The 51,285-nt window shown below is 31.5% G+C and overlaps 5 protein-coding genes and 3 non-coding genes across 9 annotated transcripts in view; 4 read left to right on the top strand and 4 right to left on the bottom strand.

Annotated features, from left to right (window-relative positions):
- The window catches only part of LOC110668790 (F-box/FBD/LRR-repeat protein At3g26920-like), an 848-nt gene extending 735 nt beyond the window's left edge, over window positions 1-113 (bottom strand). Inside the window, exon 1 of the mRNA XM_058137165.1 lies at window positions 1-113. This exon is cut by the window's left edge and continues 88 nt beyond it. Coding sequence (XP_057993148.1) covers window positions 1-113 — 113 coding nt within the window.
- A 4,791-nt stretch (window positions 114-4,904) lies between these two features.
- Window positions 4,905-12,382, top strand: LOC110668810 (uncharacterized). 2 transcript variants are annotated; one of them, XM_058136227.1, is made up of 16 exons: window positions 4,905-5,363; window positions 5,440-5,580; window positions 5,919-6,010; window positions 6,809-6,905; window positions 7,487-7,530; window positions 8,215-8,303; window positions 8,789-8,880; window positions 8,964-9,110; window positions 9,654-9,675; window positions 9,987-10,063; window positions 10,244-10,315; window positions 10,837-10,884; window positions 10,998-11,125; window positions 11,219-11,375; window positions 11,538-11,748; window positions 12,033-12,382. In XM_058136227.1, the coding sequence occupies exons 1-16, from the start codon at window positions 5,250-5,252 to the stop codon at window positions 12,080-12,082; spliced, it is 1,581 nt and encodes a 526-aa protein (XP_057992210.1). In that variant the 5' UTR covers window positions 4,905-5,249; the 3' UTR covers window positions 12,083-12,382. The 2 variants fall into 2 exon arrangements, with proteins under 2 accessions (XP_057992210.1, XP_057992209.1); XM_058136226.1 differs by having other exon boundaries at window positions 9,654-9,801.
- A 1,145-nt stretch (window positions 12,383-13,527) lies between these two features.
- TRNAG-GCC (transfer RNA glycine (anticodon GCC)) lies at window positions 13,528-13,598 on the top strand. Its single transcript has one exon. It is a non-coding gene; the product is annotated as a tRNA-Gly (tRNA).
- Window positions 13,599-13,606: 8 nt separating this feature from the next.
- LOC131174357 (small nucleolar RNA snoR114) lies at window positions 13,607-13,698 on the top strand. Its single transcript, XR_009144605.1, has one exon. It is a non-coding gene; the product is annotated as a small nucleolar RNA snoR114 (small nucleolar RNA).
- A 350-nt stretch (window positions 13,699-14,048) lies between these two features.
- Window positions 14,049-17,830, bottom strand: LOC110668791 (homeobox-leucine zipper protein PROTODERMAL FACTOR 2-like). Its single transcript, XM_058136702.1, has 8 exons — window positions 17,731-17,830; window positions 16,975-17,523; window positions 16,776-16,880; window positions 16,273-16,473; window positions 15,977-16,148; window positions 15,223-15,494; window positions 14,697-14,792; window positions 14,049-14,612 (listed from the first exon to the last, which is right to left on the bottom strand). Exons 1-8 carry the CDS (start codon window positions 17,776-17,778, stop codon window positions 14,253-14,255), a joined length of 1,803 nt encoding a protein of 600 aa, XP_057992685.1. The 5' UTR covers window positions 17,779-17,830; the 3' UTR covers window positions 14,049-14,252.
- An 8,979-nt stretch (window positions 17,831-26,809) lies between these two features.
- LOC110668813 (vascular-related unknown protein 4-like) lies at window positions 26,810-28,007 on the top strand. The gene is made up of 3 exons (XM_021830196.2): window positions 26,810-27,340; window positions 27,424-27,507; window positions 27,633-28,007. The coding sequence occupies exons 1-3, from the start codon at window positions 26,912-26,914 to the stop codon at window positions 27,774-27,776; spliced, it is 657 nt and encodes a 218-aa protein (XP_021685888.2). The 5' UTR covers window positions 26,810-26,911; the 3' UTR covers window positions 27,777-28,007.
- Window positions 28,008-30,525: 2,518 nt separating this feature from the next.
- On the bottom strand, window positions 30,526-30,596 carry TRNAG-CCC (transfer RNA glycine (anticodon CCC)). The gene has a single exon. It is a non-coding gene; the product is annotated as a tRNA-Gly (tRNA).
- Window positions 30,597-31,352: 756 nt separating this feature from the next.
- On the bottom strand, window positions 31,353-35,912 carry LOC110668777 (electron transfer flavoprotein subunit alpha, mitochondrial). Its single transcript, XM_021830150.2, has 8 exons — window positions 35,775-35,912; window positions 35,358-35,540; window positions 34,866-35,077; window positions 33,676-33,839; window positions 33,334-33,492; window positions 33,100-33,152; window positions 32,549-32,689; window positions 31,353-31,557 (listed from the first exon to the last, which is right to left on the bottom strand). The coding sequence occupies exons 1-8, from the start codon at window positions 35,844-35,846 to the stop codon at window positions 31,480-31,482; spliced, it is 1,062 nt and encodes a 353-aa protein (XP_021685842.2). The 5' UTR covers window positions 35,847-35,912; the 3' UTR covers window positions 31,353-31,479.
- Window positions 35,913-51,285: the final 15,373 nt, after the last annotated feature.

Genomic DNA, 51,285 nt, shown 5'->3' with positions numbered 1-51,285 from the left:
TCAACTAGAGAGGATGAAAAATTCACAGAATAATCATACAATGTAATACCTCTAAGCTCAAGGTAATGAAGGCTTGGAGCATTAATATCAGTTTTGTACTTACAGCCAAACATGGTGAACACAAGACAGAATAGACAATCTCAGCAATGAAGGTTGAGAAATATTCACAGTTCTCACACCATCCCATTCTTGCCTTTCAAAGGTTAAATCTTCAAGGACAGTCCAGCTAGGAAAAAGCCTTTTCATCGAGGCATCATCAACATAACATCACCAAGAAACAAGATTTTAAGGTATGGAAAAAAAATATAAGTAGGCACTTCTAGTATAAACCTCCCCTTAATTTTCAAAACCACTAACGTTTTGCAAGTAAGAAGTCTCCAAGGCAATTATTGAACTCCGAAGAAACTGGTTTTAAGAGTCAAGAGGCAAATCAATTTTCCTAATTGCATTGCCTAAGTGGGGATTATGTGCTCTGAGTGGAGCTTACTCAAGAGGCAAATCAATTATGGTATAATTATTTAAAATTTTAAATCCTTATAAATTTAAATTAATTTATAAATATTATAAATTTATATCTTAATTTTCATAAATTAAGATAAATACATTTAAAACAGATTTTGACACTGTTAATGTAAATGATAGAAACAAAACAACTTCTCAGCTACTCCATAGCAATGTACATAATTGGACTGAGACAAACAAACTGAGATGAGAAATCAATCATATTGCAGTTAGCGGTGAACTAAGAACCATTTCAATTGGAATTCAATCCCAATCCTCATAGCACTACTGCAAGTAATAATCGCTTTGCCCTGAATAGATTCAGGAGTAAATTACAACGCTCTGATTTAATTCATGTAATTATTTAATTTCAATTGTTTAATTTTAAATTATTAAAATAAAATTTTCTAATTTTAATTTTATTTTAAAAAAATCCTTTTAACCTGAAATTATAAGTTTTTAGATTAAAAAAATAAAATTACTTTTTTACAACCAGCGTAAAAATTTTGTCACACCCTATGATATAGATTCAAATAATATAAACGTTGGGATGTCCTCTATTAACGACGCGCTACATCGGAGCCTGGGTGTAGTGAGAAATATGCAAGGGTGTAGGGCGTTCACCGAAAGCGACGCGCCATGCCGGCACCTGGGTGTGGTGTTAAGTGAGCAAGGGTTCCCACATCATGGACGGGTGTGGGTAAAGAAGTTAGTCCATAGGACAGATAGTAGAATAAATAGTGGAACAGAACACAAGATAGACATAGAAAATAATAGAAGATATCATAGAAGGAGACCAATTAGGAAGGAGCAGGATAGGAGGAGGATCAGGGTTGGTACTTGGAATGTTGGATCACTTACAGGAAAATTAATGGAGTTTGTGGATACCTTGGAAAGGAGAAGGGTGAATATTGCTTGCATTCAGGAGACTAAATGGGTAGGAGAGAAAAGTAAGGAAGTAGGTAATTCATGGTACAAACTGTGGTTTACCGGAAAGGAGAGAAACAAGAACGGAGTGGGCATAATCATAGACAGGACATTGAAAGTTGCAGTAATAGCTGTGAAAAGAGTAGGAGATAGAATTATACTAGTAAAGCTAGTACTAGAAGGAGAAACAATAAATATAGTTAGTGCTTATGCCCCACAAATAGGACTAGACAGTGAGAGTAAATAAATGTTTTGAAAAGATATGGATGATTTAATACAAAGCATACCGAATGAAGAGAATGTTTTCATTAGTGGAGATTTGAATGGACATGTAGGAAGAGATAGATAAGGTTATGAGAATGTTCATGGAGGTTTTGGTTTTGGCAATCGAAATGAGAAGGGAAAAAGCATCCTGGATTTTACTATGGCATACGACCTAATACTAGTAAATACCTACTATATAAAAAGAGAGTCACATTTAGTGACTTTCAAAAGTGGGCAACATAGAAGCCAAATCGACTTCCTCTTAACCAAGAAGACAAATAGAGCTCTATGCAAGGATTGCAAGGTCATTCCAGGAGAGGCTTTAACAAATCAACATCGGCTGGTGGTCTTGGATGTCAAGTTTAGGAATAATTCAAGTAAGGTCAGAAGAAATAGTGTAGCTCGAACAAAGTGGTGGGAGTTCAAAGGAGTAAAGCAAGTGAAGTTTAAAAATGAGCTTCTCGAGTCTGAAGTATGGAAGCTGGATATGGAGGCCAATGATATGTGGATACAGATGGCATCAAAGATTAGAGAAGTAGCTAGAAAAGTACTTGGAAAGTCTAAAGGACATGGACCACGCTCAAAAGAGAGATGGTGGTGGAATGAGGAAGTACAAAAGGCAGTGAAGAGAAAAAGGGAATGGTATAAGAAATTACCTAAATATGATAATAATGAGGCATATGAACAGTACAAGATAGCAAAGAAAGAGGCAAAAAAGGCAGTTAGTCAAGCAAGAGCACAGACCTTTAAAAAGTTATATGAGAAACTTGGAACTAAAGAAGGGGAGAAAGATATTTATAGATTAGCAAGGAGGAGAGAAAGGAAATGTCAAAATCTCAATCAAGTTAGGTGCATTAAGGATAAAGAAGAAAAAGTGTTGGTGAAAGATGAGGACATTAAAGAAAGATGGAGAAATTATTTTAATGATCTCTTTAATAATAGTCAAAATGGTAATAGCGTGAATATAGATTATAGAACAATAGAAAAGAATGTGAATTATACTAGAATGATTAGATTTTTAGAAGTAAAGAAAGCACTTAAGAGAATGAAAGTGGGTAAAGCCTGTGGACCCGATGAAATACCAATTGAAGTGTGGAAGTATTTGGGAGATATGGGAGTTGCATGGTTAACTAAATTATTTAATAAGATTATAAACTCAAAGAAAATGCCTGATGAATGGAGGAAGAGTATTTTAGTACCTAATTTTAAAAATAAGGGAGACATACAGAGTTGCTCAAACTATAGGAGAATTAAACTCACGAGCCATACTATGAAGTTGTGGGAGAGAGTTGTGGAGCATCGACTACGTCATGATACTTCTATCTCTCTCAATCAATCTGGTTTCATGCCCGGTCGTTCAACTATGGAAGCGATCTTTCTCATTAGAAGCTTGATGGAGAAATATAGAGATGTGAAGAAAGATCTACACATGGTTTTTATTGATTTAGATAAGGCTTATGATAGTGTTCCAAGAGAGGTCTTATGGAATGTGTTAGAACAAAAGAGGGTATCTATTAGGTACATACAAGTATTGAAAGATATGTATGAAGGAGCAACTACTATTGTGCGCACAGTGGGAGGGGACACAAGAGATTTCCTGATCTCAATTGGATTACACCAAGGATCAGCCATAAGCCCTTACCTTTTTACATTAGTTTTAGATGAACTGACGAAACATATACAAGAGAGTATTCCTTGGTGCATGATGTTTGCGGATGATATTGTTCTGATAGATGAGACACAAGAAGGAGTCAATAGAAAGCTAGAACTTTGGAGAAGTACTCTAGAGTCAAAGGGTTTTAAGTTAAGTAGAACGAAGACAGAATACATGCATTGCAAGTTCAGTGAAGGCCAAATTGGTGATAGGGAAGAAGTTAGTTTGAATGGAGTAGTATTGTCCCAAAGTAATCACTTTAAATATCTAGGCTCAGTCCTTCAAGTAGATGGGGGATGTGAGGAGGATGTTAGTCATAGGATTAAAGCTGGATGGTTGAAGTGGAGAAGTGCCACGGGAATTTTATGTGATCGTAAGATTCCCAATAAATTGAAAGGAAAATTTTACCGTACAGCCATACGACCGGCAATGTTATATGGTAGTGAGTGTTGGGCACTGAAAGAGTCGTATGCATCTAAGATAAGAGTTGCAGAGATGAGAATGTTAAGGTGGATGAGTGGCCATACTAGACTAGATAAAGTCCGTAATGAGAGTATTAGAGAAAAGGTAGGAGTGGTGCTAATTAAAGATAAGTTGAGAGAAGGGAGATTGAGGTGGTTTGGTCATATGAAGCGTAGACATGCGGAGGCTCCAGTTAGACAAGTAGAGCACATTACGTTAGAGGATGAAAAGAAAAAAAGGGGTAGATCTAAATTGACTTGGAGGAAAGCAGTACAACATGACGTAGAAGCATTACATATTTCTGAGGATTTAACCCAAAATCATTTAGAGTGGAGAAAGCAAATCCATATAGCCGATCCCAAATTTTAGGATAAAGGCTTAGTTGAGTTGAGTTGAGTTACATTTTTCTCTTTCATTTACTCTTACTTACCTTTATAATGAAATTAATTAATAATAATTATTAATAAAAATATTTTATTTTAACTAAACTTATTAATTAATAATAAAATTATTAACTATATATGTTATTTGTAATTAATTAAAATTTAATTTATAACAACCTAAAAATAATAATATAATAATTTTAAATTTAAAATAAGTTTTTATTTTATATATGATTTTTATAAATATTTTAGTTTTTATATAAAAAATAAAAAATAAAAAATAATTTATAAATTTATTTTGATTAAATATTAATTTAAAAATTTAAATCTAAAAACTTGCTATTTACAAGTTAAAAAGATTTTTTTAATAAAAATTTTATTTAATTATTAATGAATTAAAATGAAATAATCACTTAAATAAACAAATTTGCCGGTACAATTTCCCCACAGATTCAGACACAAATGAGTTGAGCGCAAAGCTAGACAAGAGGTGAACTTTAAGTAAATCTGCATCTCATTAAAGCCCCGCTAAAATCCTATTTTGCATTGAATTTTAAAATTTAAAATTATTTTTTTAATAAAAATATTATTTTAAATATTATTTAAAAAATAATTTTATTATTCTAATATTTTTATGATTAAAATTAATTAAATTTAATTTTTAATTATTTTTTAATAACCTCTAAATTATTTCAACAAATAATGCCAAACAAACCCTGTTAATCATTTTCATGCAGAATCAGCTCAAAATCCAGGAAGTTGGTTCTTCCATGAGAAACTAAACCAGGCCCCTATGATTTGAGTTTATGGCACATATTGCAACTTTACTGGAGATGAAACGGTGCGTTTAAGCACAGTGAGAGTGAGACTCCGTCGCATGCGCTCTGCTCAATGATGCCAAATCGTCGCGTTGCTTAATCATTACATTGATATACCCTTCATTGATGGAACCTCTCTTTCGATTCTCATCATCAATTTCACTTTGAAGATCCAAAGCACGGCAAGTCCTTTTCAAAATCAAGAACAAAATCACCTCCCTTTTGCTTTCCTGAAGATCAATGGCCGATCGAGACGGAGGAGACTGGGATTTCCATCTCCGAACTCTATCTATCAGCACCAGAGACTCCAATTTGGCCAGCGACCCCGCCTCTGACCCCTCTCTTCTCCAATCCGTAAGCTTCTATACTTACAATATATTAATTGTTCTCTTTGTGTTTGAGTTTTTCTTAATTACTATTACTGATATAGGTGAAAAGGCTACATGAATTGTGTAAGAAAGAGTACTCTGAGGATTTGGTTGCTAGGGTTTATCCTCAGATTAACAGGGTCTTTCAACGCTCTGTCGCTTCGCTTTCTCAATCCAAGTCCTCTTATGGACTTCTCTTACTGGTCTGTTTCCTAATTCGTATATTCTGAATTTCCTTTTTTCTTAAGGTTTGTTTTATTATCTGTTAATCGTGATGCTTTGTTTGCTTCATGAGAAAATGTAGGAAAAGGTTACAAATTGAGTTTTCAATCATGGAAATGCTTTAATTAAATGAAAATGTCACAAGCTTGGCTTCTTTTCTCTTAGTTCAATGTTGAACAGTCACTGGAAAGAGAGAGATTTTGAATTCACTTTTGGCGTTTGATGTTTCCCTGTTTCCCATGATATTGTCATATCCATTTCTCCGTTTTTTTTATGACCATTTAGTTATATATAAGCATTATTCCTTGTTATCAATCAGGCCATTCTTCAATTTTTCCTCGACTTTGGTGAGGTGGTTCTGCATGATGCTGATCCCAGTCTAAGGACATGTTTTCGTTCATGTTTGAGCCGGTATGGATGTTAATAATTTTTTGTTTATTGTTTGGATGTTTAGGCATGAAACTCTGTTTTTTTTGGGTAGATTTTGTCCGTATATTCCATGGCTATTTTGCTGAGCGTCATATCGTAATTTTTTTCTGTTTATATCCATTTATAACTTGTTTGGTTCATCATGAAAGAGTTAGGAAGTTACAGAATTGATGTTCATAAAAAAAAATACATTATTATTCTGCTTGGATGACTAAAATGTGGAGACATAAACTATGTTAAAGGGCTTTAAGTCATGGCTAGCTCTAATTTATCTGCTATTTCACCAAGTTGTTATCTGATTTGGCCTAGCTTTATTAGACCCCAAGATGTCATGGTGATTCTGAAAATCTCTTGTGAAATAAATATCAATGATGAATTTTTGGTGTAAATTTTTACCAATTTTAGGTATAAATTATCTGAATTTTTGTGAATATGTAAAAGTGCCTTTTATTTTGTTAGTTTAATTACATTTAACATTATCTATTGGAATTTTTGATATGTACATGTTTGATGCCTTTTTCTTTTGTTAATTTTAATTAAGTTTCAAATTATCTATTGGAAGTTTTGATACGTGCATATTCTTGTTAAACAATTGCTTTGAGTTCTAACTATCAAGATAAATTAATCAAGTGCCATGCAATTGAATTAATCCAATGGATAATTTCATGTTAAAATGCATTTCTTTCTTTTTTTTTTCATTTTTTTAAGCATTCTTAAAATAACATTCAATAATAATTTGATTGTCAGTGCACACGAATCTTATTCTAATGTTGATTGCAGTGAATTTGCAGATCCAGTTGTTGCAGAAGCAACTCTTGATTTTCTGAATGTGAACAAGAAAAAGCTCTTAACTTCCTTCCCCACTTTACTGCCTCAGGTATCAGTGATCTACAAAACTTTTTGCTAATAATAGTACAGTTTGGTATCTGATTTAGAATGCTAATTTTGAGGGAAAGTTTTTAAGCTCTTTTTTCATGCCTCAAACTGTGATTGGTTTGCTTTAATACTTAATTTTCTGATATATATCGGTCACGTGTATTATAGATTAAAGCATGCCTACTTGTGAAATTCTGAGTATATGGGCCAGAGGAGGACCTGCTTAACTCTTGTCTCTAGTCTCTAGACTCTCTACTTTGTTGTGGTTGCTTCATTGATAAGTTACTAAAGCAAATACAAAAATGAAATATTTAAAGTTTAAACTATCCCATTTACAACAACAACAATAACTAAGCCTTAATCCTAAACTAATTAGGGTAGGCTATATGGATCCTTTTTCTCTATTTAGCTCTGTTAGACATTAGGTCCGGATCAATAAAAACTGTGTTGTTTACTTGTTAAAAATTTATCGGAGGAGGATGATGGGGATAGAAAATACAAAACATATAAATATATGAAAAGGATTATGAAGATTAGTTTCTATCTATATATTTCTATCTAATGTTGATAATGTGTTTGCAGTTTTTCCCTTTGTTGCTGAAGCTAATCGCATGGAATGGAGAGAAGTAAGTTTTTCTTCTAATTTTATTTAGTGTTGAAAACATTTTTTTTCATCATAACTTTATTGGTAATATGAATAAATGATAATGCTTGTATTTTTATTTACACAAGCATAATATGTATATGAAATGGTGGGATTGGTTCTAACTTCTAAGTAGTCCTAGCCTTATGGGCTCTCATTGGGATGCATTTTTGGATAATTTTCACTTGTATTTGCAACTATTTACACTTGGCTGCTTCTTGTGAATTTAGTACTTATCTCTTTTGCATACCTTATTTGAGGTTTTTGGCTTTGGTGTTTACATGGGTATGGAGGGATTCTATTCATGATAAACTGTGTAAGGATTGTCAAAATTTTGAAGCAGATATTTTATCTTGTATGCATGAATATTTATGAATGGACTGGAAAAGTCAAATGCAGAAGATTGAAAAGTATAAGATTATACTAATTTTTATTTTAACCTTTTAAATTTTGGGAATTTTAGCTTGATTTGGGAAAAATTGGGTGCAATTTTAGCCAGTGGTCAAAATTGGAATAAATAATAATATTTATTACATTAGAATAAAAAAAATAATAAATATTTAAATTTAGTTTTTTATTTTTTTGTATTTCCCTTTCTCTACTTCCCAAATTAACTGCTAGTTATCCGGGAGAACAGCTAATCATTATATATATGTTTGGTTTGCAGATTAGAAAAATCATTTCTGAAGATTTTTCCAGGAATGATATCAGCTGGCTCATTTCTTCCCCTATTTCCATCTCTAGTTGATTTGCCAAGTAAGTTTATATTACCAGCTATCTTATCATCTACTAGGTTTATCATCCACTAGGTTTTGTTAATATGAATTTTGGCACAGTTATGTAGTGGTATTTGTTTTATGTGATTGATAATGTGAGACCTGATCCAGGTAGATTCTATCATCTGTTTTAATCTGTGTGTAAGTTTTCCATTCGATAGGGTTGTGAAATTTTATTTTATTTTTTTACTAGTTTTGGAGTGAAAAAATTGTTTTAATTGGCCCTGCCTACTTATGTATGAGCAGTTGTAGGTGGTATCTCATGCTTGAAATGTACCTTCTCCCTTAACATTCTCTCTCCTGTAAAAGGAACAAATTGCCAAGCGTGATTCTGAATTATAAGTATAAATTGTTTGATCTAGTCAATTAAATGTGTACAAGTATTCTGTAGAGAAACTGATTTTCATTTATTTTATTTTACATTAGCTATGTGAGGTTTAACATTTGTCTTTAAGTGTGTACTAGTTTTGGTGGTAGCTTTGGAAAAGGTAGAGCGGAGCTCAGGATCACTTATTGGAAACAGCATAGCCTCAATCCAGAAGAGTACAGCTCCTGAGGTTATATTTGGAACTTATTGAATCTACTTGTCTAGCCAAAAGCATATAGTGCAACTATGTATACACATTCTATCTGGATGCAGATGCTATTTGCACTCATGGATGAGGCTTACACTGGTTCAACCATCGGAGATGGTGGGGCAGACTCTGAATCTGAGGATAGCAATACGATAGATGCGGCTGATCCAGTGTTTCTTGAACTTTTGAAGGATGAAAATGATGGGCTTGCTGTATGGTCCCCTCTGCCTCATTTTTATCTTGCGAATGGATAAATGCAAATGATCAAATGCTTAATGAAACTGTTATTTCTAAAGTCCCCGAGATGTGATTCTATTTGAGGAAATGTAACTAGAATTATCAAGGACCATCATTTACCAGTTATTACTCTATCATAAAATTCTGCACCTGGCTTCTTTGTTGTGCCGCGGTCTTGTTTTATTTAGAGGTATTTTTTAGCCAATATGCAAAAAGATTGGGAATTCTTTGTTTTGATAAGAGTTTTTCTTTTATTTGTTTCCTTATATGTTAGTGAAATAAAAATGAATGCATTGCAGCTTGTCTAATTTGCTACTTGATTATTTCTTGTTAACTCCAGTTGTATATCTGCCCGGTTGATATTGCTTGATCTTGTATTCAGGATGACAAAGTTAAGAAGTACCATGTGTTAAAAACCATACTACTAATAAATTCAACATTGAAACCTTTGAGTAATTATTGGAGAAATATTTTCTGGGGTGGTTAAAATTGATTGTTTAATAAATGTTCTATTTCAGGAGCGGCACTGGACTTCTCCAGGCATGGCTGCGACTTTGCAGGCTGTAATCAATAGTCCTCAGTCTGATAGGCTAAAGCAAATGCTCAAAATATCTCCACGGCTTCTTGATGTGTATTTCACTATAGCTTCGCATGATGTTAATGATTGTATGTGGACATCTTTTTTTACTTTTCATTTCATAATGTGATCATTTATGCTGTTTAGCAGATTTACTTCCTGCTTTTTAGCAGACTTAGTTTCTACATAATTCATAATCCTTTTTAAGAAATTGGGTTATACATTTGCCTTTCTAAGACGATGGCTATTCTGAAAAGGTTTCTTTTCTTTGCAGCTTTAATCTGTGCATTAATTCCTCTTATTATGTCCAGAAATGACACAATATTTCCAGAGAAAAAATTTTCTTACGAGGTGCATTTATATTTAAATGTTATTGGAGTTTCCTTGCAGTGTTTTTCATGTGGAACTGCCATTTGATTTGTAATATTTTTCTTTGTTTTTCTCCTTAGATATTTCAATGATAAATTCTTTAGTGCGGAAAATACTTGGATAGTGGTGATTCATTCTTCCTAGTTTATCCTTTGCTTGCAGGTTCGTAAGAGGCTATTAGAGTTTATGCTTGCTGCATTTCAACGATCTCCAGATTTTATTGCTCTTTTGAAGGTTTTACCTTGACAAAATCTTTCTTATGTGGATCATGTTATGTCATTTGTTTTTGAAATGGTAACATTTGTGTTCGATCTAGTGATAACTAGTGCAAAGATTAGTCAAGAGGACCTTCATTTATCCCTAATGGAAAACTATTTTGGTGATGCTAGCAATATGGTAATGGAAGTATTATGTTTCTATTTATTATTTAATATGGTAAAATAAAAAATTCAATATTCTTCCTTGGTAAATGTCAAATTTTTTATTGGGATCATTTTTTAAGTATTGGAGTTCTATTTAAACGCCATATCTTTGTTTCTAATTAATGTTTAGATATCTTGTAGGAGAAGCCAGATTGATGATGTTTCTTGATTTCTTTTTTCAATGTGTCATGATGAGCCTTATTGCTTCTAAATGAATGAATGATTATCCATTCACTGTTCATCATTCCACAGGCTCATGAATATTTTTTTTATGGAATTTTTATTTTGATAATCTGTTTATCATTTTGATTAAAAAGTTACAATCTTTTGCAGAAACCTATAATGGACAGGCTTGGAGAAGCTTATGACAGCCCTGCAAAGGTTAGCTGGTTAAAATTGTGTAGTAGAAAAAATAACATAGATTTTCCTTTGCAAGGTATAGGTGCCATGATTTTGTTTTGATGGATCATTACTTTGTGAGTACTCTTTTGTAGACAGAATTGGCATTACAGTTGTGCTGGGCCATTGGGGAGCATGGTGGGGGTGGTGAGTCTCACAAAGATGCCGCCCGTGAACTTTTTGAGAATCTAGAGCTACTTTTGTATGAAAATCTATCATCTAGGTATGATTTCCATGGTCCTTTTTGTTTGTCTTTTTAAAGATTTTCTATTTAGTTGCTAGTTTTTTTACTGATGTTTCTCATCCATTTGGGAAGCCGTCTTGGCCTAAGGGAGTCAGCAATGAGCTCCGATGGTGAAAACTCCAGAAAGTCATCACAATCAAGGCTTCTATGTTTTGTTGTAACAGCTATTGCAAAGCTTGCCACATATCACCGTGAATTATTACCAAGGGCACGTGTATCCTTGGGCAAGGTCTGTTTGAAAGTTTTGATGAGTTCTTTGTCATAGTTGCCATTAGCTGAAATTGCATGTTTGTGAGAGAGAATTTGAGTGCAATTCTGTTGTCTGCAATGTATTAACTTGTGGCTTGCAATTTTCCATTGTCAAATATCATAACTGGATTTGCATCTCCAGGTAGCTCGATCTCGAATCTCAGATGTGAGGGTCTGGAGGCGAGCTCATGATTATTTGGGATTATTGAGTGAACCTGCTATTTCTTTGTCTGTATTTGGGTCTTCAAGACCTCCACGTGGACGCAAGCAGAATCCAGGCACCATTAACTGGAGTGAAGGAGGCACAAAGATGATTGCACATATTCCATTTTACATTCTTGGTGAACAACAAGGTTAGAAATCTTGAATGGACTTTTTTTCTTAAAAAAATGAAGAAAAAGAGGCAGGGGAACTAAAATTAATGATTAAAAAAAAACCTGAAATATACGTGTATTAATGATGCTTGACCCTTGCTCATGAGGCCTTTCCTTGAGAAGCCCTTAGCAATGTTAGGGGTTAGATTAAGCCATAAATTTACATCAAGCTTCAGAAAAGAGAGCATGCTTCATAACATAGTGTTTGTATTCCTAGGATGGAGTTAACAGTCATTTAATTCGTGGATTCATTCACGTTGCAGGTCCACCTTTCCACAATTTTTCCTTTTCAGATATTTTTCCAAGAAGATGATGGCTGCTTGTTCAAAAAACAAAAAAAGCATTGGTTTATTTTTTTCTTTTTCTGTTTACCTTAATTCGAATCCAGTTTTAGTAATTAATGGATTTTTTCTTGACATTCTTTATGTGCAAACTTTTCAGTATAAACTGGATTAAAATAGGTGTGATTATCATACAACTGAATAGAAACGAATGTATGTTCCCATTTGTTCGGTGTTATATTCATACAATTTAGTCTGAACTAAAGAAGTTCTTGACTTATTTGAACCTTTTATTTATATTATATTGACAATCAAGGAAGATTATTATGTGAGGATGGCTACTTCAAATTCCCAGATTTATTTCTTGAGGAGTTATCAGTATCATTGTTGATGGGCTTTCTTTATGCTTGCTGTTTAGATGTTCTATATATATTGTGAGAATGCCTAACCCTCACACGGGAGAGGAACCATACTCTTATTCAGATTTTGAGAAACCGCAATCTGAGATGGCAGCGAAAATGGAAAAATGGATTGGAGTATGAGCAGTTATGAGGAGCAAACAATAACTAATAGTTGTTAGAAAGCACTGACCAGAGGCGCAAAACAGCAAAATTACAGTTATGAAGGAACCAAAATGAAGCCTTCTGCGACGCGGGGTGGGTTGTAAAACCGAGGCATCATAAGCTAAAAGACGCAAATAAGCAAGCCGGCATCTGCATGTACAAAAAACAGAGTTGTCTTGTTCTGCTAGGAAAAACTATTGATGAAGCCTCAACTGTGAAGTTGGCAAAACGCCAAAAGCAAACATCTGCTCCAATGCCGTCTGTTTTCTGTCATTTCATCCTCCTCCTCCTCCTCCTCACGGATGCCAAAGTCGATTGCCGGCGGGTCACGCGCTGAAGCCCGAATGAGATTTTTTTTGTTTTTTTTCAAAGGAAGCCCGAATGAGATTATTGGGGTCCAATAAGCTTTTCAAAATGTTTTTAACGGTTTTGGAGAGTTTAAAGGTGTAAACGTTTTATTTTTCTTTTAACACAAAACAAACTGATTTTGTATTATTAGAATTAAAGTTCTGTACAGTCATAAGAAAAGAGGGAGGTGAGAACCCCACTTTTCACAATTAGACATAGAAACAATCGCCCTAGCTAAACAATGAGTCGACTGGCTCACTAACTTACAAACAAAAGAAAAAATATCAATATTTAGCTCATTCAAAGAGCATTAATACTTATTTGTTGAGTTGACATCAAATGTTAAATGTTATAAAAGATACCACGTAATGTAAGTCTAATTAGATAAAGAAAACGTATATATTTTTCTAAAATATTCAATATTGTGAAAGGCCATGACTAATAGTTTTACTTTTATATTATAATGTTATTTAAAAGTATTAGCTAAAAACTAATATAAGTATTCACAAGGATGTTATTGCTATAAAGACTAATTATTTTATATTAATGATATGTATAACCAAGAAGCACCAGTGGTCTAGTGGTAGAATAGTACCCTGCCACGGTACAGACCCGGGTTCGATTCCCGGCTGGTGCAATAGTCTAGAGCTGTGAGGAATTTCTGCGCTCTTAAGATGGATGGGGTCCATCGTCAACATCTGATTCTCAGATGAGATCTGGTCAGCGCAACTGAGCTCTTTTTATTTTTTTATTTTTCCTCCCCTTTTTTATCTTCGGATTAAATTAAACAATTAAGAGCTTGCTAAACCATGCATATATAATATCAATAGGCATCCGCACACTACCACTCTTCATCCCTATTGAGCACATAACCTCCAAATCAAGAGCAATGTATAGAGATATACAAAAACACACTAGAAAGGCTCTTAAAGGAGTTTGAGATTAGCATCCATATTTACCAAGCTCTTGTTTTGCCTTACTTTCATTCATTAGGGTTGTTTAAAACCCCAATTAACTTGTTCTATTCCACCTCTAATAATTTTAAAATACAGACGTTTATAACAATTGCATAAATTAATTTCTCCATGTAAAAACTTGCAAATTTATAAGGTCTCATGTTCAACAGAGGTAGCCCATTGTGTACATCACAACAACCCTATAAATAGGTGTACAACCAAAGGTCCTTCACATCATTAACATTTGGGTAATTATCAAAACAATCAGGTAATAAGCCCTACCAGGAGTTGTAGCAGCTTAAAAACTTTATTACTGTCTGGATAAATACATAATTCTATGGATCATCAGATAAAAGAGCAGCCTTGATCAAGATGGCAGTTTCTGTGAGAATTCTGTAAACAGTATCAACAGACTCACGAGGAATGAATTGGCTATCTTCCATCGAGGAGCCATCAAGAATATGAAATGCAAGGGTAAGAAGACTTCCTCCAACTTCCTTTCCATTATTATTCATTACTTGTCTATCAGGGTGTATCACAAATCCTGATGGCAAAATATTCACGTAATCTGTATTTCCTCCCTTCAATATTGTAGCCACGGAGGTGATGTCCATCGGAGCATAAACAATGTAGAATGCAGTTGGGTCGCTGTAGCTCTCTTGCAGGTACAAAATTTCTATCTCGCTCGAATCAGACTACAAAATTAATTAATTAGGCAGTTTCTATTAATAGTCCATGCAAAAATAAGCAAGCAAGATAAATATATAATTGTAACTTACATTCGCTTGCAAGATAGAGATACGGTTATCTGGATTATCTCCCTTGTTGATGTATGTAAGTTCTTGAATTACGAGCTCACGGGAAAGCAAATCCCACTGCATCAAATACCAGGAAAATATAATTTCTAATTGCATATGGAAACTACCAAAATAAGAGAGACTTCTGTGACTATCAAGCATGCATGCTAATTTGGTCAGCTTTTGTTGGCTGAGGAGTATCTCGAGTTACTCATTCAATTAATCAAGGAAAAGGGCTATTAAGGCAACTCCAATTATCAATATGAATATCAATATATATTATTGAATTCCTTAATTAATATGCATAGAATTAGGGTCAATTAAACATGTAGTTGAAGGTATTAAGGCTCGGGCTGTGACAAGGTGTGACATGAAACCACTAATAATAAGTGAATCATAAAAATGGTTAGGCAAATACCAATATATTAAATATGTTTTATAATTAATTAAAATTTGGATTATATATATAAAATATGTACACCACTAGTAGCTAGCCTTAATTACGCACCTTGTTTCTGGAATCCTCATGACGCAGAAAATCATATACTCTTCTGGGCGGAAATGGAAGCCAAATGGAAGATGTGAAGGCTATCGTTGTAGAAGGGCATTCTGAAGTTGCAGGTGTAATGCTCTTCGTCATTACCCTAACATCTTCTCCTCCACTTACAGGCAATGGCATCCACAAATTATTACTGCAAGCACTAAGGTCTGTACAGAAGCTTCTCATCATTCTCTCTGCTAGCCTTAACAAGTTTTCTTTCCCATTTTGGCTTACTAATCCTGTGCAGTATCAATAAAAATAAATAATTATATCTCAAAATTGCATGTCCTCCTTTTCAAGGAAAACCAAAAATTCAGAAAAAAAATAAGATATTTAAAAAAAAATCATTTTAAATGTTGTTAGAAAAAATATTTTGTTATTTTAGTGTTCTTATAATTAAAATATGTCAAATTTAAATTAATTTTTTAATATTATCTAATTACTATATTTAAAAATATATTTTTTCAACGGTAATTCTCATGAAAATCTTAAATATAAGAATTAATAAAAAGTATTTTTTCAAATTTAATTTTGTTTTATATACAAATTTTTTATTTGAAAAGTTTGAATTTAGATGAAAAGTGAAATCTAAATAATAATTTGAATATGATATCTAAAATCTAATAATTCATTTCTATTCCTGTTCTATTTGCAATCCTTTTTTCTTTATGATATTTAGAATCTAAATGAACTAAACATGCCTGAAGAGTAATACTTTTACCTCCATCTAGAACAGGAACAGTTTGGGACATTAAAGTTGCAACCCAGTCACAATGTTGGATTAGGGTGGTAACCCATCGCCTTGCACTATATGCGAAGCCAGACCGAACTTGTGGGTGAAAAATCCTATGGACTTGTTTATTATCCACTTCCACATGCTCAACCCAAGTCACCTACCAACATTGAAGGGAAGAGAAGAGAGCAACATGAAATTATGAGATCAAATCTTTAACCTTTTCCTAATTTACTAACATTAATTTACATGATGCATGGATTGAATTGAAGTTAATTTCTCACCTTGGAATGTCCATTTGGCATTTCTTGGATCAAACAGCCTGATGGCCTTCTTCGAAATCTTACTACTGGATAAGGGAATAAATTTTCCAAGGATACATCAACCACTCCCCATGTGTTAGACCCTACCTGTTTGCAATACCTTGCAAATTGACACTCTCTTATAGGAACCAGTGGTGTAGGCATATGGAATTCTGCCCTCATCTAGAAATTAAGCCATTGAATTAATTGAAAATATCTTCCAAAATCAATGAAGAATACTTGCCCAAAAAAAAAAAATCTTAAGAAAAGAAACATCATGTAATAACTAATATGAAGAAAAATGCAACTAAAAATATGTAGTGCTGTAGATGTCGTCATTTTTATTCTCATCTACGTAACAAAATACTATTACTTTTTATAATGTTAGTTAACACTAATATAAATTTGGAATCTATTTAATCGATATAATTAACAATGAAAGACATCATCAATATTGAGATTAATGGTATAGTTTCATAAGTTACCACTTGTAGGGTTTCATCATATGTCCCAGCTGCCACTCCACTAGATAGAACTCCAAGGATGGTTGCTCTGGTGACAATTTTAGAGAATGCTAGTGACCATTGCTTCTGCAAATCAAAACAATATGTTCATGTGATTTCTTCAAACAAGTAGTTCATTTATCAAATTGTAAAGAAAAAAAAAAGTTAAAAGAAAACCGACCAAATCCATTAGCCATTCAACAATACTGGTAGCATTCATATTCACGAACCCTATTTCTTTTGAAGCTTCGATTTGAAGGGCATCTAGTTCAGCTTCTCGCGGCAATAAGTTTGGTTTTTGGTGACATTCGCTAGGAAAATCACAATTTCCATCTAAGGTAGAAAAACGTTGAGGATCTCCAACCTCAATCATTCTCATGATCTCTTGAAGACTTGCATCGAAAGCGCGAAATTCCCTTATATATTCAGCTTCATTTAGAATCTCAATTTCGGTATCTAGTACCGCCTGCCGTTGCCATAGAGGTTCTCCTAGTAAGGCCTTTCTCACTAGCTCTTCCATGGCTGAATTTGCAAGCTCACTGATTTTTGTCTTGTTTTCTTCAGAACCAAGAGAGACTGCCATAAAAAGGTCACTTGCTCGGTTTATTTCTGGAGGAATGCTTGAAGAAGATACTGAATCAACCACACTTTCAGGTGAATTCTGTGGAGATTGAGGCGAAGGCGTTGAAGAGAAGGGAACATCTTCGCTGTTTTGCATCATATGACCAAACTAAAATTCCAAAAAAAAATAAATAAATGACACAAGTAAAAAGTTTTTTTTTTCCCCTTCTTTGAGATGGGATTGCTGGTTTTATTAGGGTTTCTCAGTAGAAATGTCATGATTATGAATTTCTTTTTTACCAGATAGAATTGTATTGCAAGTGATTAATTTCCATCAAATATGCTTCTTAAACAAATGAAAATTAATTAGCCATACCTGTGGATTTATTACAGGTTCTAACCCTAATTCCTCTCTAATATCCATTTCTTCACCATGGTCAGCAAGCCCCTCCACAATACTAATAATAAAATTTAAAACAAATAGATTAGCACAAAAACTCCTTATTAACACCCAAACCATATGAAAGAAGAACCTAAACAAAATTTTCTTTAAAACAAATTAATACTAATCCAGCAAATGGTAGGTTATTTTTTTCTAAAATCATAATTTATAGAGAGAACTTAATTACTTATTCATATTTTCGATGAGTTCACCATCACCTCTTCCAGTATGAATTCCAGGACCAGCCATTTCTTCAAGATCATCACTTCTTGTTCCTTGATAATCAGGACCAGCCATTTCTTCAAGATCATCATTTCTTGTTCCTTGATAATCACCCCCGGTCGATCTAGACATTTTTTATCTGTAGCCAATACATCTTTCATTTAATGATTAGGTTAAAAATTACTAAAAATTATATATTTACATATTACTTTTTTAAATTTCTTCACATATATAAATTTAAAACGAACTTGCACCTTGAAATATTGACACTTACCATGATCAACAGTATGCATATAAAATCAACGACAACGAAAATTAAAAAAAAAAAATCTACAATATTTTCATGCAAATATATACTAATCAATGAAAGTTGATAGATATCTAAAATCTATGGATACATACAGAGATATAAATGAAGATGATTGAGAGAGGATAACAGATCTAATCTACTGTGTGATGAACATATCAGAAAATATAGAAAGCAGAAATGGGATTTTATTTTGGGATTTGAAGGGCACGTAGAGAGAGTGAGCGAATGGACACAGCAAGAGCCAGGTAGTACAGTGAAGGCAGAAGATGTGCTTTATTTTTTTTCCCTTTTTTTTGTTTTTTTTCAGGGTTTTGTTCTCTTTTCTCTGCCGTTTTACTGGGGTCCACCAGGTGTATGACGTGGCAAAATGATGTACTGCGATTGGCTGTTAGGGTTTGTTGGGCCGTCCCTCCCTCACTCCACTACTCAAAAGGTCAGTTTCATGAGAGTGCGGGATTCAGTGGATTTTTTTTTTTTCTTGTATTTTTGAACTTTTATTTTCTCTTATGATAATGTGACAGTAAATTTTTGTATACTCAACTCAAGTAAATATTTATCCTAAAAATTTATGATCGGTTATATGAATTCTTTTTCTCTATTCTAAATGATTTTAGGTTAAATAATCGAAAATGTGTAATATTTCTAAATTATATTATACTACTCACCTCCAAATCAGTTTACGTCACCTCTTTTTTTCCTTTCTGTCCTCTAAACTAATGTATTTTACTTATCTAATTGGAATCTCCGTATGTCAACGTTTCACATGATCAAACCACCTCATTCTCTTTTTTCTCAACCTATCTTCAATTGGCACCACCCCTACCTTTTCTCTAATACTCTCATTACAAACTTTATCTAGTGTAGTCTGACCATTTATTCACCTTAATATTCTCATCTCCTCGTAAATTTTTATATGATGCTTATTTATTATTTGTAATTTTTTAAATTTATTTATTAATTTTAATAAATTTATATAATAATATGTTTTGATGATTATATTTATGCGCATAAAAATATAAATATAAATGGAATAAACTTACTTATTTGCCCCTATATAAACACTAAAGCATTTAAATTATTCTTTTTATTTTTTATTAACTGTAAAATAATATAATATAAAATAGATTTTCTAATTAAGTTTTTTTAATTTAAATATATAATATATCTAAAATATTGATAAAATAAAATGATAATATTATAATTAAAATAATGAATAATATAAAATATGGAGACTATTTTATAATAAAATTCATATTACAAATTTATAATATTGTTTTAGTAGTTTTAAGTATAATTAATGATAAGTTGGATGGAGTGACTAATAGGTAGCTTTATTTAAATTTCAAGAGCTAAATAAATTTTAAAATTATAGAGTTTAATATGTAGGTTTCACTAAATTTTAGAAATTAAATTATAATTTATTCTGTGTAGACAATTTCCCATTTTACTATCGGAGTTAAAGCTTAAGGTACTTTTTTTATTACAAATTTAACTTCAATATCCTACCTGACAAATGCACAAATCCAAGATAGTAAATTTTAATTTTCCTAAAATTTATAAAGTAAATAAAGAAAGAAAAAAGAAAATATTAAAAAAACTTCTTTTAAGAAAGGGGGCCCCAAAAAAAAAAGCACGATGGGCCTATAACTTTGTATCATTTTGCAGCTACAAGAAGGCCTTAGGTTGCAATGGACGACAGGACTAATGCAACACAACCAGCCCAGCCCATGGCCCATGGTAACTTTCATAACCCAAAAAAAAATAATAATAATGTTTATGTGGTAATTTAATCTTCTAATTAATAAAACCTCTTTGGTTAAACCATTTCTACTTTTGAATTTTTTAAGAAAAAAAAATTAAAAAATTTTATTGTAATTAAATTAATATTTTAATTTTAAAAATTAAGCATTGTAACTATTAATATAGTTTCAATTTTCACAAAAATGGTCGTCCTTACCCATTCCTCAAAGGTTGGGTACCAAATTTAACACCACAGAAGTCAGGACATTTGTATTTAGTTCACAACAGTAGCCCACTTGTCTATATATATTTTATTACCAATGTCCTACCCCATTAAGAAATTTGTACGTACTGTGTAATGCTCAAAATAATATTTACTTTGCCCTCTCATTTATGAAAAATTATCAGTATTTTTACAAATAATTAATAAATCTTGCACATTTAATTTAATTTATCTGTCTGTATTAAAGCATAGTAATTTTGACAAAGATTAAAGTGAAACATTTACCATGGAATTTTTATCACAGGAAAGAGTTGTTGAAAGATTTATGCAATTACTGGACTTTTGTACATGTCATTTACAAGAAAGAACATATCAATGCAAAGTTTCAATGAAGTTTTCATTTAATGGTTAAAAATTGAAATCACAAATCTTAAAATTCAAGAGATTCCATATTATTTTTATTATCAGCACTTGTAAAAATTCATTAAATATGTTTTTCTATTACTAATTTTGTATCGAAATTTATTAATATTGTATAAAAAATATATATATAATATCACATACTGATGTAAAATTAATATAAGCATATTTAATGAATCTTATTGCATTCATTAGAAAAATTAACTTTATTTTTATTGAATCATTATCTCAATTATTTTTAGTTTTAGAATTCACTTTATATTGATGAGATTTCGAATTAAACTTTTAAATTTACAATTAAACTTATTTTATGTTAATTAAAAAACCTAAAATTTAAATTTCAAACATTTTGATTGAAAAAAGTCTCTATATTGCTTAATTATATTATATATAAATCATTCAATATAAAAAAAAAATACTCAAATATAAATTTTAATACTTTCTAACAATATCATAGAACTAGAGAACAATTACTCACTTTAAAAATGCTACCACCTTCCAATTGGGATTTGGGACCATTTTGCATCAGGGTTAGGGAAGCTGTTTCCGCTATATATATATATGTAGACCTAAACCAGGCAAACCATCCAATGTATAGTTCGCCAATGCATCACTATCATGATGATATTATAGTATATGTTTCAGAGAGATCATGGCTGCATTCCCCCACACTCCATAATTGCTTGTTGAAAGAAATGCTGCCTCAAGCAAACCCATTTGGAAAAAGATCAAATATGAATAGGAAAATGAGAAGGAAAGCAAAAAGATCATTGAATGACCTGGCAGTTTGGCACTTTATCACTTCTTAACAAGACCTCACTATATATGAAGCATATGAATATAATGTCAAAAGTGATCAAATGATGCAGGCCATTCTACAATTATAAACACAGCAAAGCTAACTCTGAGTATCACTAATGGGACGACTTAGTGCATTCAATTTCCAATATACAAACTAAAAGTGACCTATCAAGTCTGGATTCATTCATATGTAGAGGACATTTTGTTGTTTTACGTCAGTTTAAGACAAGGCAAGGGGCTAGTTAATTTTTGGAATTGAGTTAGAGACCTGAATATAAAGATTAGAATAATACTCTTTGAGCTAGTTTTTATATCGGGTGAAACGCAGTCTATTTTCTCTATATATTTAAATTTTTTTTTTTCTAAAATATCATAAATTCTAAGGAAAAGAGTTGTTGAGATAGTTTAAACTACTGACTTTCTATATTACAAAATGAATATTTTATTATTGAATTATTAATCTAATAAATATTTTAAAAAATAAAACTTGTATTTCCTGTGAAAAAAATTAAAAAGGGTACTATATATATGTTCATAAAGATGGCATTCTGATATATCAGTTGCTATTTAATAGATGATTCACTGGAATAGCAGGGTAAAGCATGTGCTCTTTATTGAAAAGTTAGATGTATCTGCCCTGATTCAATCATAAATCCACTTTAAGCTACATATATTTATAGAATTTCTGTACAAATGATAAGTCTATTTCAAGAAGTTTACATTTGATGATACATCCATATGCATGTGGACAAGGTGAATTTTGGTGCCAAAATATATACATTTTAAGCTCCAAGATTCTGAAATTTACCAACATTTCATGCATTATATATATATATATATCTTGGCATGATCTTGACCAAATTATTGGTATCATGGGCTTTCCATTAATATGATATCTTATTGTGGATGAAGATTTTTCCTGGAGATGTGCAACCAAGAAAGGGACCAAGCTTGACTTGCATTTTAGGCTGTGGATTGTTTTCTAGGTAAAGGTATTTTCCATCATATAGAGAGCCTATGTGATTGCAACTTAAGAGTTTCTTCCATTGCTAATAATTTAGTGCAGTGGTACTAATTAGTTCCTCAATTGGGTATTTTTAGCTCAACAAGCAAGACAGTGAAACCACACTTTCACTGTCCTTATTATATGCATACATGAATATAAAAACCACATGCATGCCTGCATTGGCTTTAGGACAAAAGCTTTTTTAACTTGTTAACAAATATACTACTGCATATCCAACAACAAAACATTCACCAAAATATTATATATATATATATATATATATAAGCTTCATACCATCTTTTTTATAAGTAAAGTTATTTTACTAATTAATTAGAAAAAACTTAGTATGAGTATACCCATTTTAAATTTGGATCACTAGATTTCTCTAATACGCCGAAATTAGAAATATGACATATTAAATGAAAAAATTTAGAAGAAAGATACAAAACCTAAATGGATACTTAGCAATCAAAACACAAACTCATCAGTTTCTTTAATTAAAATTTGTACAAAATTCAATTGTGTGAATGTTTTATTTTTTTAAGGTAAGGATACATATACATTTATATAATGACAATTGTTGATGATTGAAAACGCCATTCATCTAACTAGCTATAAGGCTAAAATCATGATTAGATTGCACATTTGAAAAGGAAAACACAAAGTATTTTACCTCAATTTATCAACAATTTTCTTGAGGAATCATGTTAGGTTGGACCCACTAATTAAGTGGTGGCCTCAATTTCTCTTGTTGATGTCATTTTGAAAATGAGATCATATATCTCCCCCTCTAATTAAAATTTCCTTGTTTTATTAGTTTGCACTAATCAAACATGGAAATGTGTATTTGCTTTCTCTTGCTGTTTAATTAATTAGTCCTAAACCTTTTTCAAGTTATTATTATATCAAATTAAATTTTACTAAATGTGGCATTTCAAATCAATGCCCATTTTCATCTAACATATGATGCAAGAATAGCTAATGTTCTCCTATATATATTGGTGACTTGATCAACTCTCAATAATTAAATGAGAGTGGGAGTAGGTTTAAGCCCTAATCCTCTTAAGCACTATTAAGAAAGTTTTGTTTAATCAAAATGACATCTTACTAAATCTTATCTTAAGAATGTTATAAGAGAGATGTTAAGTCAATGATATTAATTATCCTTCACTTATATATCAAATAAAAATATATATTTTTAATTCTAACATAAATTTGAATATGAATAATTGATTTTTAGTTGAATAAAATATAGACTTAAATGATCTAACACAATAAAATGTGATCTTCATTGCAATAAAAAAAATAAAATTATATATATATCATCATAAACTTAAGCAGCTCTAATTAATTAAATTTTATTAATTAAAATGTAATTTCCTTTAACAAGGGAATCAGAAACCTAACATATCCCTTCATGAATGGGACAAAACATAAGCTAAAAGGAAAATATTAATGCTTCCTAGCTAGCTATATATCAACTAGCATACACTTTCTGGATAAGAGCAATGATCTCATGACTCATTATAATTTGATTTGTCAATAATGATTAAATCAAAAAGCATGCAATTAAGTTCTCAATAAAGAACAAATATATTGTCCAAGAAGCACAAGAAAGAAATTAATTAAGGTAGATAGAACATTCTAAAAATGCTAGCTTCTTTTTTTTTTTTGAAAAAAAAAAAAGAAAATTCAAAGAAAGAATCCAATGTAATTGTCTCCATAGAGAGTCCTTTTTGCATAGGACAATTAGTGAGAGGTCATGTCTATATCTAGTGTCCCTCCATTACCAGAGCTTTGCCATGTTTGCATCCAAACATCTTCACTGTCATTTTTGTAATCTTCTAAACCCAACTTTTCCTATTCTTATCTAAGCATCTATCAAAACCATGCCTTATCATAGCTATTAAACTTTAATCATTTGTTTTTAGGATTGGTTCTTTTCAATGGGAGCAGTACATTAATTTCTATTTTATATATAATTAATAACAGTTTTCTGATAAGAATATATTAACATGATATAACCTCTAATATTAATGCAGCAATAAGATTCATTGTGTTCTAAGAGAAAAATTCAAGTTAAATTCTTGTAGAATGCATTATTGAGAGGGATAGTTACAAATTCTGAAAAAAAATAATTTTCTATAGGCTGTAAAATAGACATAAAAGATATTTTGATGTAAAAAAATTTAGGTTCAATTCTTGGAGAATGCATTATTGAAAGAGACAGTCACAAACTCTGAAAGAATTAGTCTTCTATAGACTATAAAATAGACGTAAAAGATGCTTTGATATATATATATATATATATATATATATATATATATATATTAATGCAGAGTAATCTACAAAATATGACATTATAATTCTGGAAAAAATTATATGACTTATAATTATTGATAAAACATAGGGATGGAAATGTAATATAATTACCCTTAATTTCTTTTATTTGTTAATTCAATTTAAAAAAGTTAAATTCTAGTGATCATCACTTGCTAACTAATTAAGTCTAATGTAACACATTCTAGATTGAATTTATTTATTAATAATCTATACTAAATTATTTCTGTCTCTATACATTCCTTTGTATGATATTCCTTGAAACAGAAGTGAGCTATATTTTTAATTGACATTTTCTGTTTATTTTAATAACATCAAGTGAAGTGTGCAGTGAGGTAAACAAACCTTATAAGTTAATCACATTGCAAGTGCTGAATCTTTTGAATAAATTATATTATTGGAACATCATCCAATACCAATCAAAAGCCACTGAAAAAATTAGGTAATAGCTCATTTCAGCCATATAATAATAGAAATATTCTCTCTCTCTCTCTCTCTCTCCCTAAGTCAATGATCTCTCACACATCATTCCACCTAAATGAATGTTTTCATATTTCAATATGGATGACTTAAGAAAAATAGTAGATTATCAATGTCAAATTCACTAATTAATAAATTAGCAATGAAAACTATATACATTTCTCCTTATTCTCACCACTAATTAATCATAATTAACAATTAATAATATTATTTCTTCAAACTTAATTTAGTTTATCATATTCTAGAATTAGATATTTTTATTTTGTATAGTTGAGAATTGAGCGGTTAGATTTTTTTTTTTTTTGAATAAAAATATCAATATTCATTATTGATAGCAATGAATTTACATGATCTAAATCCGTTACTAGTGAAAAACCTACAAAACTCCAAGCCCATCCCCAAATTAAGAAACCAACCTACAACATTCGAGTAACAAACTCCATTCAACAACCCGGCAAACAGAGAAGAACACCCTTCACCATCACCGCTGCTGTAGGTATTATTGATGCTGTAAAACAAACACACAGGGAAGGCAAAGAGTAACTCAGTCAAACGGAAGCACAGGCAGGCTAAAAGCTAGTCCAGAACTAAACAAAAGTTGCCCAAACACTATCAACACCATGGTACAAACGGCTTGAGAAGTAGGAACAATACGAAATTGATGAGCCATGACCATGCAAATGCTGGAAAAATCAGGATTAGCTTGGTAACGCTTAACCTTCTCACTTTCATGTAGCCAAAGAGAGTAGAACCAAATGAATAAATGAGCATTGGTGTTGTATATTTTGTTAGGATATTGTAGCTCTCCAATGCTAGGTACCATAGATACTTATCAGCTCTTCTTCTATTATCAAAGGGATTATATATTTATAATTATCTCCAAATCAAAATAGCAAGGATTTGTATTTTTAGAGCTAATTTGACCGGAGGTTATTGATTTCACATATATATAATACAATAACCCTTTTGCAAGTTCAAGTTGAAGATTAAGAAAAAAAAAACTTTAAAAATTGTTGAGTTAAAAAAATGGAAGCATCTGTACAAATTCTCCCAAAATCTTCAATTTAATGAGTTGAAAAATTGAAATCGAGTTTTAAAATTTTAAAAATCTATAAAAACTTTACTTCCTTTAACAAATTTTTATTCTCAAATAAATTTATTATTTTAAAAATTCATACTTTTGCCTTCAAAAACTTTCTCCACATATAGCATTGGGGTTTTAGTGACTTGTTCAACCTACTTAGTGGAATTATAGGACAACTAACAAAGGAAATTAAGTTGACAAATGAATCTCTGTTGATGCATATCTAATCCCACTTACATTAAGGTCAAACACTCTCAGAGCAAAAATTAATTTGTCCAACTCCTTAGGTGGCCCACATATAAACCAAGATTCCAAGTCACATACATAATCATTCTCATCAAATTTTCCATTGCTTTCACCCTTCTATATGTATATATATAATATACCTTCCTGAAAAGGCTTCCTCTAGAACTATCCAACAAACTTCTTTTGCATCTCTAGCAATCTCCTTCTTCTTGTATTCTTCTTCTCAAGTTTTTACACACATATATGGAGGACTCTATGAGAAAACTTGTCTCATCCTCTTGTAATGAGAGAACTTGCTTTGTTGGTGATGATTATATTGATGATGGTGAAGATGATCATAGTTTTGATGAAGATAGTGGTTGGACTATGTACCTTGATGATTTCTTTGCCAAAAACAACAACAACAAGAAGCAGAGCAGCATTAATGGTGAAAATAGTTGTTTCCCTTATGATAATGAAACTACTTCTTCTCTAGTCTCGGATGCTGCTTCTTTGGTTATGAAGAAGAACAATTCTGTTGATAATGATAACGATAAACAAGAAGCAGCTGCAGCTATTGACAGCAGATTTAGTTACAGTAGGTTGAGTTTCAAGAAGAGAAAAACCAAAGGACCTTTGATTGCTGATGATGCTTTGGAGGACACTGCTAGTTCTCCTGTCAATAGTCCCAAGGTCACAAATTATTTTTATATTCATTTTTTTTTTTGCTTTTAATTAAGTATAATCTTTAGTTAACCCCTTTAGTTTATGCACAGGTTTATGATCTGATGATGATGAACCAGTTAAACAAGAGCACAAAACAGAGACAAAACATGGACATTTCATCACCATCACTGCAGGTAATTAAAATTACACAAGTTCATTAATTACTGATAAATATTTTTTTTATTAATTACATTTCATGATCTTGGTCTTTCATCTCTAACCTAATAACTAACAGCAAGTGAGGGTGATTGTGAATTAGGAAAAAGGAAGAGGCTCCACAAGGCAGATAGAAGATAAAAGTGAGGATTTGAGTTATATTGGGAGAGAAAGTGACAGCACAGAACTGAGGAAAAGGGGTCTTTGTTTAGTTCCTTTGTCTATGGTAGTGAATTATTTTGGTTGATTTTTAATTAGATTTTATCTCTTTCTCTATCTGTGTCTCTCCATCTATATATCCATGGATGGAACACTACGTGTGGCATTGCAATTGGCATGCAGAAATATTTGTATCGATGGGATCAAGACCCATCAAAATCTGCAGCAGCATTTTAAATATGAATGTACATTTCATACAAAATTGTTTCTAATGATCCCTGTTGCTTTGTTAGGGTTAATTAATTTATTTTTAGTATGAGATTGGAGGAGAGAGACTCAAACTGGCTGCTGATTGACTAATATAGCTTCAACTATTGGATTAAATCAGATTATAGATAGCAGAGAAATTCATATATTATATAAAATATGGACAGAAATTAAATGTTAGAATCGTTCACCTTAAGTGCAAGATTATCACCCATTTTCCAACTTGAGTAGATAGCTAGCTTTCTTAACGTGCATATACATCTCTCTCTTAATTTCAACTTTCTGGTTCATCATCACTTGTGAATATTTGATTAGTTTTGGCTAATTTTCTTCTATAAATGATGTTCCTTTTCAACGATAAACCTAATTCGCAGCCCCACTTAATCTTCCAAAGCCATAAACTAATCTTTTTTCAAACATACATATTTTAAAAATAATAATAATAATAATAATTAAATTAATCCCAACTCAATCAATTAAACAATATATTTTATGATAATAAAATATATAATCACCTTTTATATATTATATTAAATTTATCTTTTCAATTCAATCAAAAATAAACTGTGAAACTAATAAAAATAAAAATTTATAAAAAAAACATTTACTTTTAGTGCTTTTTGTAATTAATTTCTTTTTATATTATTTTTATGTCATAAAATATAGTTTTATTTTATTTATTTATGGTGGTTGTTGATAAAATAATATTTATTTTATTAGAAACAAAATTACTATACAATTTCCCCTAACATTTGTAAAGTAATAGGCCTAAAATTCAAGCCCACTTTCCAAATGGTCAATCATCCACTTGCCTTTTGAAATGAGAAATCAAATTATTAGTTATATTTTTCTTTGGTTAGTTATATTGTTTAAAATTTCATGGTTGCATTAATTAATTATTTGCTAATTAAAGAGAGGAATATACCAACTTCATATATGAAAATAAAATTATATTTATGATAATTATCTCAACTCAAACACATATTTATTATTTTTTTGCTGAAATTTATCCACCACAAATTTAAAACTCGCATATTAAATATATGAGTTTCACGTGATTATATCTTAAATCTATGATTGATCAAATTTAGAAAAAAAATTTTCTATATAAAGATATATAAGAACTTTCACTTAAAAAAATAACTACTTACTAAATAATATATTTTTTAAATGAAAAAATTTGTGTGCGTATATTCATTTTTTATAAAAAAAATTTCTCTAAAAATAGATGCAACATTAAATTAAAAAGGCACCACTAAACTCAAATAATTTCAAGGGTCAGAATTGCTTTTGTCACTCGGAGTAATTAATATTCCAAACCCGCAAGAGACCCTATGTGCAGACTGCCGACACTCCACCACCTTCGTCATCCTCTTATTTAATGTCAACCCCAACAATCTTGTTACCAAATTAATAAGGAACACAATGAACAAAATGCAAAGCAAAATTAATGATGGAAAATTATTGTTTTGTTTGAGCAGCTAAAAATCTAAACAAAATCCCAAGTCCCCATATGCCATCCCTAAAGGAAACAATTTGTTTGATAATGTAACTTTATTAGGCTGAAAAGGAAATAATATTTATAAGAATTTTGAACATGCAATTGGTCCATCTTGCACATGCTAAAAGGCATACAATACACACATTATGTTTGATCCAGGCAGCAATAATCCATCCTCAAATTTTTATCAGAGAAGAAAAGGTGTCATTGCCTGCCAATTTGGGGTGCTGTGCTATCAACTAGTGGCCACCAGCACAAACCAGTCCAATCAAAGTCATTTCCATTTATTCATAAAATCCTCAAGAAATTCACCAAGGGATCTCCTCTGTACCTACTTCTTGGATTGGATTGTGTTGTGGTGGCTCATATGATGCCTTTAAAAATCTTCATGCTTGCTTGGCCTGTCTACTTCATGTTTGAAATCTAAATGCATATGCCTACCATGCAATTTATAGACATTTCTGTTTCCCTTATTTGTATCTATATATCTTTATTAATTATTATTTAGTTCATTTTAATTGTATGGATTAATTTTAATCCAATCAGGGTCATTTCTAAAGAAGTTGCCAAATCACGCTAACCCCACCTCTTGGCATTGCTTGGTCTCAGCAACTCCATATATCAGTGGCCGGTGACGGCATATTTGTCTCCAATGCGCCACTAAAAAGATTATAATTTTCAATTATATGGGTGATTTTCTTTTTCATTTATATTTGGATTTGCACCCTCGTGTACTCATCAAATTGTTAGTTTACTTTTATATTGATTGACTTCAACTAACTTGATATGCACTAATTAGTTTTCTTAATTTATAGTGGACTAAACTTATGAGTTAAATATTTAAATTAAAGGCAAATTAGCCACTCACTGTATTTATAACATACTTAATTTTGTATGTTTTCAGTTTATTTTTCAATATTATCTTTTGTTCCTTCTCATTACCACATTGTTAGTATTCATTAATTGATATAGTTTTCGTCAAATACATTTGACTTTGATTCATGCATCTATGGCACAGGAAAAAAGAAGAGGGGATAAGAGTCGGAGAAGCAAAATTCGTTGCTCGCAATGCGCATCCGGGGAATCGAACCCCGGTCAGTACCGTGGGAGGGTACTATGATGCCACTACACCAGATGCGCTTTGTTATTGATGGTGTCTGATTTCATTTCTTGCTGCTTACGATTCTCCCCATATTTCAGAAAGGGCAATGAAACTGAAAAATGTCCTCAACAACACACAGGTTCTCAATTTTAAATTTTTCTTTATGAATAATTGTTGTCTATAAATATCAAACATAAGTACTAATTTGATTATTTATTTAGCATAATGCTCCTGATATCTATCAAAAAGTGTATATTAATATGGATAAGATTGGAGTCCAAATTTATTTTTCTGTTGGTTTTTAATTTTGTCATTTTTTTAATTTCTTTTATCATTATCAAAACATTGTCCTTTTTATACTACAATTGGAATTTGAGATTTATATTTGCTTTGCATCTTAAAACTCACTTATATTAAGCACTGCTTATAGGTATTAATGCTCCTTAAATCTTCGATGAAAAAGATAAAATTACACTTCCAGAGAATATCAACTGATTCGAGTTTACTTCTGATTAACAGTTTGGAGTTTCTCAAGCAATCCCATTTTTTCAGTTGTTTAGGGTAAAACTTACCCTACACTAGAGTACGGCTATATGGGCGCACCCAAACACAGGCCAACGACATAATTACCAATAAAACGACATGCTCGTTTTGGCCTGGTTATATGTGTCGTCCAGAACCGTCCATAGTGCTTTCTAAAAGCGTGGAGTGCTGGAGTTCATTTTTCTCATTGATAAGCCTAATACGACACAAAATTTCACCCATGTCAGGAATCAAAAGAAGAATTACCCGAGTTTTAGTGAAACATGGCATTAGCGCTCTTTCATTATTACTATTGTTTATATTTTCCAATTTGAACATTTTTAATGAACAAGAAAGTTTTTTATTCCATTGGTATTTGAAGACTTCAGGTACACAGATCTACTTCTTCTCTGGAAGCTTCTCTAACAACTCTGGTATCACCTCAAAAAGATCACCAACGAGCCCATAATCAGCTACCTGCACCCAAAAGGTCTATCCATTCAGGAAAATAATGAATTGCTTATAAAATATGAACGTTTACATTTGAAAATAATTGAGTTGGTTTCCGCTTAAAAGGTACCCTGCTTACTTTAGAGAAAAAAAAAAAAAAAGGCTTGAATTTTGGCTTTCAAAACAAATTATATGATGAATCTCAATTTCAGCACCGAAAACTGTGTAAATTTAAAATAGCCTCGAATTATGCTCTACATACAAGGACTACTTTCATCTGCAAGTTGCACTTATCAAGTGCAATACTGTTTATGAAAGCAAGTAAAATGATAACCATCAATCTATTATGATCTGTTATGTACAATGAGAAAAATATTAAGATCTCTTGGAGCCTTAATTAAACACCAGGTTTGTTTTCAACTATGAAATCTGCAGCTTAAGGTATTTCTAGACCTTTACCTAGGCTTTCCCCTTTTTTTCCCCCTTATCATTTGGCGCAACAGAAAGGAGGTTGGGAGGTTGCGGCCACAATGATTATCTATCAGTCAGAGCACCATTTGGCATAGATTTAAATTACTGCCAGACATAATAGTCAAAGTGCAAATCTTTTTTGGAATTGCAAATGCAAATTGCATTAAACGTAGATATTTGCAAGAAATCTGACTATAATTCAAATAAATGGAACAACCGTGTAAGGATAAATGGATTAATTACAATTATGTAGATTTTGGATGGGATATTTGCGTGCCTGTCTTCATGATACCTAATAGGCAGAAGAATTTAGGGAGGCTCTAAATCCTTTGCAGCCATGACAGCCATTACCCTTGTGCTTTTCATTTAGACAGTACATCTGGGGTTTAGTGTCACAAAATCCTCAAATCCCATTACATAGTGGCTATTAAATTCTTGTAAAATAGATAGAAAACTTTTATTGCATGAAGCTGGAGACTTAGCTACCAAACAAACGAATCAATATTGTTATAAAACTGGCAACGTCTAAGAGAGAGAGAGACATCACCTGGAATATAGGTGCATCTGAATCTTTATTTACAGCAACAATGACCCTGGAATCTCTCATGCCAGCTATGTGTTGAATGGCTCCAGAAACACCAAAAGCCATATATAATTCTGGTGCAACAATTTTTCCAGTCTGACCAACCTGGCAAGAAAGGCAGTTACAATCAGACCAGGATAATAAAATAGAAATGAACCGTGGGAATAGCGCAAGTTGCCAATTATAATATGGGCTACACAAGTGACCCCATAAAATCATCGAAATATATTTCAAAGGCTCTTCAGGTTGCCACTGGAATGTGCAAAGATGCATTTTTTTTCACTTTGGCCAGCAGAAGAATATATCAAGAAACTTCATGTAGGCATGATCGTAGCAATCCAGAATGTCTTTAAACTACACTACCATTATTATATAAGCAAGCACTGGCAGCAGGAAATAATTCATACTGCTTAAACATTCTGAACCAACTAAATGAATTCTTAAAATTCGGCCTTATATTGAAGTTATATGATATGCTTAAGTTGGAAAGAAGCACCCAGAACTATAAATGTTACCTGGAGGTCATTTGGAACAAATCCGGCATCAACAGCAGCACGGGTAGCACCAACTAAGATAAACAGAAAAAGAAGTGAATATTTACAAGGTCATCATGAAGAAGAAAACATCATGTCATATTTTGCACATAAAAGAGTAAACAAGGCCATCATGAAACATTAAAAGTAGAAAACATAGGACAAATGCGCAGACAAATAATTGTAAGAAATGGAAAGGATATCTCCAGAAGCTACCAGCTGCGCTAAGCTTTTCTGCAAGCTTCTCGATCATTTTGAAGTTCTCAGCACTTTTCAATCCCCGACCACCTGTGACCACTATTCGTGCACTTCCAAGGTCAGGGCGCTCAGTGTCCTGAGATGTATGCTGTACATATCTAGACTTACCAACAGAATCTACAACATAATTGTGAACAACTATGAGGTATGCTTTCTCAGCCAAATAAAACAAATATGTAAGAATTACCCACAAAAACAATCAAATAGCATGGAAGTATTTGCAATAACTATAAAATGGACTATAAGCCTTATCATAAGACAAAGACTAGCAACAAAATTATTGGATAAAGATAAACAGACCTTCAAAAAAGGTTGAGAGGTCAACCTGGGAAATAGGAGCTTCATTAGATTTTGAATTAGCTGAGACAGCAGGTACTGGAAAAGATGTTGATCTAATGGTCAACATACAAGGACTAGTGCCAGTGTATCGCACAGTGCAAAGTGCATTTCCAGCATAAATTGGTCTGCCACATAAACAAAAGGCCTTATTTTGTGACCATAGGATTTTAGCTTGCAGATATTCTCATTAGCATATCATGATAGCAGATGCCAATGAACATTTTTAAGTTGCAAGTACTACAAAAGTAAGACCTATTTTAGGTTCTTGGGGATATTTTCTTCTCTCTCTCTCTCTCTCTCTCTCTCTCTCTCTCTGTGACCAAGAAGCTGTACATTACAGTGACAGCTTAATCTCTTGATACATGCCATTTCAGCATACATGTATAGTAAGTCAGTGACACCGGCAAGCATTGCATCGTAAACTAAGGCCATGAAACACTTAGACAAGAGAATATAATTTCCTATTTTCCTTTACATTTGATATATAAATAAACAGGTGAAAACTTGGATGCTTCTGATAAGAAGGTTGAGACAGCTCTATGTTGCCTCAAAAAAGCTATTAAGTTACTGACATTAATGTTGAAGAGTATGGCTGAATAGGAATTGACATTTGTTTATACATTTTAGCACCAGTCCATTGCAAGATTGACCAAAACTCAAAATTGAAATAAAGAAACTTTCATCAACTAGAAACCATAACCAGCAAGTGTAATTCCTTTTTCACAATTTCTTGCCTGTTGTAGTATAACATACTAGTCATGTTAGATAATAACACCAACATTGTTCAGACTCAAACCTTAACATATTAAAGTAAATGTTGCTTTCCTACACATAGGCTACATGGGAATCAACTTTTAACTATGAAAAGTCAAACTTCTTTTACCAGTTCTGTAGAGTATAGGTTCTATTCAAGTACATACTAGAAAGAAGAAACCAGGAGTTGATTTTAAGCAGCTCAAACAACTAAAGACATAAAAGTCAACAATGATGTTAATGAGATGCTTTAGGTCTGCTTAATACTTGAAAGTTGTAATGTCTTGAGAAATTCAACTAAGTCACACAATCAAAATTTGAAACAGGAAAAACACGGTCAAAGAAACGAAGAACATTAAGACAATAAAAAGTGACTGTTAAGAAAGCACCATAAATACCTGATAAATAGACTAGAACCAGAAAGAGCAATGACATCAGTAATTGGAGAAACATCTAAAAGGGCAGCTGCACGTGGCAGTATGTTTTTGCCAAATGAATTCGCAGCAGCAATTATGTGAGAGTAACCACCTTTCTGCTGAACCAAATGGACCAACCCAGCCCAGGGTTCTGCTAGAGAATGAGTAAATTTATCTGAATCGGCAACAAGTACCTACAAAACACATCAGACTCAGTGATCAACTTTAAATTCTGACCTCAAAATCCATGCACAATAACACCCTAGAATTTTGATGAGAACCAGACTCCCGATGTTTAATTTTGGGCACTAGAAAACATTTTTGAAAAACATTGATAATATAAAAAAATCTTGATAATCCAAACAACAAGATAGGAAAATTTGCAATATATGAATACATAATTAAGAAATATATGCAATTATTGTAAACTGAAAACAATAAAAATATAAAAAGAAAAATAAATGAGCAGTATGCCTGTGAAATTGAGGAATGGCATGAGGCAGCATGAGCAGCAGCTTCTTGAAGGGACGGACCTGATCCAGCTAGTAGAACAGAAATGGAATTGCCATCTTCCAAAGCCCTTGCAGCCTCTATTGCACTCACAGATGAACCCTTTACAGCACCACCTTCATGCTCGGCCACAACCAATGTGCTCGCCTACGTATTAACAAAATAATTAATATATTTCTCAAAATAATTAATTCACCACTAACAATGCTTAAATCCTTCTGATTACACTCAAGAAAATCGATGAACTGGATTCGCTAGAAGAAAAGGTAAATAAATAAATAAACGAATTGAGCATGGAGCTAAGATTGAAGACATTGGCTTCGTTTTCTGTGTTAGGTTTGGGTTACACAAATGAAAAGAGACGAGTGAGAGAGATCTTACTGATCTTGAAGTGAAGATTAAAGAGGAAAATTGAGGGAGAGTGGTGGTTTTGAAAGCTCTAAGAATTGCCATTTTCTTCCGTTATCGAACTTTTTTTTCTCTCTGTGGATTTCTAAACGGACATAATATTGAAGACGGTCAAACGCGTAGCGTTTTATGAAGATGCTTAAACGATGTCGCTTTTGTGGGCCAATCATTGGTTACAACTTTGAACGGTTCGTTTAACGTGGAGTAATGAATTAGGATTCTGGGATTTTTTATAATATATATATTATTTAAAATTTTTTAATATATAAATTTTTATTAACTTTTCATGTGTAATATAATATTGTAATAATATATTATCGTAAAGATGAAAAATAATTCAATTACATAATAAAAATTATAAAGAAAATATTATCATCATAAAATATTAAAATTATCATAAAGTTGAAATTAAACAGAAAATCAATAATAGCTAATTATACAAAAAACATTAAAATTTAATTTAGTAATTAATTACTTATTTAATTTTTTTTCAACTCTTTATATACACTCATGATTTTTTTTTTATATTTGTTCTATTAATTTTCATATATAACATAATATTACTATAACATGCTAATTTTTAATAAATATTTAAATTTAGTAATATCATAAAACTTTTAAAATAAAATATTTCAAATTAAAAAAAATACCAAACATTTAAATGATAATAAATTGTTTTCCTATTTGATTATCCCATACTAATTTTAATAAGTATATAGAAAAAAATTTTTGCCTTATTGATTAATGGGAAATTCATTTCTTATTATAATCCTCTCCTAACTTAATAAATGTACCAAATGATATAAATTTGTCCTTATTTTGAAATGCTTAGACTAAGACTGTAGCTAGAGTAACATCCTAATTTTTTTTATTTTTTTTAAGTGACATGGCTAAATTAGTTTATTGCTGAAGGAGTATGCATGGCTATGTATATAGATTAAGATTTAATCTAAAGATCTTAAAATCTCTTTTTTTTTTTAACTTTCTTTGATTTTAATTGTTGATTTAATTTAATTAATTTTTTAAAATTTTTTTATAAAATTTCATTTAAATTTAATTAAAAAAACTTAATTAAATGAAAATTAAATGCAAGTAGAATTAAAAATTTTAAATTTATGTAAATTTTAAAGTTAGAAAATAATAAAATATATATATTTATAAATAATATAATTTTTATTTTAATTAATTATTGTTTATAAAATTTTATATCTCATTAAAGTTAAGTATGAGTAGGAATAAAAATTTTAAATTTATATAAACTTTGTAATTAAGAATATTAAAATTATATAAAAATTAAAATTAATTTAAATAATAAAAATATAATTATAATTAATTTAAAGAATTAAACCAATGTTCTTCCATCCTACATTTATATAAAATATAAATATAACTTATGTTAAATTAATATTATTGAAATGTAAAATAATTAATAAATATATATATTATATAATTTATTTTATTATTAAAATAAATATATAATTATTTAGATTTATATGCTTTTATATATATATATATATATATATATATATATATATATATATATGTGTGTGTGTGCGCGCGCACGCGCGAAGTCTGTAAATACTCTTCTTCGAATATAATTACGTAATGCAATGGGTATAACTATTATATCTATTTAACGATAAAAAAACATTGTTCCTGAGTTTTCACAAAATATTTTTCATCTTTCCTAAGAAAACAAATGTTTTTCCTCTCTTTATTGTAAAAAAAAAAAAAAGAAGCATAAATTTACTCACCTTTTTTACCATTATTATTATTATTATTTAAAAGAAAAATCTTATAATTTTACATTTTTAGGGTTATTTTGTTGAATAATATCGGCTATCAATTTTTTTTTTAAGTTTTATCAAACAATTAATTAAGCTTTTTAAATACTGATTAGCTACACCCTTTAATCTTATCCATTCTTGCATGTGTAGCAAAATGACTGCATTATTATTTTTTATTTTAATTTAAAAACATATTTAATTCTAAATTTTAAAATTTTATATAATAATTCATTAAATTATAAATTTAGACTTTTTAATTTTACCAAAAAAAAAAACAAAATAAATGTTTGCAATTGTATTTTTAAGTAATGTTTCATCATTTTGGATCTATTTATTTAAAATTAAATTTAACATATTTTTATCCAAAAAAAAAAATTGATAATCTCCTCTCTCGTTACCTTTGCCATTCACAATTCATAAATTTAAAATTTTCTCTCACCCAAAACTTGAGAAATAAATTACACATTATTTAAAAAAAAAAAAACCTTTTATTTAAAAGAAGTTACACCGGCCATGGTTAAGATATATGGGAAAGCGTTAAAAATTTGTTTGATATTGAGTTTTAAGATTAAAAAATAAAAATATTATTATAATTTTAAATACGGGAAAAAAATAATACTATGAAAATTATTATTATATTATTTTAAATATTTTTAAAATTTAAATATATAATATGCACAAATCTTAATACTAGATGATGTTGTTGTCAAAATCAAATCGGATTGATTACTTCGATCATTTTAATTGGGAATTGCACCAGTGACTAATATGATTTTCATATAAAATCATTGATTTATGTTAAATTAGGATTGGCCTGATCAATCCAATTGAGCAAACGGCGAATTGGTAATCTAACATTTGGTGACAATGAGACTTGAACTCTAGTGGCATGTTAAACAATATTAGTTATTTTAGTAGATATTAATTATTTTAATAAGTATTAATTATCTTACTAACTTGTTAATTATAAAATATTAATTATTAGTGATTAATTATTTATACAGTGATATAAAATAATATGATATAAGCGTTTAATAAAATAATTATTGAATTAGCAGTTAAATATAAAAATGATAGTATCATATTTTTTACTTTAGTTAGAGCACACTTCCTTTATTTTCTAAAAAAATTATGAGAAGTAACTTTTTATAAATAATTTCTCAATGTCTCAAAACAATTTAAATATAACGTTAAAAAAATTAGAAATCTAATGTCACATTTAATAAAAATTTGTGTCATAAGGTGTACTCAATTTATTCGAATTTGCCCACAAATGTATCATAAATAGTACCTTGAGATGGATGTAAATCCAAACAAATTACTTATGCTCTAAAAACAGAGATCTGTGTCAGTTGTAAGAGATGTGGATCTGACTGTTTAATAGATTTATTGAGTATTCGAATTTATTTATGGTATGAAATAAGCCGAAGTATGGGTCTAACTTATTGATACTTTCTAGAAAACTCAACTTAAATACATTTAATTTTTCATTTATTGATATAAACTCGTATTTTAAAAAAATATATTATATTTTCAAGTATGATTTTTTTCGAGAGATAATGTTTTAATTATAGTAAAAATACTATATATTACTTTAAAAGCGATTACTTAACATTGCCCTAAATCTCACGAAAGTATTTCAAAACTTATTACATTTGAATTGAAAAAGAAAATTATGGAACTAAATTATAAATCAAATACATTTTCTTCACGTATATATTAGAATACATGTAATAAATACAACTAAACTTCAATTTACGACTATTAATCAAATTAAGTTTTATATACATACACACACGCGAACTTTTCATCCTAAAAGTATAGAAAGTCTTGCTATGAATTTTTTTTTTTTTCAAAAATGTTGATTTGAATATTCGTTAAGTATCACCCTAGTAAAAAATGTGTTTTTGTAAATGTTGAAAGTAATTGAGCTTTTTTGCACATGAGATTTAAAAGCAACTTAGTGTTTTTATCTTTGATATGATAAAGATCACCTACAAAATGTAAGTAGATTGTAACAATTAGGGTGGCTACTATATTATGAATTATTTATCCTATTTCATCAAGTATGGGCATGCCTTCTTCATCAATTTTGATTTACCTTAAGATTTTTATTTATTATTGGGGAGTGACACACACACACATATATATAGATATTAAAAGAAATTGAGAACATTCATATCAATTTTAATTAGGTCATTAAACTATTATTAATTAAAAAAAATATTCTTTAATTATAAAAATTTTTAACGTTTTTATTTAAAATATTAAAATTTTAAAATGTTAGCAATAAATTTTGGCTAAATAAATTGACAATTGCTCTTAAATCAGTGACCTTAATAGCTATATTTTTTTTTTAATGGCAATAAGTTATTATATGCTTATAATAATAATAATAATAATAATAATAATAATAATAATAATAATAATAATAATAATAATTTATTTTTACTAAAATCATTTTAAAATAATAAAAATAAAAAAATATTAAACTAATTAAAATTTATTAAATATATAAAAGGGAGAGAAAAAACTTTTAAGTTTTAATTTTTCTTCAAAATAAATATGAATATTAATTTTACTTATTTTTAAATTAAAAATTAAGAAACGTGATAATGCGTGATAATTATATATAATAATTATATATTATAGCTGTTTAGAAAAAATAAAAACAATTTAATGTTGACTTTTTTAAAAAATAAAAATTAATAGATAGGCATTACCTTTAAATAATTAGACATATTTAAAAAAAATTAATCATTAATTTCACACAAAATTTAAATTTTCCTAGTGTTTGTTCTAATTTGAAGTAGATATTTTAAAAAAAATTAAATTTTTAGCTATGGCAATAATTAGATAGTCATGATAATATTCATTGAATTTTGAAATTAAACGTCTTTGTTTTTCAAATAATCAATAATTAAATATTAAAAATATTTCATTGAACGGTTTTAATTTTCTTTTAAAGTGAATATGCGTTTTGATTTTAATGCAATATTTTTCAAATTAAAAATTTGGAAACCTAATAATAAATGATAATTATATATAATAATTAATATTTTTTTCATTTTTTAGATTTAGAAAATCAAATTAATTAAGGATTATATTTAGAAAAATTAAATTATATAATAATTATATATTACAACTGTTTAAAAAATATAAAAAAATTGTCATAAATAAATTTAACTAAACTTTGTAACTTGACATAAATGTGATAGATATAAAATTATATCTCCTCTTAAATTTGTTTTATAAAAATATTGACAATTTCTTCATCAGGAAGCGAAAATAAAACATATATAAAATTAATATATGTGTTTGTCAGGTATGATTAATAAATTAGTTTAATTAATTATTAATTTTTCTTATTTCTAATAAAATTAAACTTTTCAGATAATAATAATAATAATAATAATAATAATAATAATAATAATAATATTAAAATGTACTGATTAAATAATTTGCAACTCTTATAAACATAATTAAGAAATTAATAATTTAATTATAATTTAAATAAAATAATTAATTAATAAAAATAGAGAGAAATTAATGAAATTATTTAGCATATATATATAATTTATTTTTTTTAAATAACAATAAACAATATAACATAATTAATATTAATCAAGGTAATAATATTAAATATTTATTAATTATACTATAAAATATAAAAAAATAAAAATTAAATATTAAAATAAATTTCTTATATACTATAGTTATGAAAATAAAATTTTATTTATTTTTTCATAATTTATTTTATATATATATATATAATTAAAAATATATCTTTTATTAAAGTGTATTAAAATAAGATAAATAAAATAAAATAACTCTATCGTAAATTAAAATTTATTAAACATATAAAAAGGAAAGAGATAGTAAAATATTTAATTCTATGTAATTATTTTTATAATACAATTTTAATGTCACGACCCAACCTATGGGCCGGACCGGCACTAGGACCTGGGCTAGCTTAAAGCCCCCGAGGCCCGTAGTAAGCCTAACTGTTCATTAACCCAACTCTAAGGCCCATTTGGGCCCAATATCAAGAAAACAAACGGACAGAGTCCGGCCATAAAATGGACTTTCCAACGGGGAGTTTTTGACTCACCCGACCTGTAAACACAATATATAGTCATTTGGGGAGCTCAGCTCACCCTCCACATACTCATTAACATAAAATAAATGGGAGCTCAGCTCCCTCATCCAATCCATCAAACATGCATAGCATATTTAGTTTACAGGTCCAACATGATAACAATATTACAGACCATAATCAAATAATTTCTGCTAACACATGCGGAAATTCTAGGAGTAATTAAAATTACACAAATATTGATAAACAACCTGCGAGGTAGAAAAGCGAGTTAACCTGCAACAAAATATCCTCCGTGGCTGTAAAAATTTTTGAACAGTAGTGTGCGTTCGACTCAGAGAGTAAAATATCAATCTTAACTATAATCTCTATAACTATCTGAAACTAATGCAACCTGTAGAGTGAAATGCAACATTAACATCATATTCACATCATAGCATCAAAAAGGTAATTTGGAGCACTCACGCACCCTGTAGCATCAATCATAATATATTGGGTGATCCCTATCTGACTCTCTTAAATCCAACTTCAGTGCCGAAGAACTCAAGCCGGACTTTCGATTAATACCAAATCGGTGTCCCATCGAAGAACTCAAGCAGTGTCTACCCCGAAGGACCGGGTCCCAGCTAAGAACTCAAGACGTGTCTACCCGTCCTATCCATAGTCCACACCACATCACACGCACTCCAACTCACGCTGCTGCTCCAAATTACCACAACAACATCATGGCACTTTAACATTTATCAATGCATCATAAATCGTGCCTAGAGTTTAACTACATAAATATATGCATATAAGTGATGCATGGGCATGTTGAACATATAATAATATCGAAATTACAATTAAAATTAATATTTTACTCACAGACTTGGATCAATCACGTGTGGTGGGCGGAGAAGAAGGTCATCCGCTCACCTGACAATTATATTACAATTATTTAATACAAATGACCCAATACAAATCAAGAAAAGACCCAATACGTCCTAAGTCGTGCCGAAAATCCGGCAAACTCTCCCCTATACCTAGGACCTACCCAACCTGCTAAAGGCCTCAAAACACACTTCTATATCCACAATCCATATATCCACAACTCAATCACATCACACAGCCCCTCCTGGGCCCATCAAATCAATCATTCATCACAATATGTAAAATTTCAATTTAGTCCTTATAATTGATCATTTTTGCAAAAACTGCTCAAATAAGCTCTAAAAATTATAAAACTCTGCCCCGCGGTCCTTAGAAATATTACTAAGCTATTGCAAAAAGAATCGTAATTTTCTAAGCTACCACGAATATTTTATGGATTTTTAATCCTATTTAAGCACTAGAAAATTACGAAAAAGCAAGGTTCGGGTTTACCTTTGCCGATTCTGACTTCGGGAACGCGCTCGGGATGCCTGACAATGGTGGGGTAGCCAAAACCTCGATCCAATTCGGAGACTTTTCCGGTAGCTGGTCTGTCTGGCCGGAAATTCACAGATCCGGACAACTGTCGAATTTCCGCGAATTGAGGATACCTACACGAAGCCCAATAATAATATATAAAAAATCAGGGGTGTTACATTCTTCCCCCCTTACAGAAAATTCGTCCTCGAATTTTACACAAGGCAGAATAAAGTACATGATTACACATTGAACAGATAAGGGTACTTGCTACGCATGTCCCGTTCTGACTCCCAGGTGCACTCTTTCACTGACTGGCTCCTCCACAAAACCTTAACCATAGGGATCTGTTTTGATTTTAGCTGTCTCACTTGGTAGTCCACTATGGCTACAGGTTGCTCCTCAAATGTCAAGTTCTCCTTTAGTTCTATTACATCCGACTGTAGTACATGAGAAGGATCGGGAATGTATTTCCTGAGCATGGAGATGTGAAACACGGGATGAACGTGAGAAAGGTTGGGTGGTAGCTCCAACCGGTAGGCAACTGCTCCAACTCTATCAGTAACCTCAAAAGGTCCAATATACCGAGCTGCCAACTTGCCCTTCTTTCCAAATCTCACGACTCCCTTCATTGGAGAAACCTTCAGGAATACATAGTCGCCCACTGCAAACTCCACATCCCTGCATGCAGGGTGCATAACTCTTACGCCTCTTGAAAGTTTTTGCTCGTTCCCTGATTAAAGGAACTATCTCTGAAGTGTTCTGCACTAGATCTACATCATGCACCTTCGCTTCCCCCATTTCCGTCCAACACAGAGGAGACCTACACTTTCTTCCATATAGTGCCTCATAGGGTGGCATCCCTATGCTGGAGTGATAACTGTTGTTGTAGGAAAACTCCACCAAAGCTAGCTGCTCATCCCATTGACCTCCAAAATCCAAAACACTCATGCGAAGCATGTCTTCGATGTTTGGATTGTCCTTCAATTTGTCCGTCTGCGAGGGTGGAAAGCCGTCTTGAAGTTCAATCGTGTGCCAAGTGCCTCCTGCAACTTTCTCCAAAACCGAGAAGTGAATCAGGCCCTCTGTCGGATATTATGGAAGCCAAACTCCATGCAATCGACTATTTCTCGAATGTAGAGCCGGCATACTGTGCCACGAGTAGGTAGTCTTCTGAGCAAAAAGTGAGCCGATTTGGTCGACGGTCTACAATTACCCATATCGAGTCATATCCTCGCGTGGTACGAGGCAACCCAGTCACAAAATCCATAGTGATCATTTCTCACTTCCATTCTGGGATAGGGAGCTCTTGCAGCTTCCCTGACGGTCTCTGGTGTTCAAACTTCACCTTCTGACAAGTCAAGCACTTGGACACAAAGTCTGCTATGTCTCTCTTCATGCCATTCCACCAAAGAGCTATCTTTCACATCATGATACATTTTGGTGGAACCTGGGTGGACACTGTAAAGTGTGTAGTGTGCCTCTCGCATGATTTCATTCCTGAGGTTGTCCACATCGGGCACACATATCCTAGAACCATGCACTAGGGCGCCATCATTGGCAAATCCAAACTCACCACCTTCACCTTGCTGTACTCTTTCTATGATCTTCATCAATTGTTGGTCTCTGTGCAGGGAAACTCTAACTCTGTCCCTCAAGTCTGGCCTCACTGAAAAGTGAGCCAACAATACCCCATCATCTGAAAGATCTAGGATTAAACCTTGATCCATTAACTCATGTACTTCCTGAATCAACGGTCTCTTCTCTGCTGAAATGTGCGCCAATCGCGTAAGATTTCCTGCTCAAAGCATCTGCTACAACATTGGCCTTCCCAGGGTGGTACTGGATGGTGCAATCATAGTCTTTCAGAAGCTCCATCCATCTCCTCTGTCTCAAGTTTAAATTCCTCTGTTGGAAGATGTACTTTAAACTCTTATGGTCGGTGTATATCTCGCACACTTCACCATACAGATAGTGTCTCAGTTTTCAGTGCAAAGACTACAGCCGCCATTTCCAAATCATGGGTGGGGTAGTTCTGCTCATGCCTCTTCAGCTGCCTTGAAGCATAAGCCACTACCTTTCCATTCTGCATCAAAACACACCCAAGGCCAACTCTGGAGGCGTCACAATACACGGTGTATCCTTCACCACTCACAGGTAGTGCCAACACAGGGGCAGTGGTTAGACACTCCTTATCCTCATCATTATAACTGACTCTATCGAGCTCTCTTCCTGTCCTTTGCATCTTATCCACTTCCCTTTTCCTATTTTTGGTATTGTTGGTATCTTTTCAACCTGCTGTACTTATTCCTTAATTTTAGTCCTATCTCATCCTTACACCTTTTCCTTCAAAGATGTCTATCCCATCATCAACTTTAACTTTCTTTTTATTTCTTAGTCTTATCTTGATTACTAGTTTCATTACTTCAAGAATTCTAACCCTATGATTTACTCCTACCAGCACATTCTTCACCTTATGTAACACTTATAATTACCCATAGAAAATTTTTCTTGTATCACCTTTTTTCCAACTTAACTATCAGAACATTATCATTCCCTACCAGCCTTAGTAGGAAATTGCTTATCCTGGATGAATATGAGCCCCATAAACTATAAGTTCCATCTGAACTAACACATTTGTAGGATATATGTGTGTTTCCTTAATTCCAAATAAGATACTTCACGTGTTCATTCTCCTTAATATAATCATATATACTGCCCATAGCTTTCTAAACTTCAACCTCAAATTACCCATCAGCAACAATTTCATCTATTGAAACTCATCCATAAATAGTACTTCATCTAGCTCATAGTTTTAAACAGTCGCAAGCCTTAGTAGCTAACTCAATTTAACTCCTGTCATTACTCTGATCGTCCTTTCATACTTAACACTAGGTATGCACTTCTTGTCATTCTCATATCAGAAATTGTATATGAATTGGTGCCTATCAAAATCTCAAATAACTAGGTCTCCTTGCCTCGATCTCTGCTCCTTATATAACGCTCTGAATCAAAAACACGAGCTAAACTTGAAAAGAAAGGAAAATATCCTCTATATTCAACTACGCCCGATTGTCCATATAATAACGTTTAACCTATGTTTCTTAGTCTTTCTCTTCAAATTTCATCATATCCTAGCACAATTGTGCTCTACCTATAAGGTATCATCTGCATGAACCCTTTACTGTACCATCGTCCTTCCTGACATAATATTTTATAATTTATTAACTTTACTTATACTCGACCTATGATTCATATCCATCATCGTTTATATTGTGCCCTTAACCCTTGTTGAATCCTGAAAGATTTCTCTCGCTAATAGATTCTTTCAACACTAATTCCACCCTTATCTATGGTCATTAATTTGATCCTTAAACTTTCTAGTGATTTATAACCACCCAGGCTTGTCACTTTTCGTTCTACCCCTACTATTATCCATCGTTATTGCTTCACTACAAAGTGATTACATTGATCACACTAACAATGTTTGCCTGAGATTCATAACGAACCTCTAACTACCTTATCACTATCTCAAAAGTCTAAACTAAGCATATGTATCATTATCTATCATTCTTTTCCTATCATCATACCTATTTGATCCCTTAGATTGACCTTTAATCAACTTACTACTTACTAACTTCGTTTTCTCTACCTAATTAGGTAGTCCACAATACCATCGCATACCTTCTAGCATTTACTCATTATTATTGTATTCCATACCTCCATCACTATTCTTGCTAATATGGTCCCATTTTGGGTTCTCCATCCTTGTCATTCACCTTGCCAAGAATAACACTTAGCCTACCCTATATCTTAACTTTGTTCCTTCTATTATGCGCCATTCAGATTGTCCTTTCATTTATTTCTTTTGTCTTACCCAAAATAGAACTTAACTATTCTATTCCTGGTTCCATTCTTCTTCCTAACATGACAGCTGTACCTGCTAACTATATCTTTCAGAGTCTCTACCGCGTTATCACATATCTGTGCTACTCAGATTTGGTCCTTTGACCACTCTAGCTAGTACTTCCACTAGCATTTAGATTATATTGTATCTGCAATCACTTGTCCAAACTTTCATTCTGTACTTTCTCTATCCATTGGCCTTCTATAATTTATCTTTGCTAATTTATTACTCTTAACACTATTATAATTAGATTATACTATTGTTTTGAATAATATGAATTCAAAAAGGAACTCAGGAAGTTACAGTCATACTTTTATCGTATGATTTCTATTCTTATCCTTTAGCTTACATAATACCTTTACTACCTCGAGAACTGATTCTGCAGTAATTTTATTTATTTGTTATTATTATTATTTTCCATGTTTACTCAATTAGCCAAAACTTAAGATTCCGGGCACCCAAACCCGTCATCCAATTTAAAGAATTTACATCCATCGTGATCTGATTTTATATGATTCCTATAATGGAACTTGTATCCTCTCCAGGATACCCGAGCCAACTACTCTCTACCACACTCTACAGTCCCATCTGGGGCACTATTTTATGGGTCACCATTATTAGTAATAACTTTCGGTCCCTTCTGAAAAGATAGGACTAAACCCTAACTTGCTGCAACAAAGGTACTACATTTACCACCTTGCCCAAAACCATGTCAATCTAATGTCTCTCTTATCATATCATAGCTCTGTAAATCATATATTCATAGTTTCGACATTCTCTAGGTAGTAGGGTTGTACTTTATTCCATACTGATACACACAAGGTATACTATTCTCACTAAGCTCTAAGCAAAATGTTTGTCATCGCAAAACCATCCAAAATTCCATACCAAGACTAGATGGTCTCACTCTATAGGTGTCACCTTTACTTTGCAACTCTTCAGTAACTCTAGCTCATGCTAGGTAATCTGGTCCTTGACTCTAGTTACCACCCAACTGTGAACTTCGATATTCTAGCTCTAGATCCCTAACCAGGAGTTCCCAACTCCTTTGCAGATATAGAACTGCTCGCATTATCGTACCAAAACAGTAGACCGCTGCAACATCCTCATCATAAGCACTACAGGAAGTACGCAGCTCTACACAATAATCTCATGTCGATCGTAATCTGCGACTACAGAGCAGATATCGAGAACATTGTATAGTTACTACGATACGTCTTGACAGACTAGGTCTCTTAATCTCTTATCTCTCTTGAATCTTCTATTATCATAAACTTATTCTGACGGGGTCATCCACTGATGACTGCCTGCAGTGGTATGGCAACTGTACTTTCAAGGCTCACGTTTATGTACTCGTGCCTTGCACGAAATGGGCACACCATTTAAACCCATACAGACAGAAACATAGCATTTCTTGGAGTACGTATCCTCATGATGGACCTCACATGTCTACTAACTCTATTTCACATTTCTGTGTACTCCACGAAAATCAAGACACTAACTGAGGTAATCTTATATTTCCCGAGGTATAACGTAGAATCTAGAAACAAAGAATTACAGGAAAAGACGAAACAGAATCCTATACTCCGCATGTGACTCCTAGTAGACTCTTCCCAACACTTAGATAATTTTTCCCTATGAATCTGGAGCCTAAGCTCTGATACCACATTTGTCACGACCCAACCTATGGGCCGGACCGGCACTAGGACCTGGGCCAGCTTAAAGCCCCCGAGGCCCGTAGTAAGCCTAACTGTTCATTAACCCAACTCTAAGGCCCATTTGGGCCCAATATCAAGAAAACAAACGGACAGAGTCCGGCCATAAAATGGACTTTCCAACGGGGAGTTTTTGACTCACCCGACCTGTAAACACAATATATAGTCATTTGGGAGCTCACCACCCTCCACATACTCATTAACATAAAATAAATGGGAGCTCAGCTCCCTCATCCAATCCATCAAACATGCATAGCATATTTAGTTTACAGGTCCAACATGATAACAATATTACAGACCATAATCAAATAATTTCTGCTAACACATGCGGAAATTCTAGGAGTAATTAAAATTACACAAATATTGATAAACAACCTGCGAGGTAGAAAAGCAGGTTAACCCAGAACAAAATATCCTCCTGTGGCTGTAAAAATTTTTGAACAGAGTGAGCGTTCACTCGAGAGTAAAATATCAATCTTAACTATAATCTCTATAACTATCTGAAACTAATGCAATCCTGTAGAGTGAAATGCAACATTTACATCATATTCACATCATAGCATCAAAAAGGTAATTTGGAGCACTCACGCACCCTGTAGCATCAATCATAATATATTGGGAGCTGATCCCCTATACAGCTCTCTTAAATCCAACCTGGTGCCAGCGAAGAACTCAAGCCGGACTTTCGCTTAATACCAAATCGGGGTCCCAGCGAAGAACTCAAGCCGTGTCTACCCCGAAGGACCGGGTCCCAGCGAAGAACTCAAGCCGTGTCTACCCGTCCTATCCATAGTCCACACCACATCACACGCACGCCAACGCACGCACACTGCTCCAAATTACCACAACAACATCATGGCACTTTAACATTTATCAATGCATCATAAATCGTGCCTAGAGTTTAACTACATAAATATATGCATATAAGTGATGCATGGGCATGTTGAACATATAATAATATCGAAATTACAATTAAAATTAATATTTTACTCACAGACTTGACGGCAATCACTGTGGCGGCTGGGCAGAGGAAGAAGGCTGTCCCGGCTCACCTGACAATTATATTACAATTATTTAATACAAATGACCCAATACAAATCAAGAAAAGACCCAATACGTCCTAAGTCGTGCCGAAAATCCGGCAAACTCTCCCCTATACCTAGGACCTACCCAACCTGCTAAAGGCCTCAAAACACACTTCTATATCCACAATCCATATATCCACAACTCAATCACATCACACAGCCCCTCCTGGGCCCATCAAATCAATCATTCATCACAATATGTAAAATTTCAATTTAGTCCTTATAATTGATCATTTTTGCAAAAACTGCTCAAATAAGCTCTAAAAATTATAAAACTCTGCCCCGCGGTCCTTAGAAATATTACTAAGCTATTGCAAAAAGAATCGTAATTTTCTAAGCTACCACGAATATTTTATGGATTTTTAATCCTATTTAAGCACTAGAAAATTACGAAAAAGCAAGGTTCGGGTTTACCTTTGCCGATTCTGACTTCGGGAACACGCTCGGGATGCCTGACAATGGTGGGGTAGCCAAAACCTCAATCCAATTCGGAGACTTTTCCTAGAGTCCATGCCTAGGAAATTTACAGATCCGGACAACTGTCGAATTTCCGCGAATTGAGGATACCTACACGAAGCCCAATAATAATATATAAAAAATCAAGGGTGTTACATTTAAGATATATAATTCTTAAATTTTTATAATTAAATGAAATAATTAAAAATTTAAAATTATTAAATAAAAAATTATAAAATTATTGAAATATTTGTAATTTTTAATTAGTTAGTCATGAAAATTATAGTAATAATGGTAATAAAAAAATATTTAAAAAAAATAAAAAATAAAATTAAATACTTAATTATAAAATATAATAATTTTAATATGTTAAATGTTATGTGATAAAACTAAGAGAAAATATATTCATAAGATAAATTTTTTTCTTAAAATGTCATGTGTCAACACTGAAAGAAAATCCGATTGATATATATATATATATATATATAGAGGTAAATAGTTATAGGTAGATTGACATATCTTTTCAAAATTAATTTTTTAAATTAATTTAAATTATATTATATTAATAAAAAATAATTAACAACTATTAATATGTGCCAAGTTCAAAGAGACATCTTCTCGAAAAAAAAAAAAATCGAAGAGACGTAAAGGCATATTCATTTTATCCATTTGTTATTTTGAATAATTAATATTAATAATTAATCTTATTAATTTATTACCTTAAATTTTTTTTAATTTTATAATCTTTTATATTATAAAAAGGTATATAAATTTGTTTCTATTTATTATTTTATAAAAATTCAATATATCAAAATTATTTTTCTACTGATATAAATAAATTTATTATAATAGAATTTTTATTCCAAACATTTTTTAATTATTAAATGGTAACTAATTTAATATTTAGTTTAAATAAAATTCATTTAAAATTTTTAATAATCAATTTCATAAAATTTATTATAATTAAATCAAAATTCATAAAAATTAATAGAATTTATAAATGAAATTTAAATTTAAAATGACAAATATTTGGAGTAACAAAATTATCTTAC

Source organism: Hevea brasiliensis, chromosome 15 (genome assembly GCF_030052815.1).
Source record: "Hevea brasiliensis isolate MT/VB/25A 57/8 chromosome 15, ASM3005281v1, whole genome shotgun sequence".
Classification (NCBI taxonomy): Eukaryota; Viridiplantae; Streptophyta; class Magnoliopsida; order Malpighiales; family Euphorbiaceae; genus Hevea; species Hevea brasiliensis.
The sequence above is the reverse complement of the archived record's forward strand: the minus strand, read 5'-3'. Positions and strand labels throughout refer to the sequence as shown.

What these genes read in the sequence shown, in the direction of transcription:
- LOC110668810 (XM_058136226.1), top strand. Translation starts at nt 5,250, where the DNA reads ATGGCCGATCGAGACGGAGGAGACTGGGATTTCCATCTCCGAACTCTA. An exon ending in ATGAAAATGATGGGCTTGCT is followed by an intron (nt 9,111 to 9,653) that starts GTATGGTCCCCT and finishes GTTCTATTTCAG; the next exon opens with GAGCGGCACTGGACTTCTCC. An exon ending in CACGTGTATCCTTGGGCAAG is followed by an intron (nt 11,376 to 11,537) that starts GTCTGTTTGAAA and finishes TTGCATCTCCAG; the next exon opens with GTAGCTCGATCTCGAATCTC.
- LOC110668791 (XM_058136702.1), bottom strand. Translation starts at nt 17,778, where the DNA reads ATGGATATTAGAGAGGAATTAGGGTTAGAACCTGTAATAAATCCACAG. An exon ending in TGTTCCTGTTCTAGATGGAG is followed by an intron (nt 15,495 to 15,976) that starts GTAAAAGTATTA and finishes GATACTGCACAG; the next exon opens with GATTAGTAAGCCAAAATGGG. An exon ending in ATGAGGATTCCAGAAACAAG is followed by an intron (nt 14,793 to 15,222) that starts GTGCGTAATTAA and finishes TATTTGATGCAG; the next exon opens with TGGGATTTGCTTTCCCGTGA.
- LOC110668813 (XM_021830196.2), top strand. Translation starts at nt 26,912, where the DNA reads ATGGAGGACTCTATGAGAAAACTTGTCTCATCCTCTTGTAATGAGAGA. An exon ending in CTCCTGTCAATAGTCCCAAG is followed by an intron (nt 27,341 to 27,423) that starts GTCACAAATTAT and finishes GTTTATGCACAG; the next exon opens with GTTTATGATCTGATGATGAT. An exon ending in TTTCATCACCATCACTGCAG is followed by an intron (nt 27,508 to 27,632) that starts GTAATTAAAATT and finishes ATTGTGAATTAG; the next exon opens with GAAAAAGGAAGAGGCTCCAC.
- LOC110668777 (XM_021830150.2), bottom strand. Translation starts at nt 35,846, where the DNA reads ATGGCAATTCTTAGAGCTTTCAAAACCACCACTCTCCCTCAATTTTCC. An exon ending in CCTCTCAACCTTTTTTGAAG is followed by an intron (nt 33,493 to 33,675) that starts GTCTGTTTATCT and finishes ATTATGTTGTAG; the next exon opens with ATTCTGTTGGTAAGTCTAGA. An exon ending in TTGTTCCAAATGACCTCCAG is followed by an intron (nt 32,690 to 33,099) that starts GTAACATTTATA and finishes CTTTCTTGCCAG; the next exon opens with GTTGGTCAGACTGGAAAAAT.